The following is a 72,089-nucleotide window of genomic DNA, read 5'->3' as shown; positions in this document are numbered from 1 at the left end:
ATCCTCTACAGTGGAAAGTCAACCCATGATGACTAAAACTGAAAAATCAAGAAGTAGCGATACATGCATACTATTTGGAGATAAAGAAGTAAATATGAGAAGACTCAGCGAAAGAAGTGATAATGGTTTCCACTGGGGAGGAGGAAATGGTAGGGGGGGAGGATAGAGTTGACAGCTATTTTTCATAACAAAACTTATACAGTGATTGAAGTTTTACACTAAGTGCACATATAACATTGAAAAACAGTGAAAACATTAAGGTGAACCACCAGAATAACAAAATGGCATATACAGTTTGCAAACTATCAATGAGAAAAAAAAATGAAATAAAGAGTGATCAACCCAACAAATGGAAGGGAAAGAAATAAGAAAAACAAATTTTTAAGTGTATTAGTTTTTTAAAAGTATATTCACTTCCTGTTGCTGCTATCACAAATTGCCACAAACCTGGTGGCTTAAAACAACAGTTCTGAAACTTAGAAGTCCACAATGGATCTCACTGGGCTAAAAATCAAGGTGTGGGCAGAGCTGCATTCCCTCCTGGAGGCTCTAGAGGAGAATCCATTTTCTTACCTTTTCCAGCTTCGAGAGGCTGGTGTTCCTGGGCTCACAGCCCCTTCCTCCACCTTTAAAACCAGCATGGTCAGTCCTTCGCATATCCCATCACTCTCACACAACTCTTCTTCTTCCCTTTTCCACACTTAAGGGCTCTCATTATTACATTGGCCCCACCCAGATAATTCAGGATCATCTCCCTGTTTTAAGGGCAGCTGATTAGCAACCCAAATTCCATCTGCAGCCTTAATTACCCTTTGCCATGTAATTTAACATACTCACAGATCCCAGGGATTAGGCTTTGGACATGTTTGGGAGGACATAATTCTGCCTACCACAGAAAAGTATAGCCAGTAGGAAACCTAGTTAAACAGGAAAAAAAAAAAAAGATAAAACTCTAGAGAGGGAAAAAATTGGAGGGAAGGAAATAATTGAAAATATAATAGAGACAAATTCACCAGAATTGAACTAAGATGTTTCAGATTGAAATGGGCCACAAGGACCTAAGATGATAGATAAGGAAGACTCACACCTAGAGAAATAATAGTGAAATTTAAGAATGTCAGAGACATATTGTTGATTCAATAAATGGATGAATTAAAGGATCAATGAATGAGAAAAATAAAAAGAATGTCAAAGACAAAGAGAAACTAAAGTTTACCAGAAGAACAGTAGTTGTCAAGGGAACAAAGATCAGATTTAAATCAATTTTTCAATAGTAGGACTGACTGCAAAAAAGGCATGGAAACTTCTTTTCAAACTGTTGAAGGAAAAGACTTAAGAGACCTAAATTTTACATCCGATCAAACTTTCTTTTAAATAAATGAGGGCATGATAAAAAAAAAATCAGATATACCAGGCCTGAGAATGTTTGCCACAGAAAGTTCTATACTAGAAATACTTTTGAGTAAAGTATTTAAATAGTAGATGCTACAAGAGATATAAGAATTAAAAGTGATCAACCTTTTTTTTTTAAGCTCTTTATTGGAATATAATTGCTTTACACTCTTGTACCAGCTTATGAAGTACACCAAAGTGAATGAGCTGTATTTATACACAGATCCCCATATCCCCTCCCTCCTGTGATTCCCCCCCACCCTCCCGGCCCTCTAAGGCGTCACCTACCATCGAGTTGGACTCCCTTTGTTATACAGCAACTTCCCACTGGCTATCTATTTTACAGTTGGTAGTGTATATATGTCTATGCTACTCTCTCACTTCGTCCCAGCTTCCCCTTCGCCCCCCGCCCCAGTGATCAAACTTTAAAACATTTTTGAGATGAAACTAAAAGGTAAACATACCCATAATATCAATATGATGGGCTGTTGTCTTATTAGGAGACATGAAAAAATAAATAAGAAACAGAAAAATTAAAATAATAAATTAGGAGGTACAAACACTTCAAGTTATATTAACTATTAAAATAATTTTTAAAGATTGAAACTCCTTTAAAAGACATATTGGATTTTTTAAAAATATAATAGTTATACACCATTTATATAAAATGAACCTAAAAACATAAGGACACACAAATGTTAAAGGTAAAAGTATGGAAAAAGACCCATCAGACAAATATAAACTAAAAGAAAGATGGTGTTGGGACTTCTCTGGTGGCGCAGTGGTTAAGAATCCACCTGCCAATGCAGGGGACATGGGTTCAATCCCTGGCCCAGGAAGATCCCACATGCCATGGAGCAGCTAAGCCCGTGCGCCACAACTACTTAGCCTGTGCTCTAGAGACCTTGAGCCACAACTACTGAAGCCCGTGCTCCTAGAGCCGGTGCTCCACAAGACGAGAAGCCACTGCAATGGGAAGCCTGTGCACCGCAAGGAGGAGTAGCCTCCCCACTCGCCACAACTAGAGAAAGCCCGTGTGCAGCAAGGAAGACCCAATGCAGCCATAAATACATAAATAAATTAATTTTTTTTAAAAGACAGTGTTATTAAAAGGGAGAAGTTCCCTGTATGATGATACATAATTCTCTGAGAAGTTACAGGAATTTTAAACTTGTATGCAAGTAATAAAGTAGATATAGCAAAAATTGATAAAGATATAGGGGGGAATTATTATCATTATTTTAAATTTTTTGAGCGCATCACTCAGCTTGTGAGATAGTCCAGCAGTGAAAGCACCGAATCCCAACCACTAGATCACCAGGGAACTCTCAGGAATTCTTAAACGTATCAGCAAAGTGAGAAATTTCAACAGATCTTTCTTGAATATTGATAGGTCATGCAGAAAAATATTCAGCAAAGTATAGAAAATCTGAACAACACGATTAACAAATTTGATATAATAATAAATATGGAGCGAGTTCTGTATCCAATAGCGAGAGAATGCAGTTTCTTTTTTTCAGTCATCCAAACGCTAACGAAAATTCAGAAAGAAAACTTCAACACATTTTTCAGTGCATTGGTGTTATACAGATCCTAATCTCTGTGTAAAACTTAGTTAAGTTAGAAGTTAATTACAAAAATGGTAAGTGAAATATCCCTACTTATTTGGAAACTTTTAAACGTACTACTAAATAACTCACGTGTAAAATTAGTCATTATGGAAATTTAAAATAACCAGAACCGAATGATAGAAAACATTGTAATCAGATTGTGTGGGGTACAGCAAATCTTTGCTTCAAGTTGTTTAAATAAATATATTAGAGCAGAGGAAGGATTTAAAATTACTGAGCTAAATGGTCACATTAAGAAGCTAGAAAATGTGTATAAATACAGCTGATTGACTTTGATGTACCTCAAAAACTGGTACAAGAGTGTAAAGCAATTATATTCCAATAAAGAGCTAAAAAAAAAAAAAAGCTAGAAAAAGAACAACAAAGTAGAAGGAAAAAGATAATAAAACCAGAATCCAATAAAATAGAAAACAAAGATTCAACAGAGTTGATCCAAAAGTGAATATTGGTTCTTTGAAAAAGAATAAAATTGACGGGGCTTCCCTGGGGGTCCAGTGGTTAAGACTCTGAGTTTCCACTTCAGGGAGCACAGTTCAATCCCTGGTGGGGAATTAAGATCCCACATGCCATGAGGCCAAATAAATAAATACATAAAAATTTTAAAAATTAAAAAAAAGAATAAAATTGACAAGCTTCTAGCAATATTGGTTAAGAAAAGAGATAAGATGCAAACAAGTACTGTGAATGAAAGTAGAGACATAACCACAGATAAAGCACAGACTAAAAGGATAAGAGGCTATGATTAACAACTATATGCCAACAATTTTCAGGACCTGGACAAAACATTCAGATTTTCAGAAAAATATAACTAATCATAACTGATCAAGAAGAAATGAAAAGTTAGAATAGTCTTATAACTTCTTAAAATTAATCCGTGGTTGAAATCTTCCCACTAAGTAAACTCCAGGCCCAAAGTTTTTAAGGAGAGGTCTATCAAAATTTCAAGAAACAGGTCAACCCAAGTTAATACACACTCTTTCACACTCAGTCTATAGGGCCAGCATAATTTTGATGCTAAAGACAAAAAAAGATTATGAGAAAGGACAATTGCATAAATATAGATGTAAGAATTCTAAACAGAATATTATCAAACCAAATCCAAAGTGTATAAAAAAGATATTACACAATGACCAAGGTACATTTATCCAAGAAATGAAAGGATGATTAGAAAACCTACAAATGTAATTTACCATGTTAAAAGATTCAGAGAGAAATCCATGTAAACACTTAATAGAAGCAGAAAAAGTATTTCATAAAACTCAATATCCATACATTATTTTTTGAACTCATAGTAAATTAGAAACAGAAACTTCCTAAATCTGCTACAGTATGTCTATTAAAAAGAAAAAAGAAACTAGAGCAAACATGATTTTAAAAGGGGATAATTTAAAAGTATTCCCTTTAAACTCAGAAATGAGATGAGACCGCCCACTATCATTATTTTTTTTCAATAAAAATTTTATGTGAGGTTTTAGCCAATATAATAATCTGAGAAAAATAAATTAGAGGCATAATGGTTCGAGGAAAGGAAGTAAGGTTCTCATTACTTGTAAATAAATCATTTATATAGAAAATCCAAAAAACTCTATTGATAAATTGTTAGAAACAATAGAGTTTAACAAAATGGAAGGATATAAGATTAATATACAAAAGTCAATTGCATTTTTATACCCCAACAGCAAACAACTGGAAAATGTAATTAAAGTGAAGATATTCAAGACTTCTAAAGCAAAATAATAAACCTTTATTAGGGCATTTTTTTTTTTTTTTTTTTTGGCACACGGGCTTAGTTGCTCTGCGGCATGTGGGATCTTCCTGGAACTGGGATCGAACCCGTGACCTCTGCATTGGTAGGTGGATTCTTAACCACTGCACCACCTAGGAAGCCCAGGGCATATTTTAAAAGCCATAAATAAGTAGAGAGATATATCACACTTAAGGATAGGAAGCCATATTATTATAAAGATATCAATCTTCCCCGAACTGATCTGCATAGTTGAGGCAATTTCAATCAATATCTCAATAGAGTTTTCCATAGAAAAGTAAAAGGCCAAAGATAGCCAGGACATTTCTAAAAACAAAGTGAAGGGTGAGAAGATTTTCCGTACCAGATATCAGGATTTAATATAAGCTTATTATAATTACAATAGTTTGATATAGAGGCAGAATACATAAATTACAGAGATAATATGTTAGGTCAGTGGGAAAGGAGCTGAAAAAATGGTTATCTATGTAGCAGAAAGTTGGATCCCTACCTCACATCACATGCAGAAATCAATCACAGAAAATTAAGAATTTAGATTTCAAAACAAAACTGGAAAATTTTTAGCAGAGAAGTTAGAGGGCCATCGTTAGAATATGGAGTAGGGAAAATGTTCTCAAACAAGCTACAAAAAACATTGTCAAGAAAGTATAAGATTAACAATTTGACTATATTAAAATTTAGAAATTTTTCCTCAGAGAAAAACCTAAAGAAAATAAAAGGCACACACTGACAAAGAATTCAGATCAAAAATGGATAAAAAATCTTTCATTAATTAATATAAAAGGGGCAAAGAGCCCAACAGAAAAACAGGCAAAAGATATGAACAGGCATTTTATAGAATGGGAACCACATGTATCAATAAACATATGAAGAGAGACTTCAAAAATGATCCAGCAAATGTAAATCAAGACCACAAAGAGATACTCTTTCACATACATTTGACTGACAAAAACAAAACGTTTGATACAATCAAGCATTAGAAAGGAGGTAAATCCATAAAATCTCTTAAATGTCACTGATGGGAATGTAAATTGATATAGCCACCTTAGAAAACAATAAAAGTATTATGACTCAGCAAACCTACTCTTAGATATACATCCAAGAGACACACTTAGACATCACATCCAGAGGCACTTACATAAAAGAATGTTCACAGCAGCACTATTGAAAATAACAAAAACCTGGAAATAATCATGACAGGGTCTGTAGACTGAAAAAAATTAAAAGGATTAAGTTGGAAAAACTACACAGGTACTAGGGAATTTTCTGAAAAAAAGATTCACACACTGTCACATCCTGAAGAAACTTCCAAGTTCCAAGGAAAAGGGGAAAATTGTAAAACAAACAAACAAAACCTACAAATAACCTAAATGCCCATGAATAGGGACGTGGATGAGTTAACTAGTATTGTATGATTACATTCATACAATCAAGTATATTGAGCAGTCAGAAATGAATGATCTATAGTGAGATACACATATGGATGAATCTTAGAAATAAAATACAAAGATAAAAAGGAAGGCCCAAAAGATTACATACAGCATGTATCTTTTTTGTAAAGCTCAAAACAACTAAAACAAAAATATTAATATATACTTTTTTGTACACCTGAAATTAACACAGCATTGTTAATCAACTATATTCCAATATAAAATAAAAAGTTTAAAATATATATATATACTTTTTTAGGTATACATATAAATGCAATAAAATTATACAAAGGAAATAAAGGAAATGAAAACAGGATTCAGGAAACTTTTTCAGAGTAATGATTTTCATCTTTACTTATTTATTAAATTCACTTTTTAATTATTTTTTATTCAAGTATAGTTGATTTATAACGTTTCAGGTATACAGCAAAGAGATGCAGTTATGTATATATATTATATATGTATACTATATACATTCTTTTCCAGATTCTTTTCCATTAAAGGTTATTACAAGATATTGAATGTAGTTCCCTGTGCAGTACAGTAGGACCTTGTTGTTTATCTATTTTATAAATAATAGTATGTATCTGTTAATCCCAAATCCCTAATTTACCCTTCCCATCCCAGGATAATTATCTTGGGAGATATCTGGAAGAGAGATGCGGGTGGGCATATGGTTAGATATAAATTATTGTTGTTATTCTTACTTTTGTTTAGGTGATGAGATAAGGGGTGAGAAGGATTTCTTGTGGGAGAGATGATCCTTCACGGGAGTGAATGTCTAGGGGAGGGATGGCAGCAGCAATAGGAGACTAGCTACATACAAAGAGATTAATCATATAATTTAGTATATCAAAGACAATAGGAATCAAGTTTCTCACTGTCAGAGAAGGGAGTTATGAATATGGAAAGGGAGAACGTGACAGTGTACCCAGTGGGTTTGGATTAGAGTTGGAAGTACTATATGAACTTACAGTTTTCAATATAGATACATAAAGAAATAGACATGGGACTTCCCTGGCTGTCCAGTGGTTACGACACCACCCTTCCACTGCAGGCGGCACAGGTTTGATCCCTAGTTGGGGAACTAAGATCCCACATGCTGTGTGGCCAAAACAAACAAAAAAAACCCCACAAAAAAAACAGATATAAGGGGCTTCCTAGGTGGCGCAGTGGTTAAGAATCCGCCTGCCAATGCAGAGGTCACGGGTTCGATCCCAGCTCCAGGAAGATCCCACATGCCGCGGAGCGACTAAGCCCGTGTGCCAAAAAAAAAAAAAACAGATATAAGAATGTAGATAGAAATACACTTACATAGATTCCCTAGCTCTGTCCACCCAGAAAGACTGGGAGAAGTGACACCCCCAAAGCTATGCACGTACCTAGTTTCCATGTTTGCAGGGCAGGCAAAGAGCAGCTATGAGAATCTACAAGCTGAACAATTCCCACAGCTCACTCAGGGCTCAGAGATGGTTGGGTTCCAGCCAGCCTGAGTGGAGGGGCAGCAATGAACACCCAGGGTATCCCTTGAAAAGTCCCTGAAAAATACAAATTACCAAAACTGGCATAAGAAGAAATCGATAATTTGAATATCCCTGTAGCTATTAAAGACACTGGGTTGGTAATTTAAAAACAAAACCTTTGCAAACACATACACAAAGGCAACATTCTTAGAGGAAAATTTATAGCTGTGTAAATATTTGCATTAGAAAATAAGAAATTTCTAAAATCAACCTTCCACCTTAAGTAACTAGAAACAGAAGAGCAAATTAAACTCCAAGTAAGTAGAGGGAGAGAAATAAGATAAGAGTGGAAATCAATAAAATAGGAGACAGGCAAACATTAGAGAAAATCAATGAGGCCAAAAGCTAGTTCTCTGAAAGATGCATAAAATTGATCAACCTCTAGATAGACTGATCAAGAAAAAAGAAAGGAAGACGCAAACTGGCAACACGTTTTGATTTGTTTGCTTTGCTCTTATGTTAAACATTTGCATAATTCTAGAGTCAAATCTACAAAACAAGATCTATTTAGAGAAGTATAGCTTCTCCCCTTATCCCTTCTACACTGTCCCCTTCCTCTCCTACAGGTAATCAGTTTATTTTCTGCCTCATCTGTTCCACATTTTGGCACAAGAAAATACATGCATAGTGAATATATTTATAGCATTGTTTTGGGGAATGTTGTGTTTCACAGAGGGGGGGTCTCATGGGGTGGTTTAAGATTCTTATGAATGTGGTCCTGTTCAAATACAATCAATACATCCAAACAAAAACCTTTCACTGTGTTCAAAAACAGATGCAAGGGTGTGTTCAATAGATCAATGACTATGGTTACATTCGATAAATATCTGCAGACCATATACAAGGGAGTTGTCCTGATTCTGCAGAGGGAAAGTTCCATCTTTTTGTTGACTGCAGAGTGACAAAGCATCTGACCATCTGAATTAGGTGTCTGTGCAAAATTTGTTCAGTTTATTTTTCAAAATCCTATCTCGTATTCCAAAGTTCCCGCTAATTCCAAGTGGTGCATATTCCCTTTTTAATTTTGCTAATAATGTTCCTGGCCCTGATGCGGTTTGTGGACAAGTACATCCTGGCTGGGGGGTGGGTCTTTCAAAAGTCTTTTGTTGTCACTGTTTAAATTTGTTGCTCCTTTCATTTTATAAAGTGATGAGCCTTAAAAATCTTGACTAAGACTATAATTACTTGTTTGTTTTCTCCTGAGATAAAATGTAATATCAGCACTGATAATATAACCAGTGAATTATTCTCGGTAGCCATGTGGTGAATAGACCTACCAGGTGATAGGTATTGGTAATAATTCCCGATTCTTCTGTGATTGTATAAACACTTGCATATCTTGATTCAATTGTTTACATTTATTTTCAAATTAGAGGTGATAGTGTTCTAATAACTTACAATTTATACGTGGTAGAGGCTTTCTGCTACTTATCCTTTTTTGCAGATGTGTTTAGTTGCTAACCTGTAGAGAAATCTTCTTTATGAGATGGGCCATCACGTAGAAGAGTTTGAATCAGCCTCTCTCTGGTTCAATGTGGGTTACATGTGCAAAGTTCCTATATAAGAATTAACAGGCAATCTATATTCGTCTACTGTTTAAAAGTGTAAATTTTACATTTGTCTCCCCCCGCCTTCTGAACTATCAGGGATTTTTGTTTGTTTGTTTTTAGTTCTGATTCACATATATGTGTATACAATCACACATATAAAACATAGCATATTAAACTTTGCAAAAGAAGGTAGTTTCTAGGGACTTCCCTGGTGGCTCAGTGGTTAAAAGTCCGCCTGTCAATGCAGGGGACATGGGTTTGATCCCTAGTCCAGGAAGATCGCACATGCCGAGGAGCAGCTAAGCCCGTGCACCACAGCTACTGAGCCCGTGAGCCACAACTACTGAAGGCTGTGTGCCCACAGCCTGTGCTCCATGACAAGAGAAGCCACAGCACTGAGAAGCCCACGCACCGCAAGGAAGAGTAACCCCCACTCACCTCAACCAGCGAAAGCCTGTGGGCAGCAACGAAGATCCGATGCAGCCAAAAATAAATAAATATGGTTTATGACAGAAATTTTTAAATAAATTGTTCAGAAAATGGGAAGAGATAAATGCAAAATAAGTTTATTCCCTCTTTCTGTACATATATATGTGTATATATATAAAACACACACACACATATGCATATCTCTCTCATGCATGTGTATGAGAGAGATTGTTATAGCAAACAATATTGACTTATGATTGTACTTGGAGTTTTAAAAGCCTTAATTTTAAAACATAATTAAATCTTACATGGGAAAATTGTAAGATCAAACCAGTAACACATTAATTGTTTTACTAGACCCTGATAACATTTTGGGTTTAGGAAGAACCAGTTCATTTGACAATTGGACAAAAACACAGAGTTAGATCTCACACAGGGATTGTGCTGTGGCCATGAATCTTTTTTCCTTTTCTTTTAGGCTCAGATATTATAGCACTGATTTAGGGTGTAGAGGTCAAGATGATTTTCACCATTAGCATCATTGTGACACAATACTGGTTATTTTGAAAAGAAAAGGAGTCTTAATCTACCCTTAGGGATACATTAGGGAGAATACCTATTTGTTGATAGAGTTTTATATGAGTAGTAAAGGTTGGAATATAGAGAAATACACACCTCTGAGGCAGAGACAAAATCCTCCTTTTGTATTTTAGGTTATACAGCCAGATACAGACATTTTTAAAATTTAACGTATGCATTTATTTATGACATTATTTATCTTTATCACAGGCCATATTCTATTGACTTCCAATCATTCACAGGTCTTTGGATAAATTAAGAAGTCAGTATTGTTTTTGTCCAAAATCTCCAAAGCACAAGACTGTCAACAATTGTCAAGTGAATATAAAATATAATGTATTAATATTCTGTCAATAATAATTACAGACATATTACACTTTGAAAATATTACTCAGAAAGTGTAAGTAGAAAATTTCAATAGGTCTATAAATTTACAATACTATTTGAGTTTCATAAGAACCAATTTATTAAGGGCACAATTGGATTATAGCACAATTTTTATTTTATTTCATTAAAATTTTAAAATATAATTTAAAGCCCATGTTTATTTATAGTATTCATATGTTCCAAATTTTACATTCTGTTGTAATTGAAAAAGGATCTCACTTTTCAAATAATTGTGGTAAAAAACATATAACACTGAAATTACCATCTTAACCATTTTTAAGTGTAAAGTTCAGTGGAATTGTGTACATCCATATTGTTGTGCAACTATCACCACCATCCACCTCCAGAACTCCTTTCTCCTTACAAAGCTGAAACTCTGTACCCATTAAACAATAACTCCCATGTCCTCCTTCCCCAAGCTACTGGCAGCCACCATTCTACTTTCTGTGTCAATGAATTTGTTGACTCTATGTACCTCATCTAAGTGGAATCATACCGTATTTATCTTTTTGAGACTTGCTCTTTTAACTTAGCATAATTCCTTAAGATTCATTCATGCTGTAGCATATGACAGGATTTCCTTCATTTTTAAGATAACTATATTCCGTTGTATAGATATTCCGCATTTTGTTTATCTACTCATCTATTGATGAACACTGGGTTGCTTCTACCTTTTGGCTATTGTGAGTAATGCTGCTATGAATATGGGTGTACAAATATCTCCTCAAGACTCTGCATTCAATTCTTTTGAGTTATATACCAGAAATGGAATTGCTGGATCATGTGGTATTTCTGTTTTTGATTTTTGGCAGGACCACCATACTATTTTCCATAGCAGTCGCATCATTTTACATTCCCAACAACAGTGCACAAGAGTTCCAATTTCTCCACATCCTCACCAACACTCATTTTCTGTTTTTTTTCATAGTAGCCATCCTAATGGGTGTGAGGTGGTATCTCATTGTGGTTTTCATTTACATTTTCCTAATGTTGAACATCTTTTCATGTGTCTGTGTCTGTTGGCCATCTGTATGCCTTCTTTGGAAAAAATGTCTATTCAGATCCTCTGCCCATTTTTTAATCAGCTTGTTTTTTTGATGTTGAGTTGTATGAGTTCTTTATATATTTGGGATATTAACTCCTTATTAGATATATCATTTGCAAATATCTTCTCCCACTCAGTAGGCTACCTTTTCATTTTGTTGATAGTTTCCTTCCTGTGCAAAAGTTTTTTAGTTTGATGTGGTCCCATTTGTTTATTTTTGCTTTTGTTGCCCTTACCTGAAGAGACATATCCAAAGAAATATTGCTAGACCAATGTCAAAGAGCATACTGCCTGTGTTTTCTTCTGGGGGTTTTATGGTTTCAGGTCTTACATTTAAGTCCTTAACCCACTTTAAGTTTATTTTTGTATATGGTATGAGAAAGTAGTTCAGTTTGATTATTTTGTATGTAGCTGTCCAGTTTTCCTAGCATCATTTATTGAAGAAGCTTTCTTTTCCCCATTGTATATTCTTGCCTTCTTTGTCATAAATTAATTGACCACATAAATGTGGGTTTATTTCTGGGCTCTCTATTCTATCGTCTATGTGTCTGCTTTTGTGCCACATTATCTTGATTACTGTAGTTTTGTGAGCTTTTCTGTTGTGATGGGGCTGACTACTATGGGTGCACTGGTAGGCAGGGATAGCCGCTAGCCTGATTTGAGTCCAGGTCCTGCTTCATGCTACACAGTCTGAGGGGTCCCAGGGCTGGTGCCAGCCCACTGGTTGGTGGGTAAACTCCTTGTGCTAATAGACTAGAGCATCAGTGTCCTCATAGTAGAACAAGCTTCCCAAAATGACTACCATCAGCATCTATGTCCCTAAGGGGACTTCCAGTTGCCTCCTGCCTCTCTGGGAAGCTCTCCACGATCAGCAAGCGGGTCTGACCCAGGCTTCTTTCAAATTGCTGCCTCTGAGCTGAGACTTAGAGCATGTAGATTTTGTGTGGGCCCTTTAAGAGTGGAGTCTCTGTTTCCTACAGCCTTCCAGTTCTCCTGTATGCAAGCCCTGCTGGCCTTCAAAGTCAGCTGTTCTGGGGGTCTTGTCTTCCCAGTGTAGGAACCCCATGCTGGGGAGCCCAATGTGGGGCTCAGACGCCTCACTCCTTGGGGAGAACCTCTGCAATTGTGATTATCCTCCCATTTGTATGTCACCTCCCCAGGGGTGTGAGTCTTGACTATATTGCATTTCTGCACCTCTTACCCATCTTATTGTGCTTCCTTCTTTATATGTTTAGTTGCAGAAAATCTCTTCTGCCATTCTTCATGTCGTCATTATAAATAGTTTTTCTACAAATAGTTGTAATTTTGGTGTGCCGTGGGAGGAGATGAACTCAGGGTCTTCTACTTCACAGTGTTGGCCACACCTCCCCAATTTTTTTAGTGCTTTGGGACATCCATTCTGGAGCTCACCATCATTCATTAATTTCAAAATTATTTACTAAGTGCCTCCCATGTGACAAGACTGTTCTAGATGCTGGGGATACAGCATGGAACAGAATAAGCGAGTAGGGGGACTTCCCTGGTGGTGAAGTGGTAAAGACTCTGTGCTCCCAATGCAGGGGGCCTGGGTTCGATCCCTGGTCAGGGAACTAGATCCCACATGCATGCCACAACTAAGTGTTCGCATGCCGCCACTAAGGAGCCAGTGAACAACAACTAAGGAGCCCTCCTGCTGCAACTAAGACCTGGTGCAACCAAATAAAGTAATTAATTAATTTTCAAAAAAAGAATAAGCAAGTAGGTTGTACTGAGCTTCCATTCAAGTGGAGGATGGGGAAGACAGAGAGCAAGCACATTATTAATAATTATGTTAGGAGATGTTATATGCTATGAAGAAAAATAAAGCAGAGTAAGGGAGATAGATGATGCTGGGGGAGGGAGATTTTGTATAGAATGATCAAGAAAGCCCTTTCTAAAGAGGAAATTTGAGCAGGGCCCTAAATTAAAGAGTGGAGTAAGCCATTCGCCATCTGGTGAAAGAACATTCCTCATGGAAGGAATAGTCAATAAGGATGTTGAGCTATTTGGTCACAAATTAAACTCTTCAGCATGATCATGAATTTTCAGCAGTCAATTCATGTACAGCTACAGAGTTAGAGGAAGGTTGGAAGCAACCGGGGTTAGAGTTTTGCCAGAGGGGTTGAGAGCTCAAGGAAGTGGTTATCATGATGCGATACAGAAGCTAAACTGTGTAATGAGGGTAGCTGGTGGAAGGGGGCTGGAGAGGGGATGGTGGATGCCCACTGAGAAAGTGGTGGTCAATGCAGTGGAGGTTCCTACAAGGATGAGACATGGATGGAGCAGGAAGTATGGGAGGCAGTGGTCAGAGAGTACAGTGCTGAAGAGTTGAGCTTGCTGAGGTAAAAGATGACAGGGGCTAGAATAAAACCACACTTTGCCCAGGAATGTGCCTTGCACAAGAGTGCCTGGCAAGAGAGCAAGCAGTAAAAAAACAAAATCCAGTCCACACTCCCCTCACCTGGGGCCTCTTTTTACCCAGAGGGAATGCCTTTTTCCAATTTATCCCAATGTGCTTTAGAGTCTAATCAGTAGCCTTGAGTTCAGCAGCATTCCTGGGAGAGCCAGGATTTGTTTAGAGCAAGAAGGGAAAGGTGATGGGAACATACATAGAAAAGGTGATGACGTCGGAGAGTTTGCTGATGGGAGACCCTGACTCTCAGAGGTCTGGTGGCAGGTTCAGAAGTAAAAACTATCAGAAGAGAACAGAAGAATAGCTTTATGACCTTGGGGAGGGTGAGAGCTCTTAAACAAGATTTTTAAAATTATAAAGGCAAAAAAAATTTAATGGATTTGACCACTTAAAGATTTGAGTTCAATAGAGTACCCAGTAGATAAAGTGAGCAGACTAATGACAGTCTGAGAAAAATCTATGCAAAGCCAAGAGCAGAGTCATAGCTAGAACATTCAAGAACTGCAGATCGGCAAGAAAAAGACAGGAAGATCAATTTCTTAAATCGGCCAAGGATTTGCTAGACAATGCACTGAAGGGGAAACACACCTGGCTAGTAAGCATATGAAGGGATGTTCGATCTTACCAGTAATGAGAAAAATGCAAATCAAAACAACTGATACCACTTTACTAAAATCAAGAAGTTAGGTGTTATCAAGTTCTGGAGAATATGGGGGAATGAAGAGGCCTCAGGTCTTACTAGTATGACTATAAAGTGGTGCAGCTGTTTGGAGAGGAGTCTGACAGAACTTAGTGAAATTAAGAATATACACTCCTGGGGGAAGGGATAGTTAGAGAGTTTGGGGTTGATATGTACATACTGCTATGTTTTAAATGGGTAACCAACAAAGACCTACTGTACAGCACAAGAGACTCTGCTCAATATCATGTTAACAACCTAAATGGGAAAAGAATTTCAGAAAGAATAGATATGTGTTTACATATAACTGAATCACCTGAAACTATCACAACATTGTTAATCAACCATACTGCAATATAAAATAAAAAGTTAAAAAAATATGTAAATAAATAAAATGTGTTTGAGTCACTGAGGGGAAAAAAAAGAATACACACTCCCTACAACAGAGCAATCCCTCTCTTGAGGATACACCCTCTCCACCACACCTCCCCAAAAACTGCCTTGCAAAGGTTTATAAAGTTTACAACAACCTTGTGTGTCGTAACAAGGACCTGGAAGCCAGCTAGGTCCAACACCAGCAGAGTGGGTGAGGAACCCCACTAGGGGGGACTAGGTTTTGGGTGGAATGCTGTGCGGCACTCGGGGGAAAAAAGACCTAGATTCCACAAAGCAATATGGTGAGAGCTCAGAAACTTACAAGTTGAGCATAAAAAAGTAAAAAACAGGACATCATTTATAATACAATATTAATTATGTAACTTTAAAAGTATGTACATGTAAAAACCTATAAGGGGAAAGAATCTGAAAAAGAGTGTATACGTATATATAACCGAATCACTGTGCTGCACACGTGAAACCAATACAACATTGTAAATCAACTATACTTCAATATAAATAAATAATAAATAAATAAATGTATGTATGTACAAAAAATTGGATGTCATAGATTTTCAAGACCAGACATGTATCTTAATAAACATAGTTGATAGATTGGAAGGGTATATAACTAGAGTGGAAGGGTATATAACTAGGGTGGAAGGGTATATAACTAGAGTGGGTGCATGCAAGGACAGAAATGGAAGGAAAAATAGTAAAATAAAAGAGCTTTTGGGGGCTTCCCTGGTGGTACAGTGGTTAAGAATATGCCTGCCAATGCAGGGGACACAGGTTCAAAACCTGGTCAGGGCAGATCCCACATGCCATGAAGCAACTAAGCCTGTGTGCCACAACTACTGAACCCGAGAGCCACAACTACTAAGCCAGCGTGCTGCAACTACTGAAGCCCACATGCCTAAAGCCTGCGCACCGCAACAGGAGAAGCCACTGCACTGAGAAGCCCGTGCACCACAACGAAGCGTGGACCCTACTTGCCACAACTAGAGAAGGCCATGCACAGCAACGAAGACCCAACACAAAAATTAAAAAGTTAAAAAAAAAAAAGATTTTGCACAAACCAATTGTGGAAGAAAATCTAAATGTTATGCACCTGAAATAAAATAAAGAAATAGAATGAAGGTGTTTGATGTGTTTTATTATTGTTCCAGCTAGCTATTGATGCATGACAAACTACTATGAAACTTAGCAACTTAAAGAAAAATACTCTGAAATAGATCTTATAATATCTGGGTCAAGAATTGGAATGTGGCCCAGGTTCAATCCCTGGTTGGGGAACTAAGATCCTGAAAGCCCCATGGCATTGCGAAAAAAAAAAAAAAAAGGCATTGCCAAAAAAAAAAAAGAAAGAAGAATTTGAGCAAGACTGAATGTTCAGCTTCCACATGGCATTGACAAGGGTCACTGGGTGGTATTCAGGTGGCAGCTAGGCTAGGCTGGAAGGTCCAAGAAGGCTTCATTCGTGCCTTGGGGAGAATAGCTGACAGGTTGGGCTCAGTATGGCCTCTACTCTAGGTATCTCCAGGTTCCCTCCACACAGTCTTCTCAGGAGGATAGTCAGATTTTATATGGTGTCTAAGGGCTTCAATAGAGAGCGTTTTAAGAGAACAAGGCAGAAACTGCAACACTTCTGACTTAGACTTGGAAATCCTACCGTTTCCCTGTTGCCACAATATATTGGCCACAAGGCTCAATAAGAATTTCTGAATTCTGGAGGGATCAAGCAGTGTGTCAGTTCACTCAGACTGCTGTCACAGAATACTATAGACTGGATGGCTTACAAACAACAGAAATGTATTTCTCACACTTCTGGAGGCTAGAAAGTCCAAGATCCAGTTGCCAGCAGATTCGGTGTCTGGTGAGAGGCCACTTCCTGGTTCACAGACAGCTATCTTCTCATTGTGTCCTCACATGATGGAAGAAGTGAGGGAGCTCTCTGGAGTCTCTTTTTATAAGGGCACTAGTCCCATTCTTGAGGGCTCTACCCACATGACCCAATCACCTCCCAAAGACCCCCACCTCCAAATACTACCACATTGGGAAATAGATTTCATCAAATGAATTTGAGGGGAACACAAACATTCAGTCTATAGCAGATAGGGAGAAAAAATTAATGTTTTATTTCTATTTACAATGGTATAATTTATTGAATTGCTGTAAGTTATAAATAGCTTATGAGAAAAGAGGAAAAATATCCTTTATATCGAGAAAAGAAAACATTAAGAAACGAGCAAAGTTTTAAACAAAAAAGCCATAAAATTTTTTTTAATAAATATATTTATTTATTTTATTTATTGGCTGTGTTGGATCTTCGCTGCCGTGCGTGCACGGGCTTTCTCTAGTTGTGAGAGCTGGGGCTACTATTTGTTGTGTGCATGAGCTTCTCATTGCAGTGTCTTCTCTTGTCACAGAGCCACAGGCTCTAGGGGTGTGGACTTCAGTAGTTGTGGCACATGGGCTCAATAGTTGTGGCTTGCAGGCTCCAGAGCTCAGGCTCAGTAGTTGCGTTGGGCTTAGTTGCTCCACAGCATGTGGGATCCTCCCAGACCAGGGATCAAACCCGTGTCCCCTGCATTGGCAGGCAGATTCTTAACCACTGCACCATCAGGGAAGTCCCGGCCATAAAAATTTTATAACCATCCTCATCAGTTTATTCAGTCCTATATAGTTAATATTTGTTCTGCTTGATCTTGACTTAGTTTTATGAATCCATCAGTTTCTTTACTAGAGTTCTGGAAATTCTTACCCAGTCCAATGGTACAATCTTAAAGTTATCAGAAACCTGTACTCCAGAGTATTTGTCAGAGTCTTTCCTATGAATCTCTTTGAGGATTAAGTATTTTTGGATTGTAGCTAATTGTAAAAGATTTCAGGAGAGCATCAAAGTAAAACAATAATTGTCTATGAATAACAAAAGACAAAATGCCTTGGTTAAAGGTCTGATGAGAGTTCATTATAATGCAATTGATAAGGAAATTTTGTTACTTCTGTGGCATACATTTTAAGATAAAAACTGGAATTATGACATTACATAGATATAAGGACATTAACAAATTTCTAGGAGTTTTCTACAATTGCTGATACACATATTAATAACATATATGCATAGAAATACAACCTAAAGAATGTTAAACATCTTTTTTTTACAATGCCACCCATGCAATTTAACATATAAAATAAATCTAATCAATTTAACATCTCTCATTTTACCAGGTGAAAAAACAAATCTTTTGAGATTTTCCAAGAGCCTCCTGGGAAGTCTCAAAGTTAGTTTGAAGTCAAAAAGACTCTATTTAGGGGATTTCCCTGGGGGTCCAGCGGTTAAGACTCTGAGCTTCCAATGCAGGGGGCCTGGGTCTCATCCCTAGTCAGGGAACTAGATCCCGCATGCTGCAACTAAAAGATCCCACATGCCACAACGAAGATCCTGCGTGCCACAACCAAGACCTGACGCAGCCAAATAAATAAATTTTTTTAAAGACTTTATTTAGAATTTGATTTTGTAAAGTTTGTCAAAAATGCCAAAAGGTTTGAACACTTGATTAAATAGGATCACAGACCACTGTGAAAGAATACTTATTCATTTACCAAAGTGACAATACAAGATTTCAAAGGCAAATATAGGAAGTAACATACTTGAGGAAAAAAAAAAAACCCATAGTTCTTTTAATATTGAGAAGATTTGGTTTTCATAACTAATCAGAGACCTAATGAAGTCAACAGGAATCATAGGAGGACTTCCCTGGTGGCGCAGTGGTTAAGAATCCGCCTGCCAATGCAAGGGACACGGGTTCAATCCCTGGTCCAGGAAGATCCCACATGCTGCAGAGCAACTAAGCCCGTGCGCCACAACTATTGAGCCTGCGCTCTAGAGCCCGTGAGCCACAACTATTGAGCCCATGTGCCACAACTACTGAAGCCCCCACACCTAGAGCCCTTGCTCCCCAACAAGAGTGACGCCACCGCGCTAAGGAGTCTGAGCACTGCAATGAAGAGTAGCCCCCGCTCACCACAACTAGAGAAAGCCCATGTGCAGCAACGAAGACCCAATGTAGCCAACAAATAAATAAATAATAAATAAATTAACTTAAAAATTTGGAAAAAAAAAAAAAAAGAATCCGCCTGCCAATGCAGGGAACATGGGTTCAATCCCTGATCCAGGAAGATCCCACATGCCACGGAACAGGTAAGCCTGTGTGCCGTAACTGCTTAGCCTGTGCTCTAGAGCCCATGAGCCACAACTACTGAGCCCGTGTGCTGCAACTACTGAAGCCCATGTACCTAGAGCCCATGCTCCCCAACAAGAGAGAAGCCATTTCAATGAGAAGCCCATGTGCTGCCAAGGAAGAGTAGCCCCTGCTCTCTGCAACTAGAGAAAGCCCTCGTGCAGCAACAAGGACCCAATGCAGCCAATGAATAAATGAAGGAAGGAAGGAAGGAATAAATAAATAAATAGATAGATAATAAATAATAAATAAATAAATATTTTTTAAAAAGAAGCACAGGAAATTATTTTAAGACATTGAATCCAAATTTCCTAGGGAAATTATTCATCAGATTAAAAAAAACAAAAGGACTTCCCTGGTGGCTCAGTGATTAAGAATCTGCCTGCCAATACAGGGGACACAGGTTCGATCCCTGGTCTGGGAGGATCCCACATGCCACTGAGCAACTAAGCCCGTGCGCTACAACTACTGAGCCTGTGCTCTAGAGACCTGGAGCCACAACTACTGAGCCCATGTGCCACAACTACTGAAGCCTATGCACACAGAAGCCCATGCTCCACAACAAGAGAAGCCATCACAATGAGAAGCCTGCACACTGCAACAAAGAGTAGCCCCCACTTGCCACAAATAGAGCAAGCCTGCACGCAGCAACGAAGACCCAATGCAGCCAATGAATAAATAACTAAATTGATAAACAAACAAACAAAAAACCTTTTACAATCTCTCATTAAGAACAGACCAATAATCTAAGAAAACTGTATCCTTGTAACAAAGAAAGAAAACAAAATTCTACTTTTGCGTTAGTACACTATTGATATTAAAGCTCATTTAACCCTTACAATAAAACCATTCAGGGCTTCCCTGGTGGCGCAGTGGTTGGGAATCTGCCTGCCAACGCAGGGGACATGGGTTCCACCCTTGTTCTGGGAAGATCCCACATGCCGTGGAGCAACTAAGCCCATGTGCCACAGCTGCTGAGCCACAACTACTGAGCCCATGTGCCACAACTGCTGAAGCCTTCACACCTAGAGCCCATGCTCTACAACAAGGGAGGCCACCACAATAAGAAGCCCGTGCACTGCAATGATGAGTAGCCCCCACTCTTCGTATGGAAGAGTAGCCCCTGCTCTCCTCAACTACAGGGAGCCTGTGTGCAGCAACCAAGACCCAGTGCAGCCAATAAATAAAATAAAAAATTTAAAAAAAACACCATTCAATTATGGACTTCCTAGGTGGCGCAGTGGTAAAGAATCCGCCTGCCAGTGCAGGGGACACGGGTTCGAGCCCTGCCCTGGGAAGATTCCACATGCCACGGAGCAACTAAGCCCTTGCGCCACAACTATTGAGCCTGTGCTCTAGAGCCCGTGAGCCACAACTACTGAGCCCATGTGCCGCAACTATTGAAGCCCAAGCACCCCAGGGCCCATGCTCCACAACAAGAAAAGCCACTACAATGAGGAGCCTGCGCACCACAATGAAGAGTAGCCCCCACTCACTGCAACTAGAGAAAGCCTGTGTGCAGCAAAGAAGACCCAATGCAGCCAATAAATAAAAAAAATAAAATAAATTAAAAAAAACACCATTCAGTTTTAGCCAACTTGACCCCATGAGATATTCTCTCTCTCTCTCAATCCCCCCCTCCACCCTCCACCAGTTAGGTATAAACACAGAAACATAAATTTCACTAATTTTTATAAGTTGATTCTCATCCTTGACTCATTTTTTCTTAATCTGAATTATGTTTCCGGAGGGTGGAATAAGTTAAGGTTACCTGCTCATGAGGGCTAAAGCTTTTTACCAATATCCCTGGAGAAGAATTTTACGATTTTCATTTGCCCTGATATATAGTATTATGGAGAGTGTGGACTAAATTTAGGGCCAGTGGCAACTCTTTGGAAACAGCAAGTATCAGTTTGTTTCCAAAAGCCCCTTTTTCCCTTCTTTTATTTCCTTTAGTCTCAGATGGCTCTGTTAGCTAAGAATTATCTCCTTGGATGTTTATATTTCAAAGATACAGTAAGATTTATATCTGAAAGGGACAGAGAAAGGATGTAGGTTTCCTCTAAAAAGGAATTCAGGGGGGCTATTTGCCTATTATCAGAAATCTATTTAATTCCCCCCTCCTTTTCTTCTTAATTATAGGACAATTATTTTTCCAATGTCCTGGCTTTTTACAGAATCTGAAAGTGTCCTGATGTAAATATGAATGATTCTGTGGTTGGTGAGGAGACTTTGAGTCATTAAAAAAAATTTTTTTATGCACTTTATTTTTCAGGGCAATTTTAGATTCACAGCAAAATTAAGTGGAAAGTACAGAGATTTCTAGTATGCCCCCAGTACCCACATAGGCATAGCCTCGTCCACTATCATCATCCCCGACCTGAGTGGTGCATATGTTACTATTAATGAAACTACACATCATTATCACTCAGAGTCCATGGTTTACATTAGAATTCACCTTGGTGTTGTACATTCTGTGGGTTGGGACCAGCATATAAAGCTATGTATCCACCACTACATCAGAATAGTTTCACTGCCCTAAAAATCCTTTGTGCTCTACCTACTCATCCCTCAACAAATCCCTGGTAACCACTGATCTTTTTTCTGTCTCCATAGTTTTGCCTTTTCCAGAGGGTCATATATTTGGAATCATTCAGTATATAGCCTTTTCCAGATTGGTTTCTTTCACTTAGTAGTACACATTTGTTGGGGAGTAGAAGGTATTCCTCAATCCTCTTAGGGTCCCTGCCAGATATGAAAATTAAACTGACAAAGATAAACAGGAGAAAAGCATACACATGTCTTTAAAATGAGTTTTACATGACACATGAGCCTTAATAAGTAAATGAAGACCTGTGTGTTTTTATGCAAGTTTTGGTGCAGAGTAAACACTTGTGGAGGAATCTGCAAGGCTAAGGAATATAAAGTAATTGCAGTAAACTAGGGGAAACTTAGCAAGGCCTGTTTCTTAGGATTCCTCTTGGCTTCCCTTTGTCCTAAGTATTCTCCCTTCCTCTGGGTGTAGGGAAGGCACCTCTTCCATGAGCATTTTATGATATATTTCAGGAAAGAAGAGCAAGTGGGGGAGGAGGTCAAAGTGACCTTCCTGTTTCCATCATTTTCTCAAACTTCTTCATCTTAAAATAGTTAATATGCCAAAATGTCATATTTTGGGGTAGCATGCCCCTGAGCCCTATCACATTTAAATTTCTTCCATGTCTTTTCATGGCAAAATAGCTCATTTATTTTAGTGCTAAATAATATCCTGTTGTCTAGATGTACCACAGTTTATCCATTCAACTAGCGAAGGACATCTTTTTTGCTTCCGGGCTTGGGTAATTATGAATAAAGCTGCTATAAACATCCTTGCACATGTTTTTGTGTGGACATAAAATTTCAGCTCCTTTGGGTAAATACCAAGGAACGTAACTACTAGATCATATAATGAGTATGCTTATTTTTTTTTTATAAATTTATTTATTTACTTATTTTATTGGTTGTGTTGGGTCTTTTTTTGCTGTGCGCGGGCTTTCCTTTGTTGTGGTGAGTGGGGGCTACTCTTCATTGTGCTGCGCGGGCTCCTCATTGCCGTGGCTTCTCTTGTTGTGGAGCACAGGCTCTAGGCATGTGGGCTTCAGTAGTTGCAGCACATGGGCTCAATAGTTGTGGCTCATGAGCTCTAAAGCGAAGGCTCAATAGTTGTGGTGCACGCGCTTAGTTGCTCTGCGGCATGTGGGATCTTCCTGGAGCAGGGATCGAACCTGTGTCCCCTGCATTGGCAGGCAGATTCTTAACCACTGTGCCACCTAGGAAGCCCTGAGTATGCTTACTTTTGTAAGAAACTGCCAGTCTTCCAAAGTGGCTGCACAATTCTGTATTCCACCAGCAATGAATGGGAGTTCCTGTTGCTCCACATCCTCACCAGCATTTGGTGTTGTCAGTGTCCTGGATTTTGGCCGTTCTAATAGGTCTGTGGTGGTATCTCATTGTCGTTTCAATTTGCATTTTTTTGATAACATATGATGTAGAGAATATTTTCATGTGCTTATTAACCATCTGTATGTCTTCTTTAGTGAAGTTTCTGTAAGACTTTTGGCCTATTTTTTTTTAATAAATGTATTTATTTATTTATTTATTTATTTATTGGCTGTGTTGGGTCTTTGTTGCTGCACATGGGCTTTCTGTAGTTGCAGCGAGTGGGGGGCTACTCTTTATCATGGTACGCAGGCTTCTCATTACTGTGGCTTCTCTTGTAGCAGAGCATGGGCTGTAGGCACATGGACTTCAGTAGTTGTGGCACACAGGCTCAATAGTTGCCACTCGAGGGCTCTAGAACACAGGCTCAGTAGTTGCAGCACACGGGGTTAGTTGCTCCATGGCATATGGGATCTTCCCAGACCAGGGATCAACCTGAGCCCCCTGCATTGGCAGGCAGTTTCTTAACCACTGTGCTCCAGGGAAGTCCCAACGTTCTTTTATCAGATGTGGTTTTGTAAATATTTTCTCCCAGTTTGAGACTAGTCTTCTCATTCCTGACATTGTCTTTCACAGAGTAGAAATTTTTAAATTTAATGAAGTCCAGTTTATCAATTCTTTCTTTCATGGATCATGCCATTGGAGTTTTATCTAAAAACCATCACCATCCAAGGTCATCTGGGTTTTCTCCTATGTTATCTTCTAGGAGTTTTATAATTTTGCATTTTACTTTTAGGTCTGTGATCCATTCTGGGTTTCTATGAAAGGTATGAAGTCTGTGTCTAGATTCATTTTTTTGCATGTGGATGTCCAGTTGTTCCAGTATCCTCTGTTGAAAAGACTATCTTTTCTCCATTGTACTGCCTTTGCTCCTTTGCCAAAAATCAATTGACTATGTTTATGTTGGTCTATTTGTGGGCTCATTATTCTGTATTATTGATACACTTGTGTATTTTTTCACCAACGCCACACTGCTTTGGGTACTGTAACTTATGGGGTCTCCCTTGTATGTGACAAGTCACTTTCCTCCTGCTGCTTTCCAAATTCTCTCTTTGTCTTTGACTTTTGATAATTTAATGATAGTGTGTCTCAGTGTAGATCCCTTTGGATTCAATCTATTTGTGAACACGTAGACTTCATGAATCAAGATGTCCTTTTTCCTCCCTAGATTTGGGAATTTCTCAGCCATTATTTCTTTTTTATTATTATTATTAATTAACTTACTTTTGGCAGCATCAGGTCTTAATTGCGGTACACAGGATCTTTCATTGTGGTGCTCGGACTTCTCTCTAGTTGCGATGTGTGGGCTTAGTTGCCCTGAGGCATGTGGGATCTTAGTTCCCCAACCAGGGATCAAACGCATGTCCCCTGCATTGAAAGGTGAATTCTTAACCACTGGACCACGAGGGAAGTCCCCATTATTTCTTTAAATAAGCTTTCTGCCCCTTTCTCTCTCTCTCTCTCTTCTCCCCAGGGCTTCCATAATGCATATGTTATTTCACTTGATGATATCCCTAAGTCCTGAATGTGTTCTTCATTTTTTTTTTAAGATTTATTTATTTATTTTATTTTATTTTATTTTTTGGCTGCATTCAGTCTTCATTGCTGTGCAAGAGCTTTCTCTAGTTGTGGTGAGCGGGGGCTACTCTTCATTGTGGTGTGCGGGCTTCTCATTGCAGTGGCTTATTCTATTGCGGAGCACGGGCTCTAGGTGAGCAGGCTTCAGTAATTATGGCTTGTGGGCTCAGTAGTTGTGACTTGCAGGCTCTAGAGTGGAGGCTCAGTAGTTGTGGTGCACGGGCTTAGTTGCTCCGTGGCATGTGGGATCTTCCCGGAACAAGGATGGAACCCGTGTTCCCTGCATTGGCAGGCAGATTCTTAACCACTGTGCCACCAGGGAAGCCCCTTCACTCTTTTATATTCTTTTTACTTTTTGTTCCTCTGACTACATAATTTCAAATGAACTGTTCTTTGTCCAGCAGTTCATAGATCTCCATTTCTTTAGAATCAGTTACTAAAACTTTATTAGTTTCCTTTTGTTTTGTCATGATTAACTGAATTTTTTGCATTGGTGTCTGTGTATTTGAAGGAATATGTGTCTCTTCTAGTCTCTACAGACTGGTTTTGGCAGGTAAAGACCTTCTCCCGCTGGGTCCCTGGATTGACGAGACTGCCTCTAGGATAGGGGTAAAAGCAGGCTGGATCTGGGTCATGTAGCTGCTGCTGGGTCTGCAGTTGGGTCTGGTTAGCAGGTTTATTACCAGCGGCACAGGCAGGAGTGGTTCCTATCAGATCTCAAGGCTTATGGGAATGTCTCTGGGACCAGGGTTGAGTTGGACCGGGACCAGGTCACAGGGCCACTTCCAGATCCATACTCAAGTCCACAGATGTCAGACCTGTTACTAGGGGCATGAATGGGTTTAGCCTGGCCAGGCTTCTGCTGGATCCCTGGGTTGGCAGGACTGCCTCTGGACTATGGTAGAGTGGGGCCAGAGCTATGTCATAGGGCTGCCTACAGTTTAGTCTGTGGTCGACACAGCTGTTACTAGAGGTGCCAATTGGCATGGCTCATCCTGGGTGATCAGGACTGTTTCTAGGACTATGGGTGAGCAAAGCTGAAGCCAGATCATAGGCCTGTCCAGATTTTCACTCAGGTCTCTAGTCAGTGGGTCATACCAGGGGCATGACCAGTGTGGCTCTTCCTAGTTCCCTTGCTGAGGCCTTGACCATGGATAAGCAGGCCTGAAGCCAAGTCCACAGGGGTATGGGACTGCTTCCAGGTCTGCAGCTGTGGCCATGGTCCATAGGCCTGCCACTGGGATGCACAGTCTGCCTTTTCAAAGTGGTCCCCCTCCATCTTGGGCTCGATTAGAGCTTTACAACCTCCTATCGGGATCCCAAAGCCCCCAGAAAGGCACTTTTACCTGTGATGGCCACCAAATCATTGTTTTTGTAGGAAGATGAGTGCTGGTCGCCTCCTATTCTGCCAGCTTGCTGATATTATCTTCTAGACGTTTTTACTGAGATGTCCTCAAGCTTAGAGATTCTTTCATCAGCTGTGTCCAGTCTACCAGTAAGTCCATCAAGGGCATTCTTCATTTCTGTTGCAGTGTTTTTGATCTATATCATTTCTTTTGATTCTTTCTTAGAATTTCCATCTCTCTGTTTATATTGCTTATCTGTTCTTTCATGCTATCTACACTAGCCACTAGAGCCCTCAGCATATTCATCATAGTTGTTTTAAATTCCTGGTCTGATCATTTCAACATCCCTGCCATATCGGACCCTGGTTCTGAAGTTTGCCCTCTCTCTTCCAACTGTGTTTTTTGCTTTTTTGTGTGTCTTATAATTTTTTCTCGGTAGCTGGGCATGTGTTAGTTAAAAATGACCACTGTAAATAGGCCTTAAGTAATGTGGTTTAAATTCTGGGGGTAAGAGAAGCATTCTATAGTCCTACAATTAGGTCTGAATTTTTTACTGAGCCAATGCCAATTGTAAACTTCATACATACATGCAACTTAGTCCCTACACCAACCTTAGGTGGGACAGGATGGCTAGAGTGGGATGGAGTTAGGGATTTCACTTTTTCCAAGTGGAAGGCTAGAGCCTGTTGGAGTTAGATATTTCCCTTCCCCCAGGCTAATTAGGCTCTGATAAAACCCTGGCAGGTTAGGCTCTGGTTGATTTGTTTCTTCTGGGGACAGACCTTGTTAAGAACAGAATGCTCTATTTCAAATGGCTCCTTTTCCTCTCACCTTGCTAGAAGTAAGGGGTCTTTCTCTGATATTCACTGTGGGAACCTGGCAGATACTCGGAAGGTAAAACTCACAAAAATGTGCGGGACTCCCAATGATAGGATCCTCCTGGAGTTTTAAACCTTCAGAGTTGCCCAAACCGAGCCTCCAGCAATTTGTCAATTACGGTTCCTAACCTGGTTCCCCCAGAGGTTACAGCCCTGGTAAATTGAGATTCTCTGTATTCACTGATTGTCTCTCCGACTTTAGGGGCAGATGTTTGCCCTGTGACCTCACTTCTCCTACGGATCTAAGAAGAGCTGTTGATTTTTCAGTTTGTTCAGTTGTTTACTTGTTAGGACAGAGTGGAGACTTCCAAGCTTCCTACATGCCAAACTAGAAAGAGGAAGCCCTGAGTCATTTTTTAGAGTCATTTTTGTCAAGATTCAATTTGTAAGGCAACAATTGTTGCTTTTAATTCCTTCTTTTTCCTGCTTTCCCAGCTCTTAGCATTTACATACATTTCCGTGTTTGTTGTAATTCTTAACTTTTGTTCCAAGTCTGCTTTTTACTTTTTAGTTTAAGGGAGTTCCCTCAGGCTAATTGTAATGTCCTTTTCTTATGTTCCCCACATAAGATATGCCTATGATAACACCTATGATGGCTCTGTCAACTAAACAAAATGCACAACATGAGAATTGTGAGTTGAGTTTATTTGGGGTAAAATGAGGACTGCAGCCTGGGAGATAGCATCCCAGACAGCTCTGAGAAACTGTTCCAAAGAGGCAGGGGCTAAGATTAGTATATATGTAATCTTGGTAAAGGAGAAGTACATGCAATCAAACACATATTTTGTAGGGGGTTTCTGCTAGTCACAAGGAGTACACTTCACCATGTAAGGATTTAGTGCTTTTTTAGATATGCGGAGATTCAAGAGTTGGGCTCATAAAATCAGCTGCTGAAAATATCTGACTATCTGGAGACCTATTCCTCCCCTTTTCCAAAGCACAGAGTGCCTCATTCCTGGTCTACACCCTGAATTCCCTTCAGGGGATGTTGCAGGTTAGCAGCTGCAGCAGCAGTGTGATTTAATCCTTGTAGTAGAGGTAGATGGCAAGTGCCCATGGCAAGTGCCAATTTGTAGTTGACACTATAGATGCCAATATGACATTCATTTAAGATGAGAGTGCTCTAAAAATCCATTTTGATATAAGTTTTTTCAAATCAAGAGGTCTATCATCTGGCCATCGATAGATAGGATCTTGCAAAGGTATACCATTCCAAATGCAGCACAAACCAGAAAGCCTTTTTATGGAAAGAGTCACAGGCAACTTTCCAGGCTTTGAGTAAATTTTTGTCATGGGCACAAGAGGTATTCCTGCAGCAGGTGCCGATGATGTAGCCTCCATGATCCAAAAGGTTACTCCCACAGACAGTCAAAAAACCATTGTTGTCACATGTGGTAAGGAAACTGGAGTGTCCCACAAAAGTGAGATGCCTTTAATCACAAACCCACAAATCTGCAAAACCAGGTAGGTGATACTAGGATGGGATTTTCCCAGCACTGACAAGGCAGTGAAGGTAAAAGATGACAAAACTTTCCTACAGCCTGTGACCTCCCAACTAGACAAATTGCTCTGAAAGCTGACACGGTTAGTAAGGAAGTGTCTTGGGTCCCCAGCCGAATGGCTGGCCATTCACAGACTTGGGCCCCAACAACCCTCACCCCCGAGTATGCAGAAACACCAGGGAGAGTTACACTCTCACTGGATCCAAGCCGAGCTCTCAAGACACAAAATGAGACAGAAGGAGAATTTCATCCACTTTTGCTTTTTTAAAAATTCATGACTCACTTCAAAGTTTGTCCAAATAGATGACTGTCCAGTGAAAATTAAACTCACCAGTCTTTGAGGCCAGACAGCAGGCTTATAAGACTTATGTTAGTGTTTTATCTTGTGATTCTTTCCATTATAACAAATAACACAAAAGACAAAGACAAGGAAAATTATATCTTCCCTTGGAAGAGAATTGGATCAATAACAAATAATCAAAGCTACACAAACCCAAAGAACTAGTCTACACAAATGTTTTCTCCTATTAATCCACATTTGGAAAAAAGAGAACAAAGAGAAATTCTTGCCTTCCTCTCTCAACCAGACACTACAGACAGACATGTAGGAGGCTGGCGTGCTAAGAATTCTTACCTTTTGCCAGCTTTTATCTGTTGTCCCAGGATTTCATCAGTGGTTTCCAGAGCACGTAGGGTATCCCAGCCTTTCCTGTTCCTTCATGGTCACCAAAACTTTAGGGAAGGAAAAAAATGTTTTTCCTCTACCTATCTGAAGTTTGTTGGCTGGGGTCCTGCAAATTAATCTGACAAAAGTCAGATTAAGAAAAGAAAAATAAACAGAAGTTTACTAAGATATGTATCATGCATACACGCAGAAATACTCAGTGATGAGGAACTTAAAGAAAAATAGTTAGAATTTGGGCTTTTATAGCATCTTGACAAAGGAACAATACATTATAAGGAAGTGAAAAGACAAAGTAAAGGGAATTTGATTTCCTAGGAGTGGCAAACTATGGGAAGTTCAATAAATTGGGGAGTAAGATTTGTTATGTAGGTTCCTCTGGTAACATCTCCAGACTGGGAAGAGTCAGGAGTTGTCTCTGTTGATTAAGAATCATCCTGTCCTTCCTGGTGGGTGGGAGGATCAGAGAACTTCTCTTGTGTTTTCTTCTTTTCAATTGCCTTTAACGCAACATAATTCTTTGCCAGAGTGGCATATTTTGGGGTGGCATACTCTGCTACCCTTATTCGTAACTCAAAGAGTTTAAAAATCCATACGAATTAAGAAGATTGGGGTATTATCAGCAAATTTGATTTAATTGACATAAGTGGGACACTGTATCCAACAACCATAGAATCCATATTCTTTTTAAGTGCAGTGAAGTGTTTACTAAAACTGATGATACACTGGGCCATCAGGCAAGTCTCAACATATTTTAAAATACTGAAATCGTATGTTCTCTGGGATTGCAGTGGGATTGCAGTGGGATTAAGCTAGTTACAAAAGATAGAAAATCCACAAACGTGTGAAAATTAAGCAATATACTCCTAAGTAACCCAAGAGTCAAAGAAGAAATCACAAATAAAAATTTAAAACTATTTTGAGCTAAAAGACAACAATATTATGACATATCAAAACTTGTGAGATGCAGCAAAAACTGTGATTAGAGTACATGTTACAGCTTTATTTATTTTATTTTTTGCTGCATTGGGTCTTTGCTGCTGCATGCAGGCTTTCTCTGGTTGTGGTGAGTGGGGGCTACTCTTCATTTTGGCGTGCGGGCTTCTCATTGCTGTGGCTTCTCTTGTTGCCGAGCTCGGGCTCTAGGGACACGGGTTTCAGTAGTTGCGGTTTGTGGACTCAGTAGTTGTGGCTCACGGGCTCTAGAGCGCAGGCTCAGTAGTTGTGGCACATGGGTTTAGCTGTTCGTGGCATGTGGGTTCTTCCCGGACCAGGGCTCAAACCCGTGTCTCCTGCATTGGCAGGTGGCTTCTTAACCACTGCACCACCAGGGAAGCCCCATGTTATAGCTTTAAATGCATATTTTAGAAAAGAAGAATATCAATTATTTATCTACCCTTAAAAAGCTAGAAAAGAAGGGCAAATAAGACCAAAGAAAGGAGAAAAACACATAAAGAGCAGAAATTAATAAAATAGAAAACAAACTTTGTTTTCTTTGAAAAAAACTAATAAAATGTGTGAGCTTCTTTCCAGAGAGTGAGAGAGAGAACACCAATTACCAGTCTCAGAAACTGGAAAGAGAGTATCATTATGGAATCTACAGAATTTACAAGGAAAATGAGAAGAAACTGTGAAAAACTATGCCAATAAATTTGAAAATGGACTAATTCTTAGAAGAATATAATTTGCCAAAAATAGACATAAGAAGAAATAGAAAATCTGAATACTCTTAAAACTAGGAATTGAATCTTATGTTAAATGTTTCCAAACATTTATTGAATAAATAATTTTAATCTTATACAAATTCAGAGACTAGAAAAAGAAAGCATACAAAGAAAAAAAAAAGAAAGAAAAGAAAAGGAAAGGAAAGAAAAAGAAAGCATATAGTTGATCCTTGAACAATGCAGGCATTAGGGATATGGACCCTCCACACAGTTGAAAATGCACATATAACTTATAGTCAGCCCTCTGAGTCCATGGTTCCTCCATATCTGTGCTTCTACATCTGCACATTCAACCAACCACAGATCATACAGTACTGTAGTATTTACTGTTTTTAGAAATTCACATATAAGTGGTCCTGCACAGCTCAAATCCATATTGTTTAAAGGTCAACTGAACTTTTATAACTCATTTTATGAGGTCTACAAAGGTCTACCAAAAGGACTTTATCAGAAAGAAAAATGACAGATAAATCTCTCTCATGATTATGGATGCAAAATTCTAAATAAAGCCTAAAATAAAATATTAGCAAATCTAATCAGCAGTGTGCAAAAAAAGATATTACATCACAACCAATTTAGAAATGCAAAGTTGGTTTAACGCTTGAAAATCAATCAGTGTAATTCACATAACAGAATAAAGGAGGGAATCATAGGATCATCTGAAAAGAGGAATTTGATGAAATCACAAATTTATGATTTAAAACTCTTAGCAAACTAGGAATAGAAGGTAATTTCTTTAATCAGATAAAGCTCCAGCAACTCTTCCATAGTAATATACTGAAAGCTCTCCTCCTGAGACCAGGAAGAATTACCTATAATTACCACTCCTATTCAACTCATACTAGAGATCCAAACTGAAATAAAGCAAAAAAGGTAAAGATTGAAAAGAAAAAACAAAATTTTTATTATTCACAGAAAATATGATTGTGTATGTAGAAAATCCAGAAAAATTCATAGATATATTAATAGAAATAAGTAAATTTAGCAATGTTGCTGGATATAAGATGAATATACAAAATTAATTATTCTTTATTACTAGAGACAAAGAATTACAAATGTGAATTCTCCCCAGATTGATCTATAGGTTCAATGCAATGCCATCAAACAATTAAGAGGTCGTTGTTGTTTTGTTTTGTTTTACAAAATGTGACAAGCTGGTTCTAAATTTTGTATGGAAAATGGCAGAAGTACAAAGAATAGCCAAGGCAACCATGAAGAAAAACAAAGTCGAAGCACTGATAATACCAAGTATTAAGACATAATGAAGCTGTAGTAATAAGACAGGTGGCACTGGCACAAGAAAAAACAGACTGAACAGAATAAAAAACCCAGAAATAGATAAACAGATGTATGATCATTTGATTTATGATGAAGATGCAGAACAGAAGGAAAAAGATGCTCTTCTTAATAAATGTTGCATGGTCAATTGCATACCTAAATGGAAAGTCAAAGGAAACTCCACTCCTACCTCATACAATACACAAAAATCTATTTCAAGTGGATTATAGATCTGAATGTGGAAAGCAAATGTGGCTAGTCTGATTTGAGGTGTGCTCTATGTGTAAAATAGACACTATATTTCAAAGACTTAGTATCAGAAAAGAATGTGAAATATCTCATTAAAATTTTATACTGATTACATGTTGAAATAATATTTTGCTATATTGAGTTAAATAAAATATTATTCAAGTTAATTTCAGCAGTTTATTTTTTTTCAATGTGACTCCCAGAAAATTTTAAATTACATACATGACTTGCATTTGTGGCTCATGTTATACTTGTACCATTCAGCAGCTATGCACCAGAAGATAGCATAGGACAACATATTTATAATCTGCAGGTAAGCAATTTTTTTAAAGGACACAAAGAAAGTACAGCAAAAGAAAAGATTAATAAATTGGGTTTATGAAGGACTTCCCTGGTGGTGCAGTAATTAAGAATCCGCCTGTCAATGCCGGGGACACAGGTTCGAGCCCTGGTCCAGGAAGATCCCACATGCCTCAGAGCAACTAAACCTGTGTGCCACAACTACTTAGCCTACTCTCTAGAACCCATGAGTCACAACTACTGAGCCTCCATGCTACTGAAGCCTGAGCACCTGGAGCCTGTGCTCTGCAGCAAGAGAAGTCACTGCAATAAGTCCATGCACCACAATGAAGAGTAGTCCCTGCTCGTCACAACTAGAGAAAGCCCATGCACAGCAATGAAGACCCAATACAGCCCAAAGAAACAAACAAAAAAAGTAGAATAACCCTAATGTCCATCAGTTGTTGAATGGATAAATAAAATGTGGTATATATCCATACAATAGAATATTATTTGAAAAGAAACTAAATGCTGATAAATGTTACAACATGGGTGAACTTTAAAAACATGCTACATGAAAGAAGCCAGTCACAAAGGACCACATATTATATGATTCCATTTATATGAAATGTCCAGAATAGGCAAATCTATAAAGACTGAGATTAGATCAGTGTTGCCTAGGACTGAGGTAATGAACAGATTGGGGGATGACAGCTGAAAGGTGTGTGGTTTCTTTAGGGGGTGATGAATAATATTCTAAATGACTGTGGTGATGGTCATACAACTCTGTGGATGTACAAAAAGCCATAGAACTGTATGTTCTAAATTGGTGAGTTGTACAGCATGTAAATTATATCTCAATAAAGCTGTTAAAAACAGAGTATGAAGGCAAACCACAGAGTAAGAGAGGATATTTGCAATAACTATAATCAAAATAGAACTCATATCCAGAAAATAAAGAACTTCAAACATCAATAAGAAAAAAATAAAGAAAACCCAATAGAAAAAAAAAAAAAAGAAAGTAAAAGACTTAAATAAACTTTAATTACGGAATGAGAGAATATCTAAATGGTCAATAAACATATGAAAAGTGTTCAACAATATTCTGCAACAACTTAATTAGGAAAATAATTTGAAAAAAAAGAATATGTATGTTTTCTACAAGGAAAACAAAGTGTTCAACATCAGTAGTTATGATGGAAATATGTATTAAACCGACAATGAGATACCACTACCTACCCATCAGAGTTGCCAAAATTAAAAATGATTGATATCATCAAGAATTAACAAGGGAGGGCTTCCTAGGTCGTGCAGTGGTTAAGAATGCACCTGCCAACGCAGGGGACACGGTTTCAATCCCTGCTCCAGGAAGATCCCACATGCCGTGGAGCAACTAAGCCTGCGCACCACAACTATTGAGCCTGCTCTTTAGAGCCCATGAGCCACAACTATTCAGCCCATGTGCTGCAACTACTGAAGCCCACGCGTCTAGAGCCCGTGCTCACCAACAAGAGAAGCTACGGCAATGAGGAGCCCGTACAGAACAACAAAGAGTAGCCCCCACTCACCACAACAAAAGAAAGCCCGCGCACAGCAAAAAAGACCCAACACAGCCAATAAAGTAAATTAATTAATTTTAAAAAATCAGTCTTAAAAAAAAAAATTAACAAGGGAGTGACATCAGCAAGATAATGGAATAGGTGGTTCCCAGCTGTCATCCTCCAATAGAAACAACAATTTGGCTGCCATTCACATACAAAATTACCTTTGTGGGAACTTTATGACCCAGGTAGGAGGTTGTAAAACCCCAGCAGAGCCTAAGACTGAGGAGTGCTACTTTGAGAAAGCAGACCTACACCCCAGTGGCAAGTCTTCTGAATGTGGTCCTGATTGTTGTTCCAGAAGCAGCCCTTTCCCCCTGTAGACTCAGCTCCAGCCCGACATGTCCACAGTCCTGCCATCAACCCAATTTGCCAAAGGAGCTAGGAGGAACCATGCCCACCATCACCCCCTATAACAGGCCTGCTGACCTTGGACCCTGTGACCTTAAACCCAACTGTGAATCCTGAAGCAGCACTGTGACCCAGCTCCGGGTCCCAGGAGCAGCTCTGCCTGCCCAGGGACCCATCAGGAGCCATACCCATTCACACCTCTAGTAACAGGCCCACAGTCTATGAATGCAACTGTGGACCCAGAAGCAGTCCCATGACCTGGTTCCAGCCCACTTGACCACAGCCCCAGGGGCAGTCCTCTCAGTCTGGGGACTCAGCAGGAGTGAGTCTTTACTTGCCAATACCAATCCATAAAGACTGGAAGAGGTGTCTGCTTCTTCAAATGCCCAGACAGCAATGCAAGGCTACACAGATCATGAAGAGTTAGGCACTCATGACAAAACAAAGGAAACTAATAAAGCTCCAGTAACTGGGATCCTAAAGAAATGGAGATCCGCGAACTGCTTGTCAAAGAATTCAAAATAACCATCTTAAAGTAACTGAATGGGCTACAAGAGAACACAGATAGACAACTAAACAAAGTCAGGAAAACAATGCATGAGCCAAAAAAATTTATAAAGAAATAGAAACCATTAGAAAGAACCAAACAGAAATCCTGGAGCTGAAGCATACAGTGAATGAACTGAAAAAAAAAAAAATTCAACAGTGAGCTTCATGGCAGATTCATTCATGCAGAAGAAAGAATCAGTGAAGTCAAAGACAGGTTATTTGAAATTATCCAGTCAGAGGAACAAAAAGAAAAAAGAATGAGTGAAGAAAGCATTTAAGGTTTATGAACCTATCAAGTGAAATAATATATGCATTATGGGAATCCCAGGAGAGAAGAGAGAGACAGAGACACAGAGAGAGGGATAGAAAGCTTATTTTAAAAAAAAATGCCTGAGAACTTCCCAAATCTAAGAAGGGAAATGGACGCCTTGATTCATGAAACACAAAATAAATAAGGAAATCAATTCAACAGCAAAAATTTTACAAATGACCTGATTTAAAATGGGCAAAGTGTAAGAAAAAAATATCAAATTGTACACTTTAAATATATGCAATTTATTGTATGTTAATTATATCTCAATAAAAATCCTTAAAAAAGTGGGCAAAGTGGGACTTCCCTGGCAGTCCAGTGGTTGGGACTCCATGCTTCCACTGCAGGGGGCACAAGTTCAATCCCTTGTCAGAAAACTAAGATCCCATAAGCCATGTGGCCAAAAAAAAACAAAACACAACAAAACCGACCAAAGGAAAGAAAAAAGCTCTACATTGTTTAGGGATAAAAGTTTACATGGCAAAAAAAAGGCAAGTAAGTTAGAAGTTATCTTTGTTGGGAAGGAAGCTGTGATTAAAAGAGCACACAAGACGGGCTTCTAGGGTACTGACGTGTGGGTTTTTTTTTCAGTTTATTTATTTAATTTATTTTTTGGCTGCGTTGGGTCTTCATTGCTACACACGGGCTTTCTCTAGTTGCTGTGAGCAGGGGCTACTCTTCATTGCAGTGCATGGGCTCCTCATTGTAGTAGGTTGCGGAGCATGGGCTCTAGGCTCATGGGCTTCAATAGTTGCAGCACGTGGGCTCAATAGTTGTGGCACACAGGCTTAGTTGCTCTGTGGCACGTGGAATCTTCCCAGAACAGGGCTCAAACCTGTGTCTCCTGCATTGGCCAGCAGATTCCCAACCACTGCGCCACCTAGGAAGTCCTGATTGTGTGTTTTTTAACTTGAGTAGTGGTTACATGGGTGTTCACTTTGTGATAAATCATTGAGCTAAAAATATTCATTTTGTGTACTCTTCTGTATGCATGTTATATTTTACAATAAAAAAGTTTAAAAGAGTACTTGCTGGCAAGGAAACATTCCTGAAGTATCATAAAGTGAAAAAGGTTTACAAGGCTGTTAATATTTATATGGCATGATCTTAATTTTACTTTATGAATATATCTGTATGCATATTGCTATAAATTAAATGATTGGAGTAATACACACAAAGCTAAAATGGCAGTTATCCCTGGATACAATCACAGGTTTTTTTGTTTCTTTGTGTCTGTATATTTTCTGATTTTTCTGTAATAAGCCTTTATTGCTTTTCTAATAAGAAATAAAGTCATTTTGTAGTATTGGCCTGGGAATAGCAGATCAATAGAACAGAATAGAAAACTGAAAAAGAGATTCAATAGATATAAGAATTGGATGTGTGATAAATGTGGAATTTTGAATCAATGGGGGAAAGATGGGTAACTCAATACATTGCATTGGTTCAACTGGCTAACAGTTTGGAAGGTAAAGTTGAGCTCTATCTCATATCAGATGCTAAATAAACCCCTATATGATTTAAATGGGAACAAAAAACTTTAATCATACTAAGTAAAAGCATAAACGTTTGGAAGAAAATATAAGCAAACAGTTCCATAATTTTGGAATGGAGGAGGCCTTTCTAAGCCTAGTATTAAAGTTGGCAAGCACAAAGGAACAGGTTGACAGATTTGACAATATAAAAACACAAAACTAGGGACTTCCCTGATGGTCCAGTGGGTAAGACTCTGCACTCCCAATGCAGGGGCCCTGGGTTTGACTCCTGGTTGGGGAACTAGATCCCACATGCCACAACTAATAACAAAGACCAGGCACAGCCAAAATAAATAAATTAATAAATAATTCTTTTTTAAATAATAAATAAAAACATAAAACTATAAGAAATATATTTTTAAACACAAGTTCACAATACTAACAGCTGTAAAATATCTAGGAATAAATTTAACAGGAAATGTGGAATGCCTAATAACTTTATTGGGAGACACAAAAGAAGACCTGGGAAATTGGAGAGCTTGGTGAGGGAGTGGATTTCAGGCACTGCATCTTTGTTTATCTTTGAAAAGAGGTACAGAAAGAGAGAGAGAACCTAAGTGTTCATAAATTAATCCTTCTGACTGCATGGTGTGCCATGGTTTAAAAGAATGTGTTTGGACTTCCCTGGTGGTGCAGTGGTTAAGAATCCACTTGCCAATGCCGGGTACACAGATTCGATCCCTGATCTGGGAAGATCCCACATGCCATGGAGCAACTAAGCCTGAGAGCCACAACTACTGAGCCTGCACACCACAACTACTGAAGCTCACATGCTGCAACTACTGAGCCCACCTGCCCCAAACTACTGAGCCTACACACCCCAAATACATGAGCACCACAACGAAGAGTAGCCCCCGCTCTCCATAACTAGAGAAAGCCCACGTGCAGCAACAAAGACCCAATGCAGGCAAAAATAAAATAAATACAATAAAATAAGTAAAAGAATGTGTTAGTTCTACATGTACTTTTACCTTCGGGGAAAATGTCTCTGCCACTACCTCCCACACATCCCAAGCCTGGAGGAGGAGGAGCTGCTGGACTTTGATTGGGCCCTGCTTAGCAGCAGGAAGGTCACTGTGTCTGATGGACACGCCCATGCTTGGTTTTCCCTGTGCCGCCCCTCCATGCACAACCTGGTGGTCTCATAGCTCTCAGGCTGCCTTGGGACTGGACTGGCCATGCCTCACCTTCTGCCCTCAACTGGGATCTCCTGATCTGCTGACCTGCTTCAGATTCCCTTACCTTGGGGCTAGCCAGATGCCCAGACTCTGTGTTGCAGTCCAGCTTCTGCCCTGAGTCTTGTGTGAGGCTGTGACAGACATGGCCAGGCCTGCTAGTTCACATTGTCCTCAGCCTCCTGACCCAGAAGACAAATGAGGTTGCATGTTGCATGGCTGCAATGTGACCACAACAGGCAAAGTCTAATCATCACTTTATAACCAGAGGACACTGTAGCAATGTGGCATTGTGCTGTAGGAAGGAGTGATCCCATGAACCTAGATGCTAGATCTGGATGATGTAAACAACTAAAAGCCACTATACACTAGCTACTGAGGTAGAATAACGTATTAGTTAAGAACACAGATTTTAGACTGTCTGCTTTCAAATTCAGGTTCTACATCTAGCTAGCTGTGTGATCTTTGACAAGTTAGTTAACCACTGTGTGCCTCAGTTTTCTCCCCTATAAAATATTATTATTCAAAAATAGTATTATAGGGCTTCCCTGGTGGCACAGTGGTGAAGAATCTGCCTGCCAATGCAGGGGACATAGGTTTGAGCCCTGGTCTGGGAAGATCCCACGTGCCAGGGAGCAACCAAGACTGTGTGCCACAACTACTGAGCCCATGTGCTGCAACTACTGAAGCCTGTGCACCTAGAGCCCATGGCCTGCAACAAAAGAAGCCACCGCAACGAGAAGCCCACGCATCACAACAAAGAGTAGCCGATCAAGAGAAAGTCTGTGCACAGCAATGAAGACCCAATGCAGCCAAAAATTAAATAAATAAATAAATAAATAATAAAATAAATCTTTAAAAAAAATAGTATTATAATACTATCTCCTTTTCAGGGGTCTTATGAGGGACTTCCCTGGTGGTCCAGTGGTTAAGACTCCACACTCCCCATGCAGGGGGCCCGAGTTCAATCCTTGGTCAGGGAACTAGATTCCACATGCCACAACTAATACCCAGCACAGCCAAATAAATAAATAAATAAAACAGAATAACCAAGTTAGTATATGTAAAACATACTTAGAACTATGTTGGATCTTATTATCATTACAATGGATTCCAAGAGACTCAGAAAACCCCTGCTCAGGCAGAGCCCCACCCTCTACAGCTGACTGCACTAGCACCTCTCCTGAGAGGGAACCAGGAAATTGGAGAAGTCACCTTCTCACACCTCCAGCCCACTGAAACCTAGCCACACTAGCTGAAAGTCACCTCCTGTGTGCTGATTGAATAAAATGGAATTGCTACAAGATGGAAGCATCAGGGCACATATTTTGTGCTGGTTCTCAACCCCAGACCTCTCTGGTATCAGGGATTTCCTCCGCTAATGAGGAGATGAATGGTGCTTTGATCCTCAGTTGGCTGCTGATCCAAGTACATGAGCCCCTTTGAGAACCTTCCATGTGATGGGCAAGTACAGCCGTCCAGGGTTTCCTGGCAGTGGTCCCTTCAAAACCCCCCTCCACACTGCTCAGGGCTGACGTCAAGATGCCCATCATATGCTGCTGAGTGAAAAAGTAAAAGGTGGAACAGTATGTCTAGTACAAATATTGTTTAAAACACACATGAAAATGCATTTTCGAGGTCTAGAAGGATGAATGCCCAGCAGTTCACGGTGGTTGTCTCGGGCTGGTTTCCCAGGGAGAGGGGCAGGTGTGGAGGAGGGGGCACTGCATTTTTGCTGTGGACCCATTGGTATTGTCTCATATTTCCACAGCAACTTTTACTATTTGAAGAAAATGAAGATTTTTTTTCAACAAACGTCAAATCATGGGAAAATATTTCCAACACATATGGCAGACAAAGGGTTAAAGCAATATCTTTGTGTTTATGAACAGAAAAGTAGTTGAAAAGAATAGAACAACAACAGTGGTTATCCCTAGAGGAGAGCTTAATGGGATATTTTAATTTTCTTCTTTATACCCTTTCCTATATTTTCCCAAACATTTAGCAATAACAATGCATTATGCTTCTCAAGTCAGAAAAATATGATTTTTTTAATTGAAGGGAAATATAACAATAAACACACATAATTAAAGAGAAGATTTGAAAGGAAACCAAAAGGCTTAAAAGGTTTGAAAGGATAGAAGGTAAAATGAGATCATTTAGGAAGGAAAAATAATGGGGAATAATACAAATCAAAACAATAAGGTATATACACTAAAGAATAAAAAATTAAATATATATATATATACACTAAAATAAGACAAAAGAACAAGCTAAGATACTAAAAATCAATATTGAAAAATATTAAAAGTCAATAGTCAGAAAGGTTGAAAAGAAACCATTATAAAGCAGATTAAGGATGAGTCCTTATACAGTCTTGCAGGCAGGAGACCCTGGCTGGGGCCCAGGAGCACCCTCACGAGGGCAGGGCTTCCCTACAGGGAGATGACACGACCTTTGCCAACTTTGTGGCCACCCAGCCCAGTGAACTTCCTGGATCCTCCACTTTATCTCAGAGTCATGGGGGCCTTTGTCTAACACTCCCAGGACTGTAAACTCCACAAGGGCCAATGCTGGACGCCCATTTGCTTCAGGCCCTGCTACATCCACCACATCCCTGTCACTTGCTCCTGACCACCCTGAGGCTTTCAGGCTCCAGGCCTGGGCATTCTCAGGTCAGGCACGCAGTGCAGCCCATTGTGAAGCCTGGGCAAGTCATCTCAGCTCTCTGAGCTTCAGCTCCCAACCCACATTATAAAACATTATGGCAGGGACTTCCTAGGTGGCACAGTGGTTGGGAATCCGCCTGCCAATGCAGGGGACATGGTTTTGATCCCTGCCCCAGGAAGATACCGCATGCCATGGAGCAACTAAGCCTATGCACCACAACTATTGAACCCTCGTGTCACAACTACTGAAGCCCACGCACCTAGAACCAGTGCTCCGCAACAAGAGAGGCCGCCACAATGAGGATCCTGCATACCACAATGAAGAGTAGCCCCCACTCTGCTGCAACTAGAGAAAGCCCGTGTGCAGCAACCAACACAGCCAATAAAATAAATAAATAAATTTAAAACAAACAAACAAAAAACATTATGGCACAGGTTAATCACATGATGTTTGCAAAGTGCCTGGCACACAGTAGGTGGTTAGCAAATGCTTCGGGAGTCAGTGACTGAGTGGCATCCCATCCTCCTGGTTGTTGTACAGAAAATCAGAATTCTAGCCCACCAGGCTCCACGAAGGTGCTGTTCTGCCCTTCCACTAAGAAAGACCCCTCTTAGCAGCAGCTCCCTTGGCCTGTACGTCAAAGAAAGCCCCAAGCTACCATGTACCAACCCCAGGCCAACCAAGGAAACTCATTATACAAGACAAATGGGGCCTGGTGGGCACAGAATGGTGCCCTGAGGCTGGCACCAAGCCCTCAGTAAGCCCTCTCCCCACCCCCAGAACCCAGACCAAGCCCACTGGGCCTGAGCAACATCCCATGAGCTTCTGTGCATCCCAGAGCCTTTAGCCAGCTCCACTGGGGGCCCTGAGCTGCTGGCTGGGGACGCATTTGTGGTCATCAGTTAATTTTAGGATGACACTCCTCCTTAACTTACAAAGAAGTCCTTCAAGTTATAGCTGTGGTCAGCCCAGGACTAGCCGTCACTGGTGAGGGCAATGGAGGCTGCCTGGGGACATGGGTTGCGCTTCTCAAAAGGTAAAGTGGGTGGGGCTTCCCTGGTGGCCCAATGAGTAAGACCCTGTGCTCCCAACACAGGGGGCTGGGTTTTAATCCCTGGTCGGGGGGACTAGATGCCACATGTATGCCACAGCTAAACAGTCCACATGCTGCAACTAAGAAGTTTGCATACAACTAAGAAACCCGTATGCTGCAACTGAAAACATCCTGCATGCCGCAACTAAGACCTGGTGCAAACTAAATTAATTAATTAATTTAATTAATTAATTAAAATTTAAAAAATATTTTAAAAGGTATTGTGGGGACTTTGCTGGTGGTCCTGTGGTTAAGACTCTGTGCTCCCAATGCAGAGGGTATGGTTTGATCCCTGGTTAGGGAACTAAGATCCCACATGCCGCACAGCCCAACCGAAAAAAAAAAAAGGTAATGTGTATAGGAATCACCTGGGATTTTGTGAAAATGCAGATTCTGACTTGGTAGGCCTGGGATGGAGCCTGAGACTCACATTTCTAACAAGCTCCGGGCTGATGCTGCTGGTCCAGGGATCACACATTGAGTGGCAGTTGCTAGACAGTGCCTTCATGCCCATGAAATCATTAAACTGGGAAGAGACTCCAGAGACCATGTTTTCCTGCTTCCTATTAAAGCCAGAAATTCTTTCTGCAGCATTTCTGATGGCAGGACAGTGCCTGGCATATACAAGGTGCTAAATAGACGTTGGTTATTTCCAGGAACAGGAAGCTCTTCTGGTGGAGGCAGCTCTCTTATGGGTAGAAATCTCCTTCTGTTGAGCCCCCAAACTCCTGAAACTGCCACCCACTGGCATTGGCACACCCCATACCTCTGCACCGCCAGGCCCTGTAGCACAGCGCTGAGGCTGAGCAAATGTTTGCAACCTAAAACAGCAGCAACACTCAAACAAAAAGGATGGACTCCAAAAACTAAAAATAGTACAGTCACAATTAATAAATGTTTAACTGTCTGCAAAATGTAACATTTGTCAAGCAGACAACTGCAATGCAACTCTTACAGAGGACTTAGATAAAAATCATATTTATTTATGGATACAGGTGCATTTCAATATGCTTCACATGACCCAGGGTGGGGCCTCCCAAAGTAAACCTGTCTCTGGCCCACAAAGATCTTACACTTTTTGTACCATCTTCCTCAGACGCTCTTGTCCCATCATACATCGGTAATTGTGGCCTCCCCAAGTCAGGCTTTCTCTAAGCTAATTCTTTTTTTAAATAGCTGATTGGTGTTCTTTATTTTATTATTATTTTTTAAATATTTATTTATTTATTTGGCTGTACCAGATCTTAGTTGCAGCTTGCAGGATCTTTAGTTGCAGCATGTGGGCTCTTAGTTGCAGCATGTACTTGGGGTCTAGTTCCCCAACCAGGGATGGAACCCAGGCCTCCTGCAATGGGAGCATGGAGTCTGAATCGCTGGACCCTCCTCTAAGGAGTCTTAACCGGAAGTTCCTCCTTTAAGCTAAATTAATCCTGTAGATCTTCAGGCTCAATGCCCAGGAAACACACCTCAAAAACAGTTCAGGGGCTTCCTAGGTGGCGCAGTGGTTAAGAATCCGCCTGCCAATGCAGAGGTTACAGGTTCGATCCCAGCTCCAGGAAGATCCCACATGCCGCGGAGCAACTAAGCCCGTGTGCCACAAAAAAAAAAAAAAAAAAAAAAAAAACAGTTCAGGGTGCGTCCAATTTTTTTTTTTCTGTCAAAATAACAGTGGAATCAGCATCTTTCTTTTTGCATAGAGGCTTTTTAATAAGATTATTTCACTAGCATATAGACTGAAGGAGGGTGAACCGTACTACAATGCCTCTCTTTCACTTTCTCATCAAATTGGTTACCAAGTCCTATCAATTCTTTTTTTTTCCCCCTCTAGAAATTTATTTTTATTCAGGTGAACAGCAGAGCACAGATTCATTCAAGACTCATTCCTGCACATCATATAATTTGTTTTTTCTCCATTGTTCTCCCCATTAAATCTTTCATTTAAATATTTCTTAAATTCATCTGCTTTTTTCACATTTACAGTTTAAATTCACACTGTCAGAATATCTTGCCCAGATTTCATAGCCACCTGCCTGGTCTCCCTTATGTTTATATTGCCTTCCTCCACTTTACCTTCCATATTTCTGCTGGAATATTCTTTCTAAAATTAAATTTGGGAGACTCATTCTCCCACATAAAATCTTCAATGGCTCCCCATTGCCTTCAGAACAGACTGCTAATTCCTTAGCCTGGCCCACAAGGCCCTTGATGCCTAGACCCTCCTACCTCTCCATTGAGTTCCCAGGGCTCCCTGTCTAACCAATCCCTCATTCTACTGATGCTGAACCAACTGTAGCCTCTCCCTTGCAAAAAAAGAGGAGTTATGCTATTTCCTGCCCCTGTGTTTTCATGCACACACTAATTCCTCCACCCAGAATCCCCTTCCCAGATGTTCCACCTAGAAAATACAACCCTCTCTCCAAGCTCAGAACCCACCTGAGGAGGGAGTGAGGGAACAGTGAATATGGAAGCAAATATCCCAAAACACACTTGACAAGCACTTGGATGGGTTATGGGAAAACAGAGGCTTGAAATCCCCTAATGTTAGAGCTTGAGGGAAGGGGACTCTGTGACACTATGTAGTCCAATCTCTTCATTTCTTGAGCAGAAAGCCTAGGATAGAGAAGGGCACTGACTGGTGTCCAACATCCCATAGCAACTGGTGCCAAATCTGGGATGAGATTCCCAATTCCACGCTCACCTTTTCTCCATTACTCCATCCACACTGCCTCCCAACCATAGATGCTCTTCTTGGTGGCCTGTTATTCTTCGAAATTATCTGTTCCTCAATTATCTATCCCAAGTACCCCATCCTACTCAATGGCTTAGTCCTTTTCAATAAAATGCCTGAGCCATATGTTCATATACTTGAAAGATGATTAGATCAGTGATCCTCAAATCTGGAGCATTGGTCACCTGGGGAGGAGACCTATTTTAAAAATACAGTTTTCCATATTACTCAGCCATAAAAAGGAACAAAACTGAGTTATTTGTAGTAAGGTGGATGGACCTAGAGTCTGTCATACAGAGTGAAATAAGTCATAAAGAGAAAAACAAATACTGTATGCTAACACATATATATGGAATCTAAAAAAAAAAAATGATACTGATGAACCCAGTGGCAGGGCAGGAATAGAGACACAGATGTAGATAATGGACTTGAGGACACAAGCGGGGAAGAGGAAGCTAGGATGAAGTGAGAGAGTAGCACTGATATATATACACTATCAAATGTAAAATAGATGACTAAGGGGGAAGCTGCTGCAAAGCACAGGGAGATCAACTCGATGATTGGTGATGATCTAGAGGGGTGGAATAGGGAGGGTGGAGAGAGGCTCAAGAGGGAGGGGATATGGGGATATGTGTATAAATACAGCTGATTCACTTTGTTGTACAGTGGAAACCAGCACAACAGTGTAAAGCAATTATACTCCAATAAAGATCTGAAGGAAAAAAAAAATACAGTTTTCCAGAAGCCAACCCAGACCTACTATATCAAAAACTCTGGGAAGGGCCCCAGAAGTGTGTATTTTGTTTAAACTTCCTAAAAAGAGCCAAGAAACTGGTAACACTGGGTTCTGAGGAGAACAAAGAGTTGAGAGATGGAAATGGGAGGATTTTTCATACTTTTAAAATTCTGAACATGTAAATGTATTACCTTATAATATATAGTATACTTTTTTTTTTAAGGAAAGAAAAAGAGTAACCAGACAGAAGATCAATAAGTACACAGGACTTGAATGACAATATACACCAGTTGGACATAACAGACATATATAGAACACTCCACCAAAAATAATAGCAGAATGTAAATTCATCTCAAGTGCACATGGAATATTCTCCAAGATAGACTACATATTAGGCCACAAAACCCATCTTAACACATTTTAAAATATTAAAATCATAGAAAGTATTTTTTTCCAATAAAAATGGAACAAAACTAGAAATCAATAGCAGAAGGAAAACTGGAAAGTCCACAAATTCATGAAAATTAAACAACACACTTTTAAACAACCAATAGCTCAAGAATAAATCACAAAGGAAATTAGAAAATACATTGAGACAAATGAAAATGTAAACAATATGAGATGAAGTGAAAGCAGTGCTAAAGGGAGAGTTTATAGCTATAAATGCTTACATTAAAAAAGAAGAAAGATCTCCAATCAGCAACCCAACTTTATTATCTCAAGGAACTAGAAAAAGAAAAACAAATAAACCAAAGCTAGCAGAAAAAGGAAATAATAAAGATTAGAGCAGAGATGAAATAAAGAATAGAAAAACAATAGAAAAACATCAACAAAACTGAGTTGGATTTTGAAAAGATCAACGAAAACTGTCAAACCCTTAGCTAGAGTAACAAGAAAAAAGAGAGAGAAGATTCAAATAACCAAAATCAGAAATGAAAGAGGAGACATTAAAACTGGTTTTAGGACTTCCCTGGTTGCACAGTGGTTAAGAATCTGCCTGCCAATGCAGGGGACACGGGTTTGACCCCTGGGCCAGGAAGATCCCACATGCTGCAGAGCAATTAAGCCCACATGCCACAACTACTGAAGCCTGTGCACCGAGAGCCTGAGCTCCACAACAAGAGAAACCACAGCAATGAGAAGCCTGCGCACTGCAACAAAGAGTAGCCCCTACTTGCCACACCAGAGAAACTCTGCATGCAGCAAAACAGACCCTAACACAGCCAAAAATAAAATAAATAAACTTATATCTTTTAAAAAGAATCAAAGAACGAACCTTTAAAAAAACCTGATTTTATAGAAATAAAAATGATTATAAGATTATGAACAAGTGTACACCAACAATTGGACAACCTAGAAAAAATAGATAAATTCCTAGAAATACACACTTATTAAGACTGGGTCATGAAGAAATAAAAAATCTGAACAGACATATAACTACTAAGGAGATTGAATTAGTAATCAAAAACCTCCCAGAAACAAAAAGCCCAGGACCAGATGGCTTTACTGCAGAATTCCATCAAATATTTAAAGAACTAACACCAATCCTACTCAAACTCTTTCAAAAAAGTTGAAGAGGAGGGAACACCCCCAAACTCATTCTATGAGGCCAGCATTACTCTCATATTAAAGCCAGACAAAGACACAACAAGAAAAGAAAACCATAGACCAATATCCCTGATGAACACCGATGCAAAAACCCTCAACAAAACACTAGCAGACTGAATTCAACAGCAAATTAAAAAGATTATGTACCATAACCAAGTAGAATTTATTCCTGGGATGCAAGGATGTTCCAACATACAAAAATCAATCAACACACTACATTAATAGAATGAAGGACAAAAACCACGTGACCATCTCAACTGATGCAGAAAAGGCTTTAGACAAGATTTAACAAAATTTTATGATAAAAACACTTAACAAACTGGGAATGGAGGGAAACTACCTCAACATAACAAGGGCCATATATGACAAGCCCACAGCTAATATTATACTCAATGGTGAAAGACTGAAAACTTTTCCTCTAAAATCATGAGCCAGACAAGAATGCCCACTCTCACCACTTCTTTTCAACACAGTACTGGAAGTTCCAGCCAGAGCAATTAGGTAAGAAAAAGAAATAAAATGCGTTCAAATTGGAAATGAAGAAGTAAAATTATTTCTGTTCAGAGATGACATGATCTTATATGCAGAAAACCCTAAAGATTCCACACACAAAAAAAGTGTTAGAATAAACAAATTCAGCAAAGTTGTAGGATACAAAATCAACACATGAAAATCAGTTGTGTTTCTATACACTAACAAAGAACAATCCAAAAAAAAGACTTGTACAATAAAACTACAAAACACTGCTGAAAGAAATTAAAGACACAAATAATTGGAAATACATCCCATGTTAATGGATTGGAAGACAATATTGTTAAGATGTCATTACTACCCAAAGTGATCTACAAATTCAACATAATCGCTATCAAAATCCCAATGACTTTTTTGCAGAAATTCTTTTAAAAAAATTCATCCTAAAATTCACATGCAACCTCAAAGGACCCTGAATTGGAAAAAAAAAAAAAAAAAACTGAAAAATAAGAATTAAGTTGGAAGTCTCAGTATATATTACAAAGATATAGTAATAAAAATGGTGTGGTACTATAGACACAGACCAATGAAGTAGAGAGCCAGAAATAAACTCTCATATATATGAGCAAAGGATTTTCAACAGGGGTACCAAGACCACTCAATGGGGAAAGAACAATTCTTCAACAAATGGTGCTGGGAAAACTGGATATCCACATGCAAAAGAATAAAATTGGACCCTTACCTTACAGCATATACAAAAATTAATTCAAAATGGACTAAGACCTAAACATAAGACCCAAAACTATAAACTCCTTGAAGAAAACTGAGAGGAAATGCTTCATGACACTGGATTTTGCAATAAATTCTTGGATATGACACCAAAAGCATAAGCAGAGAAAGCAAAAACAGACAAATGAGATATCACTTCACAATCATGAAAAAAAAAACGCAGAAACTCACCCATTAGAAAACAAAAAAAAAACAAAAAAAAGAGGGGCTTCCCTTGTGGTGCAGTGGTTAAGAATCCGCCTGCCAATGCAGGCAACATGGGTTCAAGCCCTGAGCCAGGAAGATCCCACATGCAGCGGAGCAACTAAGCCCATGTGCCACAACTACTGAGCCTGTGCTCTAGAGCCCTCGAGCCACAACTAGTGAGCCCACAAGCCACAACTACTGAAGCATGCTTGCCTAGAGCCCATGCTCTGCAACAAGAGAAGCCCCACTTGCCACAACTAGAGAAAGCCTGTGTGCAACAATGAAGACCCAATGCAGCCAAATAAATAAATAAATAATAAAATGTCTTTGAAAAAGAAAAAAAATTAAAAACCCAGAAAATAACAATCATTGACGAGGATGTAGAGAAATTGTAACCCTTATGCACTACTGTTGATGGGAATATGAAATGGTGCAACTGCTATGGAAAACAGTATGGCAGCTTCTCAAAATTTTTTATAAAAATACCATATGGGAAGGGATAAATTAAGAGGTTGGGATTAACATATACACACTACTATATATAAAATAATCAACAAGGGCCTACTGCATAGCACAGGGAACTCTACTCAATATTCTATAATAAACTATATGGGGGAAGAATCTGAAAAAAATAGATATATGTATATGTATATATGAATCACTTTGCTGTACACCTGAAACTAACACAACATTGTAAATCAACTAAACCCAATAGAAAATAAAGAATTTTTTAAAAATACCATATGATTCAGCAATCCTACTTCTGACTAAATACCCAGAAGAATTGAAAGCAAGGAGTTGAACAGCTATTTGCACACTCATGTTCATAGCAGCATTATTCACAGTAGCCAAGAGATAGAAGCAACCCAAATGTCCACTGATGGATGGATGGATGGATAAACAAAATGTAGTATATACATAAAATGGAATATTCTTTAGTCTTAAAGAGAAAGGAGGGGAAAATAGGAGTTTTTGTTTAATGTGTATAGTGTTTCTGTTTTGCAAGATGAAAGTCCTGGAGATCTGTTATAGATTATGTTATGTGTTTTTTACCACACACACACACACACACACACACACACACAAACACACACAAAAACAATTAAACCATGCCCCAGGACTTCCCTGGCAGTCCAGTGATAAAACTCTTTGCTTCCACTGCAGTTCCCCAGCCAGGGGAACTATTAATAAGATCCCACATGCCACGTGGTGCAGTGTGGCCAAAAACAAAAGAAAAAACCAAAAGAGAAACAAACATGCCCCAAAAACGGGGGAAAAAGGAAAGAAAGAAAAAACCTTCTCAGGTGATTCTGAAGTGCCCCAGATTTGTAAACCACGGACCCAGTGTGATCCTGGATGTCTTCTGGAAGGAAGAGCAGCTTTGAGTTGGACTGTGAAAGGCAAAACTGTTTTGGCTGAGTGACGAGGAGGAGAGAAGTTCGCGAGGAAGGAATTGGTTCAGCAGCAGCAGCATGACCATTATCACAAACAATTATTCTAAGTGCCTGTAATGTGCCAGGCGTGTGGTTCACCCGTGTCCTCTCACTTAATCCTCACAACAACAACTCTGTGAAGCGGGCACTACTAGTGCCATTTTGCAGAAGAGAAAGTGGATGGCAACTTGGGGAAGCCACCAAGGGGACCAGTCTGCCTGAAGCAAACAGTGCATGTAGAGATGAGGCAGATTGGAAGCGAGAAGGCAGACAGTCAAAGGACTTGACACCAGGCAGAGACATTCACATGACATTATGGAATGGGGAGCCATTGCAGGTTCTTAAGTGGAAACATGATATGATTCCAGTGGTGCTTTCAGCAGGTGAATCTGGAAGCAGTGTGTGGGGAAGTCCTGGCTGAGCCTCTGTGCTCTGCCCCAGGATGGAAGTCTCATCTCTACAAAATGGATGACAAGTAGATGTGCAAGTTGTAGGTCAAAGGAAATCAGCCCTGATGCCTGTTCTCTCTCACCTTCCTCCCCCAACACTCCTAGGCCTCCTCTCTGAATAACTCGTATCCCCTGGGGCCGCAGGTCTCCTGGTACCTACTCTTCTCTGGCTGAGCAGAACCAAATGGAACAGAGCTGCGTTCTCCTGCAGTTTGGTGGTTAGCATGGGGACACCTCAGATCCCTGTGAGCGCCCTCTGCTGGAAGCTTCTGGGCTGGCACGTGTCTGCAGGCTCTGGGCGCTGGGCCCAATTAGCTTCCATTTTTTATTAGAATGATAGGATGTCTTTCAGAGCCTCGGTGGTATTCATTACAGCCTGTTGTATAACAACATGAGGTTTCACAGAGGACAGAGTTCTCTGTCCCAGAAGCACCTGGCCCCCAGGACCACCACCCTCCCCCCTCCACACACACATACAAAAGGATTGACTTCTCCAGGATTCTGAACTCCATCCTCTTTCTGCTCCTCAGCATAAGCCTTCAGCCCTCCAGCTCACCCTTGGAGGGTCAGTCAGGAAACACCCTGGGGCTCCTGGTGGGTTATACTGGAAGCTGCTCCTTAACAATGGAGAATTCTAGAACTCTGATCTAAAATCTGGCCACAGGGAATTCCCTGGCAGTCCAGTGGTTAGGACTCCACACTTTCATTGCTGAAGGCGCAGGTTCAATCACTGGTGGGGGAACTAAGATCCCTGTAAGCCGTGTGGTGCAGCCAAAAATAAATAAATAAATAAATAAATAAATAAATAAATAAAAATAAAAGCTGGTCACAGATTACCATGACAGGACAGTCAATTCCTGCTCCAATAAAGAAAGATAGTGTAGTCTACTGTTATAGAAATCTTCCAAGATGGGCCTCAGCCTCACACCAGGAACACCATAATGGATTCATGTATTGGGCTGTGGGGTTTTCACACCTCTTTTAGCAGCCAAGTCCTGGAACCCTGCCTGCTGGGCCTTTCTGGCTCTGAGGCAGCTCTGCAGAGCCCAGGATTCCTGGGGCCACAGCTACAAGCCCTGACTAATATCCCTTCCAACCATAAAAGTCCACACTCCACCACTCTGAGTCAACCAAATAGTATTAAATGCAGGAAGACAAGTATAATTGAAAATCCCAGACTCACCTTGAAACAGGAGGGAAGGGGGCATGGTGCAATCCTTAAAGAATGACATAGCCCTTGAGGATAAGATAAAAACTGATCAGAACTGATTAGCCCAAGAAGGTGGAAGATTCGACTTCCAGTAGACCTTAAGTCTCATTATATGCTTATTGTAATACATTAGCATATGCTAAAGACTTGCCCACAATCACCATGAAAGTTCCGAGACGGACCAAAAACCGCCAAAAGGTGGGCAGGTGACCCAATTCCTAGAAATCCCTGCCCCTTCTCAAGATAGCTGGAATAACCCTACTCAGCCTTGGAAATTACCCAGCCTATAGACACTAACCACTCTATATTTGGGGGCTGGTCTCACTTTCTGAGATGGACCACATTCTTCTTATGGAATATGTATCTCTCCAAATAAAGCTGCTTTCCCACTTAGTTCTTGGGGCAGAGCCCCCTTGCCTGCGTACTCACAAGCCTCCTATATTAATAAATCTACTTCTTGTTTATCACTTTGCCTCTGGCTAAATTCCTTCTGACATAAAGAACTTGAGCTTCAGTAAGTCCTGAGACCAGGTGTGTGAGTTTTAATTAAAAGACAGTGGGTTCAGGCTTCCCTGATGGCACAGTGGTTAAGAATCTGCCTGCCAATGCAGGGAACATGGGTCTGAGCCCTGGTCTGGGAAGATCCCACATGCCGCAAAGCGGCTGAGCTCGTGTGCCGCAACTACTGAGCCCGCATCCCACAACCACTGAAGCCTGTGTGCCTGGAGCCCAGGCTCTGCAACAGGAGAAGCCACCACAATGAGAAGCCCACACACCACAACGAAGAGTAGCCCTTGCTCGCTACAACTAGGAAAAAAAAAAGACAGTGGGTTCTGAAACAGGAGGGAAGGGGGCATTTGAAAGAATGACATAGCCCAAGGACATAACATAAACTGATTAGAACTAAATGGGTCCAAGATGGCAGACAAGTCAACTTCCAAGAGCTGTGACAGTTCCAAGGCTGGCCATGAGGATCAAAAAGTGGGTGGTGGCCCAATTCTGGAACATTCCGCCCACTCATTAGCCTCTGAAATTATCCACCTTACAAAAACTGACACCCCTCCCCCCCCCTCGCTCTACCCTGGTGCCTTTCTGAGATGGCCCACACTCTGTGGAGTGTTTCTCTCTAAATCTCTAAATAAACTTCTTACCTATCACTTTGTCTCTCACTGAATTCTTTCTGTGATGCGACATCAAGAACCTGAGCTTCATTAAGTCCTGAAACCAGGTGTGTGATCTCAGTTGGAAGATCTTGGGGTTTGGCTGGGTTTGAGTCTCAGCCATGCAGGTTCAAGTCCCAATCTGAGGTGCACGGTTCCAGCTGGCGACCATGAAGTGGACAGTGATAAGAAAATATTAAGAGTTAGGTCTTGGTCCTAAAATGCCCTTGAGACGCCCGAGCCAGGTATACTGGGGAGGACGCTCTGCCGATGTCTGCTCCTTTTTGACTGGCAGGTCAACCCCGTATGCTAATGCACATCCAGCAGCAGGTCCAGGACAAACTTGTTAATCTCTATACTCTTCTCCTTGACGCTGAGGTTTTTCTCCTCCATTCTTGCTTTCTTGTTCATTCCTGCTCTATTTCTTTCTTCTCCAAGGTGTAAAATTGCTTTTACTCCCCTCCTTGTGACCCTTAAAAGTGCTGACACTTTATTCCCAACTTACAGCTAGACCAACTCCCACTCATCGTCAACACTGTTGGGGACATCTTCTGTGCCATTTCTTTGTGATGACTTTTGGGGTGCTACTGGTTGGGAGACTGCCTTGGAAGGGATAGCATCTAAAATCTCAAGTGCAGTGCTTCCCTGATGGCACAGTGGTTAAGAATCTGCCTGCCAATGCAGGGGACACGGGTTCGAGCCCTGGTCTGGTAAGACCCCACACGCCATGGAGCAACAAAGCCTGTGCGCCACAACTACTGAGCCTGTGCTCTAGAGCCTGTGAGCCACAACTATGGAGCCCATGTGCCACAACTACTGGAGCCCGCGCGCCTAGAGCCCGTGCTCCGCAACAAGAGAAGCCACTGCAATGAGAAGCCCGAGCACTGTAACAAAGAGTAGCCCGTGCTCTCTGCAACTAGAGGAAGCCTCCGCAGCGGCAATGAAGACCCAACACAGCCAATAAGTAAATAAATAAATAAATAAATAATAAATTTATTTTAAAAAAATAAAAATGAAATTGTAAGTGCAAATTTTGACCAAATTGCGCTGTGGATTGTGACTTAAGAGTGGAATTTTGGATAGCACACAAATTAGAGGCATCATCTCAGGTTTGGGTCTGAAATGGGTCAGGGTGCATTAATCCCAACCAATACCCCTCTTGGCCATATCCTCCAGGATTGGGAAAGATTCAGAGGACAGGGATTAAAAAGAAAAAAACTTATTAGGCTTTGTAATCAGGTTTGGCCACATTATAAGTTAGGAAGCCAAGAAAAGTGGCCACTAGACAGGTCCCTGAGTTATGATACTATATTGCAGCTAGATTTATATTATAGAAGGAAATTTAAAAGGAGTGAACTTCCATATGTTCAAATTTTAATGACCTTTTGTTTAGACAATGAGACCCAAAAGGAACTTAAGGTGTGTGTAGCTTGGAGGGATAATTCTAGTAAAGACATAGAAGACATTTTAACTGATCTACTCTGCCTATCCAAAGGTCAAACCCTCTACAAAGAGGGGCCGCTGCTCCACCCGACCACTGGAAGGAGCTATTCCCTGGGGGAAAGTCACCATACCAGCAGCAGCGCTGGCTACGAGAAGGGCCATCCCACAGTTTGAGTCCCCAGCCTGTGGGTTCAAGTCTCAATCTGGGTTTTAGCTGGGCTCAGATCCCATCTGAGGTGCAACTGGTTTCGAGTCTCAATCTGTGTGTGTGGTTTCAACCGTGGGAGGGTCAAGTGTTCATTTCTGAGTTAACCCAGACTGGATTCAGAGGTTCCTGTGTTTCTGATTTATTTCTCCTCTTTTGGTAATAAAACAAAAATTTAAAGAGTATGGAGACTGAAAACAAGCCAGGGACCATACTAAGTGGTTTAACCACGTTTCTCTTTTAATCTTCACAATAACACCCTCATCCCCATGAATAAAAGGAAGCTGGAAAGTTCATAAGTGATCTGCCCAAGGTCTCCCAGCTGGAGGCCAGGATTCAGATTCAAGTCTGTCTGACACCTAAATGGATTAGCCTGCCTTCTTTCCACTCCCTCAGCCCCTTCCCCGTTTAACAGCCCCACCCCAACAACCACCTTCTCCATCAGGGAGTCCAACCCACATCAAATTCTTTGTTGCTGCCCCACCCACATTCCCACCACATCCACTCTCCAAGGCATGAAATAGACATAGAAAATGTGTGTTTACAATGTGTACATGGGAATTCCCTGACTGTCCAATGGTTAGGGCTCCAAGCTTCCACTTCAGGGGGCTTGGGTTCAGTCCCTGGTTGGGGAACTAAGATTCTGCAAGCCAAACAACGCAGCAAAAATAAATAAATAAATAAAATTAAATGTGTAACGTACACTGGAAAATGTCAGGACCCAAACTATAGAATATTAAGGCCACTTGGGGCAATAAGAAGATTCTGGAGAGTTTTTGAAGTGTTTCCACATTCGACATTGCATTTAATGCCTACATCCATCCTGTGAAAGAGACCAGTATTCATAGCCCCATATAGATAGGACAAGAGGCTCAGAGAAGCTGTGACCCATCCAAGATCACACAGTTAAAGAAAAAGACTCAGCCAGGACTAAAGTGGTCTATTTGCATGGAGGGACACTGGCTAGAACCCAGCTCTTGGGAAACCTGGGCCAGCGTTCCTGCCATCAGCTCTAGGAAGCAGCAGTCTGCACAAACATCTCAAGACAACATCTCTCCACAGAGTTCTTCCTCCCCAGCACGTGCTGTTTTATCCTCTTCTTTTTTTTCCTCTTCCTCTTCTGTCACCATAAATCACATCCCTTGTCTAAGGAATAATTAATGCTGCTTAAATAAAGATAGCAGCAGCCTCATTCCTCTGTTAACATAATTAAGGACTGTCACTTGCACAGCCTGCCCATGGACACGCCTGAGGTGTACCCACTGCTTATTAAGCTTTGAACAATGTGCCAAGCAGGAGCTCATTGCATCCTCACCAGAAGTCTCTGAGGTAGGTTTCCATTTGCCCATTTTACAGATTAAGCAGTGGAGACTCAGAAAGGTCACTCATGAGTAGTTCAAGGTCACACAACTGTGAGTGACAGAGCCAGACTTGAACCTAAGTCTTCCTGAAGCTAAAGTCCGTGTTCTTCACCCCTTGGTTCCTATTGAGGGGTAACCAAAATGTAGCCAGTTTTGACCTTCTCTGTCTTTAGAACTCATCCAGTTAACAGAATGCTTTAGCATTCGTATAGGTTAGACCAGGCTTGGAGATATCTAATGATAATAATAATTATTTTTTCCCACATAGTGCTTACTTTAGGCATTGTGCTTTACCCCATTATGTCATTCAGTCCCCACCAATATTTTGTGAGGTGGATACTGCTATCCCTACTTTACAGATGAGATAACTGAGGCTCCGGGGGCTCAGTAGCTTGCCGCAGAGACACAGCTTGTGCGTAGTAAGATGAAGATCTGGATCCAGACCTGGCTGATGCCTGAGCCCTTGCTTTTCACCGCCTCTCCCTACCTTGCCTACCAGGTTTACTGTTCTTCCAAATGTGGCATGAATTCTCTCTGCCTCTGGAGATGGGCCAGGAGAGGTAGGTCTGATCAGTTCAGCCACTAGGAGACTCAGCACCCTGAGTTCCCTGTCACCTTGTTTCTGCCTGAGACTGACTGCCTTTCCCTGCAGGGGAACCGCTCTGGGTTTCAGGACAGATGCCAGATATCAGCTAGAGTGTCTGCTGGAGCCCTAGGAACATATGTGACTTGCCTATTTGGAGGTACAGAGGAGACTGGAGCTCACACTGTTTAAAAACAGTTCCTTTTCTTTCAGCAAGATGTGTATGCAGTGCTTATCCTCCAAAGACAGGGAGAAGAGTAGGGTATTTGAATTGACCGTTCAGGATCTGTGAGTCTGCCATGGGGCTCACTAATGCAAAAGTAGATGGGTGTCAGAGAGAGGACTCTTTTGCTTACCAAGTGACAGAAAACCCCACCCAAACCGATTTAAGCAAAGCATATTTATTTATTTATTTATTTATTTATTTATTTATTTATTTATTTATTTATAAGATTTACTTATTTATTTATTTTCGGCTGCATTGGGTGTTTGTGCTGCATTTGGGCTTTCTCTAGTTGTGGCGAGTGGGGGCTACTCTTTGTTGTGGTGCTCCGGCTCCTTATCGTGGTGGCTTTTCTTGCTGTGGAGCACAGGCTCTAGGTGCACAGCCTCCAGTAGTTGTGGCATGTGGGCTCAGTAGTTGTGGCACATGGGCTTAGTTGCTCCTCGGCATGTGGGATCTTCCCAGACCAGGGCTGGAACCGGTGTCCCCTGCGTTGGCAGGCAGATTCTTAGCCACTGCACCACCAGGGAAGTCCCCAAAGCACATTTATTGACACACAGAGCTAAAACCCCAGAGTAGGTGGAGCTTCAGGGGCAGCTTGATCAAAGGGTCAAAGGATGACTGACTCCAGGTTCCGCTTCTCAGCTCTGCTCTCCTCCACGTAGGCTTCACTTTCCTGTCACCGCAAGATGGCAGCTATAGGGCCAAACCTTACACCCTCTCAGGAACAGAGAAAAGGTAATCCAGTAAGTCAAACAACGTGATGCGTTGACTGGCTGGACCCTCGGGGGCGTGGGGTCAACACCCACCCAGTAGTATGGACTTAGAGTGACTGAGCTAGTGCCCTCAATGCCATATTGGGATGCGCTGTAAGAAGCAGGATAGATGAGTGTTAGGTGTCAGAAAGATAGAGAAAGAGAAAGACAAAAGTCTACCTGGGGTAAGCAAACTCACAAACAGAGAAACAATTATGTGGTTACAAAGATGTGCCTAAGAGCTTCCAGACAGGTTATGCTCCAAAAGTTCATTTGTAAATCAGTTGCGCACTCCGCACATTTTTACCCGTGTGGGAAAAGGGGAAGGGGAAATTTTTGCTGTAAAGTTCCCAGGCTAGCCTAAAAATTTTTATTTAATCCATAATATAGAGGAAGTGCTTAGATATTTGCAAAGAAAAATAGAAAGCAAAACTTACGACTGTGGATGATAAATAAAAAAGATTTGGGATGTGAAACCTTGTCTTTGTTACAAGTGCTGATGCTTGAGAAAAAGCAAGTTTAATTAATGAGAATAAGCTAGCAGATTGAGACTCCAGTGGGGATCTGAAAGGGGCTTCTGAGCATTTTCAAGAGCTCAGGATGTTGGCAGTGGGGCTTTCTGTTAGGCTGAATTTCCCTTCACACACATGGTTTTCTTTTTTCTTGATAGCGGTGTGTCGAGGAGAACATTCTTACATCTTCTTTTTACAGGCATACGAGGAAGACGTGAGTCTGCTGCTCCACCACGATTCAGGTCATTTTGGACTCACAAATGGAATCTAAGGGAGGGAGAGGAGAACAGGAGATGGTCCCACTGCACTTGGGCAAGAAGTGGCAAGGGGTCGGGGGAGGGCCTGAAGAGGCTGGACAGTGAACAAGAGAGGCTGGGCCTGCAGAGGAAGTACCTGAGTCTGCAGGAGGGAGTAAAGGAGAAAGCTGCCAGGCTCCCCTCAGTTATCACAGACACAAGATGCATTCAAACCCATCTTTCTTCAGCACTCAGTATTTCCCCTGTCAGACCATCTAGAAGTATGGGGACGGCAACCAAGCTAAGCCTAGGCCCAGTGCCCCGCTGTTGATCAGTGAAGTCAATTCTCTGACAGGCAAGTGAGCTTCTTTTGTTTCCGCGAAGCTGGTGGATTGTATATATGCTTTCCTCTTCTTTTCCCTGTGCTTCTCCCCTGACTGGCAACCAGGCCACAGAATTTCTTTGCCTGAAACATAAATCTGGGACTTCCCTGGTGGTGCAGTGGGTAAGACTCCATGCTCCGTGCTGGAGGTCCAGGTTCAACCCCTGGTTGGGGAACTGGATCCCACATGCATGCTGCAACTAAGAGTCTGCATGCCACAACCAAGGAGTCCATGAGCTGCAGCTAAGGAGCCCACCTGCTGCAACTAAGACCCAGTGCAACCAAATAAATAAATAAATTTTTTTTTTTATTTTTTGGGGGGTACACCAGGTTCAATCAACTATTTTTATACACATATCCCCGTATTCCCTCCCTTCCTTGACGCCCCCCCTTGAGTCCCCCCCCCACCCTCCCTGCCCCAGTCCTCTAAGGCATAATAAATATTTTTAAAAAAAAGCAGCCCGAGAACCTGAGAATACACAAGTTAAAAAGAAACAAAATGAACTTAAAAAAAAAAAAAACCCAGATAAATTAGACCCCATCACTTTGCACCCCTCAAAACCTTTCAGGGTTGCTCAGTGCCTACAGCAACATTTCTCCAAGTATATTCCTTAGACCCTTCATTCTTTGGTCACATAAGTTTAAGAAGTCCTCTGTAGCATACCCATGTTAGAGAATCCAGACACAAAATGACAAATTAAGGACTCCAAGTAGTCTTTAGGTAAAGGACTTCTTTCACTTTTTTACTCTGTCAATTCTTTTTTTTTTTTTTTTTCTTAAATAGTAGTTTGTACCTTTTAACCCCCTACCCCATATTGCCCTCTCCCTTCCCTCTCCCCACTGGTTTGTTCTCCATATCTGTGAATCTGCTTCTTTTTGGTTATATTCATTAGTTTGTTATATTTTTCAGATTCCACATGTAAGTGATATCATACAGTACTTGTCAACCTTATTTGACATTGAAGTCCTCCTTATGCAATGTCATTTAACTAACACATTTTGGGGATCACTGGCTTACAAGATAAAGCCCAGGTACCTCAACATGACATCCAAGACCCTTCCATTCTGGCCACAACCCCCCTTTCGAGCCTCACCACCCAGAGCTCTTCCGCGGCTGCACCCTAGTTCCCACCATGCTGGCCACACACAGATGCTTTGCACTTTCATTTCTCTGTATTTTTGTTCACATCATTCCCTTTTCCTTCCCTCCTCATTCTTTCCAAATAAACCAACCTTCCCAGGAGATCCATGCAGATTATTATTTTATTAATATGAATGAACCATGCTTTTCAAGCACTTACTATATGCCAGGCCCTCTCCAGTCAGCTTTCCACTCAGGTCCCTGGTTCTGGCGCTGATGCTGACAATAATTTGCTGCCTTCTGTGCTTTGATGCCCCTTTCCACTTGGGCCCCACAGCCCCTGGTACCAGTGAGCTCCCTCTCCTGTATCCTAGACCTCTCCTCTCCCTGGCTTGGGTCTCCAATCAAATTTCCCCTCACCACCTACTTCCCTCATAGAAAAGAGCTTTGCAGCATGTAGTTGACAAGGATGATTGAAACCCCCTGGGGTTCATTCATTCATTCATTCTACAAATATTGATTACACACTGGGGGTTTTAAGATAGATGTTGTCCCGCCTTCACTGCAGGCCAGGGAAAACAGACAGGAAACACAGTGTTAGGATCAATTCAGTAACCGCTAATGTGCAAAGTGTTGCCAAGAAGTGGGGGGAGGCACCTATGGGAGGAACATGGTGAAACGGTGCACCTCAGATTGTGACTTGAACCCACATGGCTGGGACTCGAACCCGGGCAAAACCCAAGGTCTTCCAACCGAGGTCACATACCCGGTTTCAGGACTTGAAGCTCAGGTTCTTGATGTCTCAAGGCAGAAAGAATTCAGTGAGAGACAAAGTGATAGGTAAGAAATGGATTTATTTAGAGAGAAACACACTCCACAGGGTGTGGACCATCTCTGTCTATGCAAATATTTGAATAGAAAGGTGAGAAAGCCACCAGGGTATGGGGGGTTGTCAGTTTTTGTAAGGGTGGGTAATTTCATAGGCAAATGAGTGGGTGGAGAATTTCAGCGATTTCAGGAAGGGATGAGGATTTCCAGGGATTGGGCCACCACCCAATTTTTGATCCTCACAGTCTGCCGTAGAACTGTCATGGCACCTGGAAGTCAACTTTTCTGCCTTCTTGGACCCATTTGGTTCTAATCATTTATGTCATGTCCTTGGGCTATGTCATTCTTTCAAAGGTTGTGCCCTGCCCTCTTCCCTCCTATTTCAATGCCAAACACTTAACCTGGTCCAGAGAGGGCTTCCTGGAAGAGATAAAGGCCCATAAGAAATGGGACAGCATGTGAAGGACAGAGGTGGGGGAATTGATGTGCCTTTAGGGGCTGCAGTGAGTACAGCAGGTACAGCAGGTGAGGATGGCTTTGGAAGAGGTTCATGAATAGCAGGCAGGGTCCTGGGAGTTTCCTTGAAGACTCAGTTCAGTGACTGGTGTCCAGAGGCTTGGGTGTGAATCCTGACTGGGCCATTCACCCTCTGTGGGGCCTTGGCTTAACCTCTCTGTTTCCGTTTCCCTAGCAGCAAATGGGGTGACTTCTCTAACACTTAGCTGAATTTAATAAGCACTTACTACATGCCAGGCATTTTTCCAAGCACTTTACATGATATAACTAATTTAATCCTCACAGTAACCCTAAGAGATAAGGTATTATCACCACTTAGCAGATAGTGAAACTGAGTCACTAAATTAACTTGTTGAAGGCAACCCGGCAAGCTGGAAGTGATGGTATCTAACAGGTTTCCAGAGTTGAAAGAGATAAAGCAGGTAAAGCACTTAACACAGTGGCTGGCTTTCCGTATCTCCAGGTTCTGCATCCCTGAATTCAACCAACCTTGGATTGAAAATATTTGAAAAAAATTCCAGAAAGTTCCTAAAAGCAAATTTTGAATTTGTCAAACCAGCGACTATTTGCATAGCTTTTACAGTGTACTGACAACTATTTACATAGCATTTACATTGTATTAGGTATTACAAGTAATCTAGAGATGATTTAAAGTACACAGGCAGATGTGCTTAGGTTACATGCAAAGACTGTACCTTTCTATATAAGGGAATTGAGCATCTTGGAACCAGTCCCCCACAGATACTGAGGGAGGACTGTGGTTGCTCAATAACTTTTACTATTTACTTTGATTTATCCTAAGGCCAGTGGGAAGCCATTAAAAGGCTTTAAGCCATTAAGAGGATATATTTTTTTAAAAGAATGGGTCTGAGGAGTTCAGAGTAGATGCAGAGAGAGTAGTTAGAAGGCTGTTACAAGGGAGGGAAACATGGGCAGCTGGACCAGGCCTGTGGGAGTAGGATGATAAATGCCTGAAAAGTATTTCCACGGTGGAATCCATACACCTTGGGCATTGAGGGTAAAAGAGAGGCAGTGCCAGGTTTCAGGTTGGCCCTGGATGGACAGTGGTGCCATTGACAGGAGCCCAGTGTGGGGACAGGTTTGGCATGGAGACTTGCCTGTTTTGGACAAGTGACATGTATAAAGAACATGCAAGTGGAAATGGCCAGCAGCCGCGAGTTCAAATCCATGACCTGTGTTGTACTGTAAGAGGCCAGGATTTTAGAGAATGATGTGCCAGCTACCATTTGCTAGCCTTTTAACTATGCCTGACCCCATGCTGACGCTTCACTCTCTCATTAAACCCTCTCCACAACCCTTGGAGGGGAGCTCTGTTCTTGTCCTCAATTTATTTTATTTTATACACATTTTCAATATTTATTTTATTTATTTGGTTGCGATGGGTCTTAGTTAGCATGCGAACTCTTAGTTGCAGTTTGTGGGATCTAGTTCCCTGACCAGGGATCGAACCCAGGTCCCCTGCATTGGGAGTGTGGCGTCTTAATTACTGCGCCACCAGGGAAGTCCCTTGTCCTCAATTTAGAAAAGTAAAAAATGAGTTCAGGAAGATTCAATTACTTTCGCAGTGTCAAGTAGGTAGTAGGTAGAGCTAGGATTCAACCCAGGTTGTCCAGATCCAGAAAAAGAGAGGCGACTCATCTGCAGGCACACAGCAGCTCCACTGTGCCGGCCCCCACAGTGCAGACTGGCAAGGCTCAAGCATGAACAAACGCTGGGGATCCAGACAGCAGAAGAGAAGGTCCCTATCCCCAACGGTGTCCGCTCTACTCCAAGTGCTTCAGAATCCCTTGTGTTCATCATTCCTGCCCACCTCTTTGCATGGTTTCCTCCCAGCTCAAGGAAGCCCGAAAGCCAACCTTTCCCCCATGATCTGGTGCTCAGGCCCCAAGAAACGATGCTTGTGTGGGGGCACTAGACAAAATGCCCTCAATTTTTTTTTAATTTATTTATTTATTTATTTTATTGGCTGTGTTGGGTCTTTGTTGCTCTGCACGGGCTTTCTTTTTAGTTGCGGTGAGTGGAGGCTACTCTTCGTTGTGGTGCACAGGCTCCTAATTGCCGTGGCTTCTCTTGTTGCCGAGCATAGGCTCTAGACATGTGGGCTTCAGTAGTTGCAGCACATGGGCTCAGTAGTTGCAGCACATGGGCTCAATAGTTGTGGCTCACAGGCTTAGTTGCTCCGCGGCATGTGGGATCTTCCTGGAGCAGGGATCGAACCCGTATCCCCTGCATTGGCAGGCAGATTCTCAACCACTGCGCCACCTAGGAAGCCCAAAATGCCCTCAATTTTGTTTGCAGACTGGGCCATCCCAACAGCTCTCTGCAGATCTCTTTCTTTTTCCCCGCATTGCACTCTGTTGCAGAAAAGGCAGGGAGGCAAAATAGAGGCAACACAGGACCACCTACCCCATAGAAAGGGATGGGCAGCCAATACCTGCAAAATCTCCAGTTGAGAGGATTTGGGCAGAGCCCCGCCATCCTCCCCTCTGCTGTGGGTTCCCCCAAGCTGCCCATTTCCCAAGATTGAGCTGGTCCTGGGGCCCAGAAGAGAAGTTGGAATTCTAATCTTCGGTGCCAGCTTTCACTCTGGATTTATTTAAATGACTATGAGTGCGAACATTTCCTTCTAGCTTTGTTTCTGGTGTTCTCTTTTCAGTGACCTGACTCATGGTATCTTTTAACCATTTATCTATTGGGATTTTACAGTTTAAAAAATCATTTTATACAAGCTCTTTATATAATTTTTAAAAAGACTTTAAAAGTATTTAAAGCAGTCTTTTTCAGTTTTGTCATCATTTTTCTTTCAAACTAACACAAGTGATACATAAGTATATTCTTGTATCAAATTAAAATTCATACAGTTCAAATAAAGCAAACGTCCCCTTAGTCCGCTCCAAATGCTATCAGTTTGTGTATATTCCTCCTGACCACTTTCTAGGTATTTATACAACTAATATATTCACAAAAATATATAGCTTTGTTTTGTGTACATTTTTCTTCTTTATGTGAACATTACACCAATTGCAACTTGCGTTCTTCACTTAACAATATATCTTAGAGATAATTTTTGTTTTCTTACCATGGTAAAGTTTGACTGATTTATACAACCAACAATGTTCTCTTTTCCTTTGATTTCTTCCATTGGTTCTAAGCTTAGGAAATCATTTCTTCTCCAGAAGAAAGTGTGTATTTTCTTTTCCTTACAACATTTTTACATTTGGTCTTTATTATTATTATGATGGTGTCCATATAGAATTTATTTGTTGTATTATATGAGGTGAGGATACAATTTTTTTTCCCTAAATTGCCAGCCAGTTGGCCCAAAATAATTTTTAAAATAACCCTTTCTTTTCCTGACAATGGTACTTTATTACACATTAAATTAATACATGGGACTTTCCTGGTGGTGTAGTGGTTAAGAATCCACCTGCCAATGCAGGGCACATGAGTTCGATCCCTGGTCCGGGAAGATCCCACATGCCGAAGAGCAACTAAACCCGTGCACAACAACTACTGAGCCCGAGTGCTGTAACTACTGAAGCGCTAATGCCTAGAGCCCATGCTCTGCAACAAGAGAAGCCACAGCAATAAGAACCCTGTGCATTGCAACCAAGAGTAGCCCAGGCTCACCGCAACTAGAGAGAGCCCGCATGCAGTAATAAGACCCAAAGCAGCCAAAAAAAATTAACATGTGTATCATTGTCTTATCCTGAGCACCCTATTTTAAGCCACTAAAACTATGCATTTTTGTCCTAATACCACACAATTTTAAATATCACAATTTTCTAATACGTTGCGTGGCTAGATGGTCTATTCCTTCCATCCTTACTCTTATTTTACAAAACTTTCTTTGAAAGTGTACCTATTTATTCTGCTAAATGAATTTTATAAACTTTTTTTTGCAAAAGTTTGGAAAAAAAAAATCACATTTGGATTTGCAGTAAGCCTTTAAATTAAATTGACCTTTCCATCTTTACATCATTTGGCCTTTGCATCAGGCATAAAGTATATCTCTGCACAGTCAAGTCTTTTCTTTCAAGACTTCCTTGGCAGTCTAGTGGCTAAGATTCCAGGCTTCCAGTGCAAGGGACGTGTATTTGATCCCTGGTCGGGGAACTAAGATCCCACATGCCTCTTGGCCAAAAACAAACAAAAGTCTTTTCTTTTATGCCTTAGGGAAAAAAATGTAGTTTTCTTCATGTAGAAAATGGTATATTCTGGATTAGTTTATATAACCCATGCCTCAAAACTTTTTAAGACACACCCTCTTTCCCAGTAAAACCACCTGAACTCACAACTTGGGGGGACAACATTCTTGGTATCTGTCTAAAATTCTTCTTCAATTCATTTATTCATTAAACTAGTATTTATTTCAAGTGCCTGTTATGCCCCAGACCCGGTTCTGTGCAGTAGGGATACAGCATCAAGCAAAACAGTTTTCTTTTCTTTCTTTCTTTTTTTTTTTGGCCGCATCTTGTGGCTTGCGGAATCTTAATTCCCCAACCAGGGATTGAACCCTGGCCACAGCAGTGGAAGCGCCAAGTCCTAACCACTGGGCCACCAGGGAATTCCCAAAACAATTTTCTTACAATTATCTCAAAATGTAACGCTTAATTAAAAAAACACAATTATCTCGAAATAAAAAGTTTAATTAAAAAAAAAGCAAAACAAAGTTCTCTCTTCTCAGGAAGCTCGTATTCTAGTGGGGAGAGAAGAAGGGAAACAAGTAAGCAATTAGGCATATGTCACATCAGATGGTGCGAAATGCTGCCGAGAAAAAGTGCAGCTTTGGAAAGCTGGTCGGGGCAGGCGCTCTGTCCGCTGCTTTTGAGCAGAAGCTGAAGGAGGTGGTTTAGATTTTCTACTTCTGATTCTGTCAGGGAAACTTCTCTTTTTTTTTTTTCCAGAAAATTATCTCTGAGGTTTTCAAATTTGTCAACAATTTCACATCATACTCTTTTATATTTTTTAAGTCTATTTTTGTCATTTCCACCATTTCACCTTAAGTTGTGTTTGTTTCTGCTTTTTTTCCTTCGTTAAATTTATCCATTGTATAATTTAAATCTTCTCTTTACAAAAAGAACCATCTCAAGGATGTATGTATTAATTCGACCCTTTTTTCTATTTTCTAATTTATTTTTTTCTTTTTCTTTTCCTGATCTCTTCCTTCCTCATCTTTATTTGGGTTTTTGTTTTTGCACATTTCTAAATTATTTAATGAATATCTTGTTTAAATTTTTCTGGGTTTAATAATATAATCATTTAAAAAACTAAATAAAATTTTGCATGCATACAGTTGGTTTTCCTAGGTGTGGTTCTTCTTTGTGCTTTTTTTCTGAATTAACACAACCCCATACATATATATAAATAACTGAATCACTACGCTATACACCTGAAACTAACACGATATTGTAAATCAACTACACTTCAATTAAAAAAAAGTTACAGGGAGACTGGGATTACCATATATACATTACTGATAAGAAAAAAAATCAAATTGTACACTTTAAATACATGCAGTTTATTGTATGTCAATTATATCTCAATAAAAGTTCTTAAAATAAAGTAAAAAAGTTAGACACGGGACTTGCCTGGTGGTACAGTGGGTTAGACTCCACACTCCTAATGCAGGGGGCCCAAGTTCGATCCCTGGTTGTGGAACTAGATCCCACATGCATACTGCAACTAAGAATTCGCATGCTGAAACTAAAAACAAAACTAAGAGTTCGTATGCTGCAACTAAAGATCCTGAGTGCTGCAACTAAGACCCAGTGCAGCCAAAATAAATTAAAAACAAAACAACAACCAAAAAAACACACACACAAAGAAAACTGTGTTCATGCAAAAAAATAAAATAAAATAAAGGCAGTGAAGCTCACACACACAAACCCACTTAATTCCTGATTTCCTCCTTTATCCAAAAGCTATTTTGGAGAATTTTAAATAGTCAATTTCTAACATTAATTTCTAGTTTTAGCATATTGTGAACAAAGGATGTGATCCGTATGACATTTATACTTCGAATTTATTGGTATTTTCTTCGTGGAGGAAACTGTGATCCATTTTTAAAGTTATTTTCTGGATCCTGGAAAATAGGCTGAGTAATTTACAGCCCAAGCCAAAAGTCAGTATATCTTCAGGAACTGGGGAAAAGAACAAAATGTGAACAGGAAGTAAGCTTCAAAGAGGAAGTGATTTTGATACAGAAGGGACAAAGAACTAGATTTTTTCAGTACCGACTAAAGGCCAGGCACTGTGCTAGGCACTTTGCATGTATTGTCTCATTTAGAGGTGAGGCAGGATTCTTCAGAGCAGGAAACGCCACCACTCCCTCCCCTCCCCCCTCCCGCCCCCACCGAAGGTTAAGTAACTTCCTAAAGTCTGTTCCCTGCTTACAGCACTGTCCCCCTTGCTTTGCTAAGCAGGTTCCGACTTTTCTTTCAAGACTCAGCTTAAACATAACCTCTTCTAAGATTTCCCAAAGAGAAGAGTTGGGCACCCATCTTTTACTCCTGTAGAAGTCATCACTAACCATATCTGTCACTCTTGGTTACTTGGGAGACCCTTAAGGATGGCCAGCAGGTTGTGGGTTCTCGATAAATGTTTGTTGACGAAGTGAAGAATAAAGGCAAAAGGACCAAAATAAAGGACAAAAAGAGAGTTCCCTGTATGAAGAATGAACACAGCAAAGCCGTCACCCTATGGTACCCCTCCTCCTCCCCTGCCAAGCAGTTTATGCCTTGGGGTTTACAAGTAATAATATTGACATTAATAGCTCCTTTTGTTTGCAGAGAGTTTGCTGTCTACACAGCATTATCTTACCTGCATTATCTCATTTGGTCTCCAAGAACACAGCTCACCCTAAGCCCCATTTTCTAGTTAGTAAAGCATTCAGAAACTGAGTCTGGCCAAGGGCACGCAGCTTGCACGTCGCCATAGCCAAGAGCTCCTCAGACTCCATTCAATGCCACATTCAAACTTGAACCCAGGTCCCTCCTGAGACATGTAGACACACATGCGTGTGCGCGCATGCACACACACACACCACCTTGCTGCCTTGGTGAAGAAGACTTTAAATTCCCCTCCTGTCTTCCTCACCATCATGGTTTCACAATGGAGTCTTTCTTCTTCAGACAACATGTTTAATTAATGCCTTAAAGGAAACTCATGAACGTGATCCCTGATGTTACATGCTCATTCATTCATCTGTTCTTATGGACAGTAAACACTGATGAAACATTTACTGAGCCCCTGTTATGAACGAAGAGCCAGGTACTCTGCTGGCCCTGGACACTGAGACCCAGGTGCAGGCTGGGGAGGACAACTTGGGGGGACCTTCAGGTCAGCTCTGCCCACAGTCCACCTACAGCGTCCAGGCCTGCTTCCATCTCCCCCACCTCCCGGTTCCCACCCCACACCCTCTTTATCTCCTTTCACAAAAAGCCCTATTCTCTTTTTGCACAATACACTTTCACAATAGATAGTCTACTCGACCCAAAGCTTAAATCATCAGCAACCAAAATGCTGGTTCCTCTTTCCTCCTAGGTCTTCAAACATTTCCAGGGGAGAAGAAATAATTGCATTCTATAGTGTAACTTCCTGTTTGCTTGGCTGTTTCTCCTGCGGACTGGAAGGTCCTTGAAGGCCCGGCCTGAGTCTTTTCACCGTTGACTGTGGAGTGAATGAGAAACCTAGGCCTTGTTCTCTAAATATATAGGTTATTGTATAAAATAATATAATCATTATAGAAATTTGGCAAATACACTAAGAGAAGAAAATTAAAATCACCTATAATTCCAACAAACACAAATAACTTTTAAACTTGTTTGTGTTTCCTCCCAAGTATTTTAACGTATCTTTGGGGATAAATATATATGTATATACAAAATTGGACAAAAATATAATTGCATATGCAATTTTGTATCTCACTCACTGTATCACAAACATTTTTCAGGTCATTAACTATTTTGCAAAAACGGTTTTTAATAGCTATGCAGTATTACATCAAACGTGCATGCCATAACTTCTTTAAACATTTCCTTGCTGTTGAATACTTGAATGTTTATTGCTTTCTTCCTTTTGTCTGTTTCCTTTTTTTTTCCCCTTTTTTTGGGGGGGGAGGGGTTGTAATTTTTACCAACATAAATAACACTTTGATAAACATCCTTAACTCACCTCTTTGTCCACACTATTGGAGGGGATGACTCTCCCTCCAATAGATTTCTAGAACCAAAGTTACTAATCAAAAGACATAAACTTTTAAACTTCTCTTGACTTATAATCTCAAATTATTTTCCAGCCTTTGACCAATTAGCCCTCTCATAGCAATACGTGTCATCGTTGTGGCTTTTATGTATTTATCTGTTTTGAACTGTTTACTGAAGCTAGCACTTTCCTGTTTATGGTAGGTGGCCCATGTTTCTTTCAGCTTATTTTTATTCTATGTATGCAAATAAGGCCAATTAACTTACTGGTCCAAACTATGATGGAAATAAAGCCATGCAACTATGCGCCCTTGGTCGTAAGGGGGATTAGAGGAGGTACACCCTGTCGTTCCTTGAAAAATAATGCACAAATGTCAAATGTTCACCCCATCTATCCACACAGACTTTTGCTTTCTTTGGGTTTTCCCTGCAAACCCTGAGTCTTCCTAAATTGCTCCTACACTTCCGAGAATTTTGAGCTGCTACCCAACACAGTTTGTGTGGGACTCCAGTCATTGACTTAGTTCTGGGTCCCTCTCCATTTCTGGGTCCCCCTGCCACAAGCCCATCCTTTCAGGAGGCTTAGGGCCACCTCTGCTCTCTGTAGCCCCTTTTAGTTCTGCCCCGGGGTCCTGGAATCCAGTGGGGAGGTTTGATACTCAAAATTGAGTATTAGACATTGAAAAGTCACTGATTTTTTTTTTAATGTTTGTTTGGTTCTGTCAATGAAAGAAACAGATTTTAATAATCATCTGCTAATCTCCCAGCAGTTGCTCTGGTGAATATGTCAACTGAAACACTGAAGAGCTGTGTTTCATCCCTTTACTTGGCTTACTAGATTCCTCAGGTTTTCAGAGATGGATACGAACATCCTCCCTCAGGGAAATCATGAGCATTAATAAACCTTAGACTAACAAGTCTTCCCTCCCGTTCCAGCTGTGGAGGGTGGGGAGCAGCTGTGGGGCTTCTAAAATGCCCAGGGGAGGCCTCTGCATCAGAACAGCTGACTTCTTTCTCTCTAGTGAGAATCTGGAGGCTTCGTTCCTGGGTTTGAGGAGGTCAGAGGAGTTGGCTAAAAGGTGGTGGCTTCTGACTGCGAGCTCAGGCCCATGCTGGTACCTCCTAACGTTCATTTGCACAGGCTTCACAATTTACCAAATACGCTATCAAGCATTACGTGTCACATATCACTGGCTTTCACTCCTCCCAACCACCCCAGGAGATGCATACTACTGAAGCTACTCAGGTGTCACAGAAGGAAGTGGGTCACCTGCCCTTACAGGTTCTCACGCGGTGATCTGGGAAAGAAAATGGGGGGGGGGGTATGAAGAGGGAATATGCTAAAGAAAAGGAGAAAACAGAGATGCTGAAGGGAACTGCCAACTGGAAACTCTGGCTGCAGATTCTGACTCAGTCCACTCTATAGCTGTGACCTTGGAAAACTTTTAAACTTTTCTGTGCCTCAGTCTCCTCAGCTGTAAAATGATGATCCGAATATGACGCTGGGGCTTCCCTGGCGGCCCTGGTTAGGGCTCCCCGAGTCCACTGCAAGGGGTGCAGGTTGGATCCCTCGTTGGGGAACAAAGATCCTCTATGCTGTGCAGTGCGGGGCCAAAAAAAAAAAAAAAGTGATTGCCATGCAGTATGAAGACTGTTACGTCATTTTCGTTAAAATAATATATTTACATGTATAGTTATTCATTTGTTTAACAATATGTACTTTGCATAGTTTTATTACTAAGTGCATTTACATGCAGATATGTGGATATAAAACATCCAAGAATATACACCAAAATATAATGTCTCTACAGTTCTTTTTCAGTTTTGCTTAGCTGGTTATCAAATTCTCTCACAATGAACTTCTGTCATAAAGAAATAATAGAAGCATAAAAGGTTTACAATGCAGGAACTGGGACCCTGGGGTCTCTGCCTGGATCCAGGAGGCATTTTGCTGGTGCCAAATTCATCTGCAGTTTGCCTGGAGAATGAGGAACCCAAGCAAAGGACTAAGAGGTTTTGAGAGATTTAATTCAGGCTCTGTAGGAACAAATGTCTCTATCTCCCCCTCTCTCTTCCCCAGTATGAACTTCTGTGTCTACTTCTCTCCAGTGAGCAAACACAGCTAGGCACCTGCTCCCAGGGTCCCTCCAGGATTTCATGAGGCTCACACTCTTCTGATTCCCATTTGTTCCCTAGGCAGGCTACACCTCCACCGATCAGGCCAGGCCTTGGTAACCACAGTCTTCACATTGCAGTCCTGTTCCCGAGATGACACCCTGGCCATCTTGGTCAGACGTAGGTGTTCCCCAATCCCAGCCACCCATGGGAACACAGGGAATCTCTGAAGGAATACTTCCTCCACAGCCAGCTCACTGCATTTCAGGCATGGTGACTCACTCTAGTTTCAACTCAGAACATAAATCTCATTTCTAGGTTGTCAGGGCACCTCCCTGTCACTCCCTGATCTATAATAACAATGAATATAAGCTACTATGTATTGGCACTTATGTCCCAGACACTGAGCTAGGCATGTCTTAAGCCTTTTAAGCCTTGCAGAAACCCTGTGAGTCAAGTGCTTTTACCCCATTTCACAGAGGAGAAAACATATTCAGAGAGGTCAGCTGTCCCAGGGATACGCAGCAAATAAGCTTGGGCCCTTAAACATAAGACACTGTCTCTGCAGCACACAAGTCTTCTTATCCCCATCTTATAAGCAAGGAAAGTGAGGATTTTA

Source organism: Hippopotamus amphibius, chromosome 2, assembly GCF_030028045.1.
Source record: "Hippopotamus amphibius kiboko isolate mHipAmp2 chromosome 2, mHipAmp2.hap2, whole genome shotgun sequence".
NCBI lineage: Eukaryota > Metazoa > Chordata > Mammalia > Artiodactyla > Hippopotamidae > Hippopotamus > Hippopotamus amphibius.
This window is presented reverse-complemented; position numbering follows the sequence as displayed.